Source organism: Lathyrus oleraceus, chromosome 3 (genome assembly GCF_024323335.1).
Source record: "Lathyrus oleraceus cultivar Zhongwan6 chromosome 3, CAAS_Psat_ZW6_1.0, whole genome shotgun sequence".
NCBI classification, from domain to species: Eukaryota; Viridiplantae; Streptophyta; class Magnoliopsida; order Fabales; family Fabaceae; genus Lathyrus; species Lathyrus oleraceus.
In genome coordinates this window covers 227392947-227465035 of record NC_066581.1, presented here as the reverse complement: position 1 = coordinate 227465035, position 72089 = coordinate 227392947, and the positions used below count along the sequence as shown (strand labels likewise).

Sequence of the window (72089 nt, the reverse complement as noted above, 5' to 3'; positions counted from 1 at the left end):
AGCGACGAAAATGGCGATTAATGGTTAGGAATGCAATCATACGAATTTAATCAAAACCATTCCATAAAATACAGATTAAGCAAATGAAATTTCATAGAATAGAATTGAAAGAGAACGAAATTAAATTGATAGAATAAAAACCTCAAAGCCTTGGAAATTCGGTTACAACAGATTGACTCTAGGAGATTAGTTCCTCTTCATGATCGTACAAAAGCAAAAAGTTGTCGTCAATAATGTGTGTTTGCTACAGTACCGCGGCTGCCCTTTTAAACTGAATAAGGGTTTCACTAATAATTCAAACTGGGCCGGAAAACCTAAATTCGGCCCAACAAATGGCCCAAAAGAAAATATTTCCTAAAGTATGAAACTTCAACGAATTATTTGAGACGTCTTCACTCCGAATCAGCTTTTGTCTTCAACATAAAAGTTGTAGCTCTTTCTCTTAGCTTTTCAACGACTAGTAGCACGCCTCGATCCGATACTCCTAGCTCCAGTTATGAATTTATTCGTGCAGACTGCTAATGCTGAAAATAAACTGCGAAAAATAAATAAGTGTAAAAATAAGATAAATTATAAAAACACATTAATAGGGAAAAATAACCAAACTAAAACATGGAAATGCATAAGTATAAATATAGAAGAATGTGGATCAAAATGCACTGATAAGGGACTGGAGTACCCTCGGATTGTGAGGGGAACCAGGATACATCGTTGTGTTCTTTATTTTTACGCACTTTATCATATTCATATCTTAACAATCAATCGTAAAAATAATCACATCCAAGTCTAAAACCTAAAATTTTTTAAAGTACCTAATTACCCCCCCCCCCCCTAGGTGCATTCCATGCTTACATTTGGCATCAGAGCAGGTTATTGGTAACTTGCTCCTTAGATCCAGAAGATGGCTTCCGCAAGCACAAATCTGATTTTTAAAGATGGTGGAAGTAGCAACAAACCACCATTATTTTCCATTAAATATTTTGACTTTTAGAAAATACACTTGAAGGCACATTTAGAAGCACGAGCAGAAGAAGCTTGGGATGCCGTTGAAAATGGTCTATTTGTTCCCGATGCTAGCGGAAATATACTTGAACGCATCGCACGCTCGAACATACAACAAAGTCGCCATTGAACTTTATTTACTCCCGAAGGAAATGGAAAACATCGATAAAACATGGGGGAAAGAGATATGTTGGGTAAGGATGTCAATTATGCAAGGGGAAGGTATTATTACCCATTACATCTATGGTACTCCATGGGAACCCTTTTGATTGTTCTTGCTCGAATTGGGGTGTTATCTAGGAAGAATAAAGGAAAAGAAAAGAATAGATAGAGTGCTCGGTGAGGATTGGGGCCCTCATGCCTACGTATCCTCATAGTGCAATGAGGAATTCATAACTCAGTAGTTCATAGAACTAGTGATGGGAGGTGAAAATATGTTGTGATAAAGGTATGGTTTGAACCAAAGGATAGTGTTGTTTGAACTCCAAAAGAGGTGAAATATGAACCCAAGAGCAACACTGGTATAGACTAAGATGTGGAAGAAACTAGGCATACCCACTGTATTGTCATACCGAAAAAGAAGGAATTAGGTGTTTGGGTACAAGCCAAATAACTCTTGATTCACAAGCTGACACAAGATGGAGCACAGAGGAATAGTGTATTTAGCCCAAAGATAAGGTGTGTCACATGAAGCGAGTGAAGGTAGATTATAGATGCATCATGGAAATGAGTGGAATGAATGACCAAAGTCAAGGAATCGGGGTTTTGGTGACAATGACCGAAAAGGTATAGCTTGAAAGCAAAGGTAAGGGTATATTGGAATCCATGGGATAAATGGTATTTGTAATCCAAGAGTAAAGGTGGCACGAATAATATGTGGAGGGACAGAGGCATACCCACTGTATTGTCATGACCAAAAAGAGTGGATTAAGTGTTTGGGTACAAGCCAAACATATATTGGCACAAAGGTGGACAAATGTCCTAAAAGGGTGTACATGGAACTCCAAAGAAAACTGTATTTCGGTTTCAAAGAAACAATATGTCATTAGGGTGAATGGTAATGATTGAAGGTAGGTAATGGATTAGGAAAGATGTGAATGGTTCCCTGAGGCGGAAGGAGGAATAAATAAGTATTATGCTCGCCAAGGATTTGCATCCTCGTGCCTACGTACTCTCACTGTGCAATGATAAAGTTAGAGCATCCGTAGTTCGTGGAGCTACGGAAACAAAGGAGAGATAAGAAAGTGTTTGTCTAAGAAACTAGGACGAACAAGACAAACAACTCCAAGAGTGTGATTTAAGTGATACAAAGGTAAAACTTGTACCAACAGAATGGTAACATGGGGACCCATAAGGCAAACTGGCTTTGAACCCAAGAGTAAAAAGGTACGAACTAAGATGTGGAGGGACAGAGGCATATCCACTGTATTGTCATGACCAAAAATAATGAATTAAGTGTTTCGGTACAAGTCAAACATCTCCTGGTTCACAAGATGGACAAAGGTCCTAAAAGGATGGGCATGGGACCCACAAAAGTATTATTTGGATACAAGGAAAAATATATCACTTTCTGGGGAACAAACAATTTGAGATCAAAGAGAAATATTGTCTTGGATCCATGAAGTAATAAATCTTGAACCGAAGAGAAAAAGAGGTATAGACTAGGATGTGGAGGGACGGGGGCATACCCACTATTGTCATAACCAGAAATAAAGAGAATTAAGTATTTGGGTACAAGCCAAACAACTTTCGATTCACAGAAAAGCATTGATTATGGAATCCAAGGAGAAAAGTATTCGATCTCAAAAAGATGGTATTGATTGAATAAAATAATGATTGGTTAATAAATAAGGTAGCTCGCGAAGAATCTGAATTCTCCTGCCTACGTATTCTCATTGTGCAATGAGAAAGTCAGAGCTTTCGTAGTTCATCCCATTAGGGCTGAGAACAAGATGATTGATGAGGCAAGAAAGGTGATTGATTGAATATGAAGATACTCGATAGTTACTTGATAAGAACCACACTAAAGTATATGAGCAAAGGTGGATATGATGAGCAACTAGGTCAAGCGTCTCGTATCCAAAGATATCTAGAATGAGTTAATGGAATTCTCCACTCTCATCCATTCTTTACTAGTTAAGGCTCGTGGCATCTAATTCTCATCCTAACATTCAAGTTGCTGGAGAAGAATCCTTGTTGGGCCCTGCGATGATGAAGACCTTATCAATCATTTGATTTGAATTGCACTAAAGTCTATTAATATATGTCAATATTATGAGCAACTGGGTCAAGCATCCTGTACCCAAAGATACTAATAATGAGTTAATGGAATTCTCCACTCTCATTCATTCTCTATTTCTTAAGGTTCGTGTCGTACAACGTGAACCATGACTGGTAAGTTGTTGGTGTAGTCCTTTGCTTGTTGCACTACTTGCTTTGTGAAGGGAGAAACTTGACAATCATATGATTTGAATTGTGCTAAAGTCTATGAATAGAGGTGAATACGATGAGAAACTGGGTCAAGCGTCTCGTACCCAAAATCCAGACCGAGTTAATGGAATTCTCCACTCTCAATCATTCTCTATTGCTTAAGGCTCATGCCACACAATTCTAACTTTGTCTAACAAGCTCTTGAAGAACCACCTTTTATGTATCTTGTATGATTCACTGCTTGATATGAGTGGGGATGCCTTGATCGAGAGTCTGGCTTAAGGCTTCGAGCTCCACAGCTTATAAAAAGAGTCTTATTAAGTGATCAAGGGTCTTTTGATCCCTTGAATTAGACTACGAGATTATACAAGATCAAATGATTTAATTGATCAAAATTTCTTTTGATCAACTTGAATCAAGGGTTTGAATTAGCCTAAAATCTATGGTTAATCCTAATTTAAGGGTTAGAATTGAATTCAAATTCTACTCCTAAGGCAACATGCAAATCAAGTTATTCTACACCCTATGGGTAAAATGATCATTATTCACAACATGAATCAACAAATCTAATGGTCAAAATTTAACCTAATGTCTAATCATGGTAAAATCAAATGTTAATCATATTAATCCACACAAAATCCACAATGAAATATCAAAGCCTAATGACTAAATCCTAATCACGACATGGTTAAACAACTCATGAATTAATTCTGGAAAATTAAGAAACTAAATCTAATCTAGCAATTGATTAAGCCTAATTTATAACTAACTATCTAATTAAACCTAATAAACTAACCAAACAATTAATCAACAAAAAAAAGTTAATTCCTAATATATAAAAAATCTATGAGTTAACCTAATCACAATAAAATTCATAACACAACATCAAGACCAATCAAAAAATTAGAATTAAAAATAAGTTATTTAAAGGTTAATCATGGATTTAATGGGATTAAATCATGAACATGAATGGGGGTGGGCATTGATGGATGGCTGTGGTAACGAATATCTTACTTAGCCCAAAGGCCCAAGTCTCCAGCTCAAATCCTCAAATTCGGGTTCCATGAAGAACGACAAGTCGAACAATGAATGTGGTTGTCTTCAGCAATGCCTTCAGTATCTCATCTCCTTCCAAAACTCCTAATCGGCACTAAGCTACCAGATACGGCCCACGAACTCTCAACTCGACTTCGCTTCAATCTCACGTAAATGCCAGGATAAATGAAGAATCGCTGGCGAAAAATCTTGACTCCACGACGAAGAAGACGCAGATGGATCCGTATCCTACCTCATCATTAAAATCGAATTTGGTTGAGGTTGTGCATGAAGAGAAATTGAAGGAAGGGAACACTCATCGATTTCACGTTCTGGGTTGTTGTTCTCGCTTTGCCCCGTTTGTCTTATTGTCGTACTTGTTGTTTTCGATTGAGAAGATGATGAGTAGGGCTCTCCTTTGACTCGTGAATTCTCTCTTACTCTTCTGCTATGCGCTTTTGTGTTGCTTCTGGTGTTCTATTTGAGGCTTCTCCTTGAGACATTTTTTTTGTTGTGAATTGTTGTTAGCCTCTTCTTCTTCTCTTTGTCTGTTGCAATTCCTGTGACTTTGTTGTGAAAAAATCTGATGTTAAGAAGTTCTTGAAGTCAGTTACAGGGTAGTTGCAGAATTAGAATTTGGTTGAGGCTCTCAGATGATTCGGGTGTGTAGAAGTGGTTCCAAAGCTGATGGAAACAGGGTTTTTTCGAAGAAAAGGTTCAAAGTTGTTGAGCTGGGAAACAGTTAGAGATTTTTGAAGTTTTGGATGCAGTTATAGAGTTTGTTGAGGGATTTTTGTTGTGAAATTCGATTAGAGGCGTTGTTAGAAGTTGTTAGGATCAAGTGGTTTCTTTGTAGGTTCGGGCAGAAGAGGGGTTAGAATGGGAGAAGTTGAAGGAATTGTGAAGCTTGGTTCTGGACAATTCGGTTTGTTGGTTCCATTGCCAAAAAAAAATTATAGTGAACTCAAGAGTTGTTAAGAAGTTAACGGTGGTATTCAATTAGGAGATGGTTGTGGAGAGTGAAGTTTTGAAGTGGTTCTTGAAGTTATGCAATGGCAGGTTCTTGGTGCGGGAAGGTTATTAAATTCTGCAACAAGATCTTCTAAGGGGACACATTTGTGCTTCTTTACATATTCTCTAAGTTTGTCAAGAAAGTATTCAATTATATTTTGCTCCTCTTCAAGTGTATCCTCATCATCAACTGAAAACTCACCTTTCCGCTTCTCAAATTCAAAATGCAACAGCACCCTCTTCCTTAGCCTTTTGAGCTTTGGCTTATGAATTATTATAATTTGGTTCATGTATTAATCTTGAAATCAGCTCATGAATTGCGAATTAAATGTATGGTTTTGATATTGGTTTATAATGTAAGAACTACTTGGAAGTGCAAGGCTTTGAATGGAAATTAGCTTGGCTTGTGGTTCGCTTGGAATAATGGAATGCTATGGATTTAGTTTAATGAAAATTGAATGGTATGTAACTGGAATTGAATGACTTATCTGTACACAAAAATGGAAAGTTTGAATGGTTTGTGATTGAATTAAAATAGTTTCTATGTGGGATGGGGAATTGAATTAAAATGTCTTGAGAATGGAAATTGAAATTGAAAGACGATTTGAAAAGTGACTTGTACTTATGGTTTCAATATGAATCATAGTGAACCAAGGGTGGATTATGGAGAAAATTGAAATAGTGGTTTAAGGTTTTGGAATGATGAGTTGACTTTGGTCAACTAGTTGACCAAAAAGTCAACATTTTACCAAAAATCAAGTTGTGCAAAATATCATTTTCTTTGTAATTTCTTCAAAATAATGTGTATCAACAATGTAATCAATGAATAAAATGTATTTTTAGTCAAATGTCCTAATGAAACACATGAAACTAAATGGAACAAAATGATCACTTTTTACCATGAAACAAATGGCTTAGATGCATTCTAAAACCAATTCGAATGAGATGAATGAAATGGAACCATTGGGACCAGTGGCATCCCTTGACCAAATGGACATTGAAATTGAATCAATGGGACTAGAAATGAATGAATCTTGACACACCATGGAAATAACGAATGAGATAAAGATAGAATAAAACTTGGGTCAAATGGACCATGAGACCACGAAGTCAATGAAACATGAATGCAAACATGTCTTGAATCAATCATACAACACCATAAATTAGAGTTTTGCTAGGTCAAAATCATAATGCCAAGCCATAAACAAGAACCTCAAGCCAAGTGAGAAGCCAACTCAAGTAGTGTAACAATACCATGAAGCAAAGCTAGGGTTTCCACTACCTTAACACAAACCACATGATTCACAAGCCTCCCAGATCAAGAACTAGGGTTTGGTGTGAAATGGACACCAAGATACCACCTCAAAGACCTAAAGCTCCTAGCAACTAGGGTTTTGGTGAATCCCAATCCAAAGTTAACCAACATGGCACTCGTGTACCAACTATCCATGATTAGGGTTTCAAACACAACACAAAGCTCCTCAAGCTACCCCTCGGATTATGGGCCTACCATTAGGGCTTAAGAGTCAAGTCAAAATATCCAAAGAATCAAACACAAGACCCCAAAGAAGCTTAGCCAAGAATTAGGGTTGAGATGCCCAGATGGATGTCATGATATCAACCTCAGGTGGCAATGTCCTAAAGAACCAAGCAATTAGGGTTTCATGCCATATGATGAGGAAAACCATAATCTTCAAGCAAAGCCCTTGTTTTTATCAACCATAAACATTGAACCTATGAAATTTGTTAGCAAGTATTAGTCATGAATGAATGATGCACATGAATGAGGCATGAATGGGTATTGTCATACCCCAATTTTGTCCGGGCATTTTAATTTTAATTGAATTAATTAATTAATCAAACTTTGTTTAAGTTAGTTAATTTTAATAATTTATTCTAATTATCTTGAATGTTTGATTTTAATCAAACAATTTTGGTAATTATTTTTTATTATATTAAATAAGTGATTTAATCGAATTTTAATTATTTAATTTTGTTAATAAAAAAACGTGATTGATTTCTTTCACCTTTGTAGCAATAATCATTCCCAAACCTAAACTATTCCATCAATTCATAATCACTTTCGATTTTATTCCAAACCTTTTCATCATCAATCCAAAGCCGCTTTAAATCACGAATGAATTACAATCTTCGATTCAACGTCGAAGTCATTTTTCAAACCTTTGTAAGTCGATCGCTTTTAAAGCATCGCCATCAACCTCACATAGCTTACTCTTGGGATTTCTTACAATGAGACCTATTCGGTTATTAAATAAACGATTAGATGATTTATTCACTAAAATAATTCAATTTATTCACAACCACAAATCCAAGCCTCGATCCAATGTCGAGTATTTTATTCAAAATTAATTAAAACATCTAATCACAATTAGATACCATTTCATTTGGAAATGAAAAGGGGGATGGTTTTGAGTTTTCAACTCCTCTTCTCGATTATTTGAATACAAGTTCTCTTACTCAGTTATTCAAATAGTTGTCACTCCTATCCACCTAAACACAATTAAATCAATTTATTCTCATGATAACGAAATGAAAAGGGGGATGGTTTTAAGCCTTTAACTCCTCTCCTCGATTGTTTGAATACGAGTTTTCTTACTCGGTCAGTTAGACAATCGTCGTTTCTTTACAAACCTTAAACCAAGATTAAATAAAATTATTTTCATGATAATAAGGGAGATGATTTTGAGCCTTCAACTTCTCTCCTCGATTGATTGAATACAAGTTCTCTTACTCGGTTAGTCAAACAATTGTCATTTTCCCACAAACATATAACTTAATCAAATCATTTTCACAATAATCTACGCGAAAAGGGAGATGTCTTGAGCCTTTGATTCCTCTCCTCAAATGCTTGGATACGAGTTGCCTTACTCGATTATCTGATCATTTTTCGTTTATCTAAAATACTTCAACCATACACAAACATGTTTTCTCAATCACTTAGATGAAAAAGAAAGTGGTCTAGAGTCTTCTATTCCCTTTCCCGATTATTAGGATACGAGTTGTCTTACTCGACTATCCGAGTATTCGTCATCCGTTCAAAAACACCTTAATTTTATCAAACTCTATTTACAATTAAGGATGAAAAAGGAGATGGTCTAGAGCCTTCGATTCCTCCCCTCTACTATTAGGATACGAGTTGTCTTACACGACTATCCGAGTAATCGTCATCCAACAAAAATATCTTAACACATCAAATATATCTTTTTCTCGCCCTCGTGCGATCATAACCAATCAAACAAAACGTCAAACGTATTAATCCAACTTGTCACCCTCGTGTGATCAAAAATCTTTTCAGAAAGAACACTATTTAATCATTTCTAATGCGCAGAACAAACTAGTGTTTAAGCCTCCGTCGAGAGTAGACAAGCCAATGTTTAGCCTTTAAAATGCGATCTAAACAGCTATTCGCTAAAAGACACCAACCAACTGTAGTTCCCCGAACTACGAACGCTCTGATTTCCTTATTGCACCATAAGGATACGTAGGCAGGATATTGTTGTATCTTCGCGAGCACACTAATAAAAAACCTCCCCTTTCCCTTTCTGAGGTTCCCATCAATTTCTATTTTCAATATATTTTATAACCCGAAGAAAACAAACAACCTAAGTTAACATTCAAATCGCAAAATTGAACTAAAAGGTTCCCGTTGAGTACAACGGACGTGAGGGGTGCTAATACCTTCCCCTTGCATAATCAACTCCCGAACCCGAATATGGTTGCGACGACCATTATTCAATTTCCTAAAGGTTTTATCGATATTTTCCTATTCCTTCATCAGAATAAATAAAGTTCGGTGGCGACTTTGTTCGAACCAATAATTTTTCCGCGACCATCGCGTGGAATCGTATTTTTTGAGATGCGACAGATGGCGACTCTGTTGGGGACTAGCTCCAAGCAAAAGAGAGTGAAGCCTAATTTAGTTCAGTTTCTGTATTGTGTGTTAATCTTGTTTGTTTGTTTGTTCTTTTTATTCTGTTATTATTCTGTCATAATTATTGTATTGTGATTTATTGACTATGTCTTATTTGGGGGCTCTCTAATTAGTGGTGCTTTGTGAGATAGGCTCTCCACCCGAGTCTGAGAAAAACCATAAGATTAATTTGGTGGTTGCGTAGTAGACGCCCATAAGGAGTCTTCCTTGTTGGGAAGATACGACGACCCCGCCTAGAGGAGATTCTCTTGAGATATTATTGCCCGACGAGTCTTCGTCACGACGATAGTATTCTCAAGTTGAATCAATGACTCTAGGGACCTTTTAACCCACTATATCTGGCGGTTATGTAGTATTTACCTACGAGGTTTCAGACTTGTTAGGTTAATACAAAAGCCCCAATCAGATGAGATCCCTTGGACATATTACTATCTTATCGTAATATTTCCAACCTCGATCTATGACTCTGAGAACCTTGTTAGAACCTTGGACTCGAAAGTTGTGTAGTAGAATCCCCATGGAGCCTTCCTTGTTGGGATAATACGAAGACCTCACCTAGACGAGATCTTCTAAAGGATACTATTGTCCGACGAGTCTTCGTCACGGCAGTTACGTCTTCAAGAAATATCTGTGACTCTAGGAACCTACCAACTGTAGAGCTTACCCATGGGGTTACATTAATCCGAGATACCTGTCATTTACCTGTTATTCTGATCCGTCTGAGAGCACTTTGAACCTGTGATCCTAAACATGTCACTACATTCATACATATATCATTGCATTTGCATTCATCATCATACATTTCATATCATTTTTCACCCAAAAATAAATACAAAAAAACTTATCCATCCTTCGTCCATAACCTGCAGTTGATTTCCCGATACTAATATCATACTTGAAGTAGCTCTTGAAAGATCATGGATCCGTTGGAGCAAAGTCATATTGCATTGAGAGGAGATGTGGACTCGATGAAAAATCAGCTAGACCAACTTGTGGAAGTTATGATAGTTTTAGCAAAGAAGGAAGACAACATTCAGCAGACTGCAGTTGTTGAGAATGTTATGCTAGCTACAGTAAATGGTCTTACCCAATCTCAGCTTGTGCAAACCCCAGTTGATAACTCTAATGTACAAGAACGTCATGTTGTTCAAGATTCCTCACGCCATGATGCTGTTAAGTATCACAGTTTTGCATTCTTCGTGCCAGATTCCCATGGAATAAGCCTAGTGGTTAATGCTGAACAACCACAAGATGATGAGATTGCTAAAAGATGCCGCGTGTTAGAGAAAAGTCTCAAGGCCATAGAAGGAAAAGATACTCTTGAACTGAATGCTTTAGACATGTGTTTGGTATCGGGCCTGGTTATACCCCTAAAATTCAAAGTACCAGAATTTGAGAAGTACAAAGAAGATAGCTATCCAAAGCACCATTTGGTGATGTTTTGCTGAAAAATGACCTCTCATGCCCATGATGATAAGCTAATGATACATTGTTTTCAGGATAGTTTGACTGGGGCATCATTGAGTTGGTACATGAAGTTAGAAAGGAGTCGTGTTCAATCATGGTTGGACCTAGCTAACACCTTCTTGAAGAAATATAAATATAATTTGGACATAGCTCTCGATCGCATGCAGCTGAGGGCCTTATCTAAAGAAAACAGTGAATCCTTCATAGAGTATGCCCAAAGATGGAGAGAGTTAGCGGCTCGCGTTGAACCACCACTCTTAGACAAAGAATTGATGGAATTGTTCAGGGATGCCTTACAAAGCCCTTACTTTGAAAGGATGATTAGCAGTGCAGCATCAGACTTCGCTCATTTGGTGTTAAGTGGAGAACGCATCGAGCATGGCCTTAAAAGTGGAAGAATCCAATGCGCCTTAAATAGCCAGAGCATTGAGAGCGAATCTGTTGCCAGTTCCCAAAAGGAAGAAGAGGATGAAATTAATGTCATTTGGGAAGCTCCACAAGCTTCACACCAGACATCATTCTCTCCACATGGCCAGTATCCTGCAAATCAAGGATCTCCGTAATATCAACAACGGATTCCACCACAGTAGCCATACAAGCGTCAGAATACTCCGCATCAGCATCGTCAACATGCTCAACAAAGGCCAAGGAAGCCAGAGAGACACATCGACTCGCTTCCAATGCCATACAATCAAGTACTTCCATACTTGATCAAGAAAGGGTTGATAGTGGCAAAGGAGCTAAAACCAGTAAGTCCTCCATATCCACCAGGCTTTGACGCCAATGCTCGATGTGACTTCCATGTTGAGGAACATGGGCATTCAACTGAAGACTGCAAGGTGCTCAAGATCAAGATACAAACTCTGCTTGACTCCAAGATGTTCTCATTTGCGCCTCGAGGCCTTCAAATCAACAATACTTCTTCGCCTAGCTATGCGGGTCCATCAGCCCAAACTGTGGAAGAGATATCTGAGAATAGATCTGAAGATGATTATCATGCTAGTCTCGATGAGCAGAACTACCACTACTCTGAAGGAAGCTAGCCCAATATTGAACCATACACGAGAGAGCTTCCTCTACACTGGCAATCATTTGGCTATTTCTAGCATTTCATTTGTATTTTTCTTTGCATCTTAAGTACTTATCTGCTTTCAAGTATTGTTAGTTTCCTTTAATGGTAATATTAATGAAACGATTATGCATGTTTTGAACGAATCCTTTCGTATTCACTCATCTTTTCCATTGATATAAAAAATATTACTCCCATTCACTTATCAAATTGTTTTTAGCAAAGATTGAAGGGAGGATGACGAAAACAAAATACCCATAATTGTTGATTGTATGCTTTCGAATAAAATCCTGCTGATGATGTACATGCATTATTTCAAATCCCCAAACACTGGAGAGATAAGGAGTTAATCCTTAGTCATCCATTTTGAGCCTAGAAGTATGAGTTCTTTCGGATTTACAAACCCTTATGTTTAACCCGAGGTAGGGTAGTGTTCAATTAATCTAACTACACATTCAGATTACAAGATGAAATATCCCGTCTGTGGATCAACTACATGCCATTCTTCGCACACTTCCTGAAGTGTCAAAGGAACCTAGAAAAATCCCAAGATTGATGTCGGCCGTTCTTCAATGACCGATGACTTGGCAGTCACATCCTCTAAAAAATCACCAAAGAAAAAGTCCGCTAAGTCGATACCCCCAAAGGCGACTTAGGAAAAAATTAGGGTAATCCTGGTGGACTAAAAGCTTCAAAAAGTGGTCCAGGAAAAAGTTAGGGATCATAACAAAAGTCAAAAGAGGCAACGAAAACCCTATACAAAACAAAACAAGATTCAGTGACCACCATATCAAGAATCGAAGGGGCACCGACATCCATGAAGAACAGAATAAGGTGACTGCCATTTCAAGAGACATTGAATCACCATCTTTATCCTTACACCTTTAGAAAGACGAATGTGTGTATTGAATTAACTGAGCGTAGGATTGGAGATCATCATGAAGAAGGGGTGGGTTAAAACAAAATTTGAGCCTTACATCCTTTGTATCAAAAACCATGAACCAAGCCACGTTACAACCCTTAAAAGACCTAATTGAAGTAGGGTTTATTCTGAAAGCATACTACAACAAGGTTGCGTAAACTGACTCCTAAATATTTTCTAACCACCTGTATTGGCATCATATTCTCACTGTATCTTTCACACACTAGCTAAATAAGCAATGTGTTTGAACTAATGGTTCATTCATCACACACGATCACATCACTTCAATAAATGATTTTTCAAACTTGCATGAATGTCGCATTAAAATTACCATTGATTAAATAAACAATTTTAAACTGTAAGTAAGTACTTGACATCAAGGAAACCTCAGAGAAGCAATCATAGAGGAGCTTGAACATTCGTTGGTGCTGACCCAAATCAAGACTACTTTCTAACCCTATGGATTAGGGGCATGGTATCCAATGACCATGAATTGGTCAGTCAAAAGACAAACTCCAGGTAGCAGTGGATCAAGGAGGCAAACCATTTCTAAATATTCAGTCCATTTGGGGCAAGCCTTTCAAAATCTCAATCAGGGGCAAACTACAGAAAGATTCATACACTGGGGAAAATTTGGTTCAGGCTATGGTATAATCATTCCCGTGATTTCCTTTCAAAGGTGAATTCCTTTGAAATCCCTACAGGCTGGGACATAGAAGTCACAAATATCCTTGGGGCAGAGCAAGAGCACAATCATCACGCATTGATTACGTCGATACACCCACAAAATCATTTGCAAGCCATCAAGGCATATCAGGCAAAGAATTTGAGGTCCTCTCAAGAACAAACACACAATCTATCAACAACAGATCAAACTTGGGGCACCAAAAGCATCCACATCTATCTTCTGATCATCGCATTGTTAAAATACAGAATGTCGGGAAGTCAAAACCTTTCACCAACCAAAGTCCAATCCCTATTGGCATCTCCAACCAAAAGTCCAATCCATATCCGCAACTACTAAAAACAAAAGTCCACTTTGCTGGCATCTTCATAAACTCAAATCCAATCAATCATTGGTACCCAGAAAATCTCACCTTCAAAAAAGGAGATCAATCCAAAAACAACCAATATCCTCTTGCATTACCACATGCACTGCATACAATAAACATGCATGATTTTCCTGCCAAATCAAGAAGTCGCATATCCAAAAACTTTCTCGCAAAAATGAGAAATTTTCATTAACATGCATCATATGCATACATAACATAATAAATCCTTCCCATCAACCCTTTGATGAGGACATAACCTGAATTTTTCTTTCCGTCAACCCTTTGACGATGACAACTACCTTTCCATCAACCCTCTGATGATGATCTTTTCCATCAGCCCTCTGATGACGATATTTTACAACAAATATTTTCCGTCAACCCTTTGACGATGATATTACATATAAAAATTATTTTCCACCAACCCTTTGACGATGACGAATTCTTTTCCATCAGCCCTCTGATGATGACAATATTTTTCGTCAACCCTTTGATGATGACAAATTACCTTTCCGTCAACCCTTTGACGATGTCACTCCATAGTGAAATTCCTTTCCGTCAACCCTTTGACGATGACATTTACCTTTCCATCAGCCCTCTGATGATGATCCTTCCCACCAACCCTTTGGTGATGCCATCCTTTACTTCTTTCCGTCAACCCTTTGACGATGATAATTTCTTTTCCATCAACCCTCTGATGATGGCAATCTTTTCCGTCAACCCTTTGACGATGACATTTACCTGTCCATCAACCCTTTGATGTCGACATAAACTATTTCCATCAACCCTTTGACGATGACAATTTCTTTTCCATCAGCCCTCTGATGATGACAATCTTTTCCGTCAACCCTTTGACGATGACATTTACTTGTCCATCAACCCTTTGATGTCGACATAAACTATTTTCCATCAACCCTTTGACGATGATATTCCCTGATAATCTCATTGAAAAATAAAATCTTACAAAATATCCAATTACCCATTTGCATTTTAACATGCATCGTATAAATCATTCATAAATGGTTTTCCTACCAAACAGAAAATTAAAAAAAAACACAGTCATATCAATCATCAACATACTCATGCATAACACTTCCACAAAATGGGAATTTCAACAAAATAAAAATCATTCGCATTCCTACATGCATAACTGATAATATGAAATAATATCACATTTTTGGACTCGATTTAATTAAATTATATTATTATTTGATTCGATTTATTTTATATTATTCGATATTACTTGGTATTTTCCTTCTATTTATTTCAGGTAACATAAACTGAAGCATGTGTGAAAAGGAAAAAAAAGGGGGTGCAAAAAGAGGATTCTCCAAAAAGAAGCATTCCACTAAAGCCCAGCCCACAACTACAAGGAGAAGCGCTGAAGCGCTGTGACGACCGCCACACAAGGCGTCACGAGCGTCACGCCCCTTTGCTCAGCGTTACGAGCGTCACACCCCATTCCTATTTCTTTGGCATTGACGCATAAGAGAAGCACGTTCGCCCTTTTTCTTCGCTTGACTCGTTGACACGAGGAAACCTACTAAAGGAATTTTTGGGAAACGGTTACATGATGGATTAATATAAATAGATCTTAAGTGGTGCCCTGAAGCTCTCCTTTTTTTTTCCAGATTTCCACGCCGTGCATTATTTTTACAGCATTATATTTTTATCAACATTCCATATTTTCTTCAGCAGTTTATTACCTTAGCATTTTTACTTCCTTTTTCTTTGTTAGCTTAATTTTTTAGGCATTCAATTAATTTTCTCACAATAGTTTCTACACCGGAAACTATTGTGTAACTTTTACTGGATCTAATCTTACGTTAGATCATAGTATTTTATTCCTTCGTTTTATTTTTCTGTCTGATCGAAGATTGTGAAGAACAAATCCAACCGGTTTGTGGTGGAGTGTTTAAGCATCGAAGTTAGAGAACAACCAAGATTTCTATTAATTTTACAGGTTCATTAATTTATTGTTTTAATTTATATATGCTCTGTACTGCTGTTTATCTATACTGTTTGTCTGATATGGCTGTATTTAAGCATAATTATTGTTTAGGCTTGTTTAGCATGTCTGGCTAAATAAACTTAGATATCGGTATGTAAAGTAAGCGGAATAAAGAAATCAAAACTGAGTCGGTTTAAATTTATTTTAAAATATAGTCACTCTTTTTATGGTCTCAATTTACAGAGTTAATACCAAAGTTTTTGTACGAGAGTAAAAGACATAAAGAAGTTAAAACCAATAGAACGACAGTTTGAGCTTTTAACTGGACAGTGTAAATTGGACATTAACTTTAAATCAGGGCGAAAGCAATTTTTAGAGTTAATTAAATTCTAATCATTTTCAAAAAGTATTTTTAAGGGTTAAATGTGAGGACGAGAGTTAAGCATTTAAGTTTAATCATATAATCTAAGTCAACAAAGCGAGAGTTTGAGACGAGGGTGTTTAAACGGTTAGTATTTTAATAAAAAAAGTTTCTATAGATTCTATTGTTTTCAAAAAGTGATTTTAGTTTTAACTAAATAGTGAGAGCGTACGTTAAGGTAAAATCATAGTCTATTCAACAGAGCGAGAGTTTGAGAAAAGGCTTTTAATCAATAGTGTCTAATGAAAGGACTTATTTTAAAACTAAGAAACCAACGAAGATTTGATTCCCTAATTACGACGAACTACATACCGATATCCGCGTTATTTGATATTTAATCTAGATCCAATTTTAGTTTTACTTTTCCCCCTAATCATCAAAGTATCATCCGCCTTAGCTTTACGAAGTAACCTTAGAAAAACGGTATATCGATTCATTAAGTCCCTGTGGGATTGATATCTTTTAAAACTACGCGATTAGACTGTGCACTTGCAGTTAATACCCCAATAGACTCATAAAGTCGCGATCAAGTTTTTGGCGCCGTTGACGGGGACTTTTATTTAGTCGATATCGTAACTCTTCTGTAACGCTGTAGAGACTAAGGCAATTTTTATTTTTCCTTTTGTCTTTCGTTGATTTGTATGCCACATACTCGCTCACAAGGCGAACCGTACTACTTACGAATCAACGACGTTGAACGATATCTCCGAGTCTTACGACGAATTCGGGAGTATCGTGCTGCAAACAATCTTCCTCCAATCGAAATTCCTGATCTCAAAAATCTTCTTCCTTCGCCGATACCCGAGATGGCAGAACCAGCTCGTGCTCTTCGAGATTACGCTGCTCCATCGCAAGATGGGCCGCATTCGAGTATTGTTCCACCCGCAATTGAAGCAAACAACTTCGAACTTAAACCTTCGCTGTTGCAGGCAGTGCAACAGAACCAATTTTCTGGAAATCCTACCGAGGATCCAAACCTTCATTTATCCGTATTTGTTCAATACGCTGATACTGTTAAAGCTAATGGTGTCACTTCAGAGGCAATTCGACTTCGTCTTTTTCCTTTCTCGTTAAGAGATAAATCTAGAAGATGGCTTCAGTCTCTTCCTTCCAACTCAGTCACCACATGGAATGAGTTGAAGAAAGTCTTTCTTGCCCGATATTTTCCTCCAAGCAAAACAGCTATGTTAAGAGCCCAGATAAATGGATTTAAACAGAAAGATAACGAGTCTCTTTTCGAAGCATGGGAAAGATACAAAGACATGATGAGACTTTGTCCACACATGGTTTAGAGGACTGGTTAGTAATTCATACCTTCTATAATGGTCTCTTATACAACACAAGATTAACAATAGACGCCGCCGCAGGTGGTGCGCTTATGGATAAACCTTACGCTGATGCTTATCAACTTATCGAAAGCATGGCCCAAAACCATTATCAGTGGGGAAGCGACAGAACAATGGTAGAAAAACCTCAAACAAAAGGAGGCATGTACGAGATAAGTAGCCTTGACCATGTTAATGCAAAAGTGGATGCTCTTGCCCAGAAAATTGAAAGTTTAAATGTATCACCTCCAGCCGTCGTGGTTGCTGTAACTCAAAATTGCGAAGTCTGTGGAATTCAAGGTCACACTCCTACAGATTGTCAACTCCTAACAGGAATCCAAGAAGAGCAGGTGAACTATGCTCAAGGAAATCCTTACTCGCATACCTATAACTCAAACTGGAAGAACCATCCTAATTTTTCATATAAGAGTAACAATGCTTTATACGCACCAGGACAAGCTCCCAGTCAAGCCCCAGCTATACCTCCTGGATATCAAAAGCCGACCCCATCTACACCTAACAATAACGTTCCTAGAAAATCCAATTTGGAAATCATGATGGAGAACTTCATAGCTTCTCAACAGCAAACCAATAAAGATTTCTTAAACCAGAATGTACATACTAACGAACAAATTAAACAACTAGCAAGTAAAGTAGATGCCCTGGCTACCCATAACAAAATGCTGGAAACACAAATCTCGCAAGTAGCTCAACAACAAGCGCCTACTGCTGCCCCAACTGGTACATTTCCTGGACATCCCCAACCTAACCCGAAAAGCCACACTCATGCAATTATATTAAGAAGTGGAACAGAGGTAGAAGGACCGTCTGACCCAAGGATTGAGAACCAAAACTCTAAAAAGTCAACTGAGGAAGAAAGTAAACCTAAGGAAAAGGAAGAGTGTAACAAGGAAACCGTAGAAAAGAAAGAACCTTATGTACCTCCACCTCCTTACAAACCACCCATCCCTTATCCTCAAAGGCAAATTAAAACCAAAGACGCGGGCCAATTTAAAAAATTTGTTGACCTACTGAAACAATTAAACGTCACCATTCCTTTCACAGAAGCTATTACACAGATGCCCTCATATGCTAAGTTCTTAAAAGAAATTCTTTCTAATAAAAGGAAACTTGAAGATAGCGAAACCGTTACACTCACTGCTGAGTGCAGCGCGATAATCCAAAATATGCCTCCTAAACTTAAAGATCCTGGTAGTTTCTCTATACCCTGTCACATAGGAAAATTTGTCATAGACAAAGCTCTATGCGATTTAGGAGCCGGTATCAGTGTTATGCCCTTGTCCATATGCAAGAGACTTGAAATGGGAGAATTAAGACCAACTAAAATGTCTGTGCAATTAGCAGATCGTTCCGTTAGATATCCCGTAGGAATTCTTGAAAACGTTCCCGTGCGCATAGGTCAATTCTACATCCCAACCGATTTTATAATTATGGACATAAGAGAAGATGAAGTTACCCCCATTATATTGGGAATACCATTCTTAGCAACCGCCGGTGCTATCATAGACGTAAAACGAGGACGACTCACTTTCGAAGTAGGAGAAGAGAAAATTGAGTTCATTCTTTCCAAATTTTTGAAAGCACCTGCAATAGATGACACATGTTACTTCATGGATATCATCGATGAATACATAAAAGAAACAGAATTAGAAAATGACGAATTGACTGACTGTCGTGTAGAAGACAGACTGAACCAATGTTTAGCAGTAACATCGGATCCTACGCAATGCCTTAAGAAACCAACCCTCGACCTGAAAACACTTCCCAAAAATCTGAGATATGAATTCCTAGACTCAGAACTTGAACGACCAGTGATAGTCAATGCAGACCTAGGAAAACTCGAAACCGAAAAACTCCTACATATCTTAAGAAAATATCCAACCGCACTAGGATACAACATCACCGATCTTAAAGGGATAAGTCCTTCTATTTGTATGCACCGCATCATGCTAGAAGAAGACTGTAAAACTTCTAGGGAACATCAGAGGAGACTAAACCCGATCCTGAGTGAGGTAGTGAAGAAGGAATTAACGAAGTTATTAGAGGCAGGTATCATATATCCTATATCTGATAGCAAATGGGTTAGCCCTGTACACGTAGTACCAAAGAAAGGGGGTATAACCGTAATCGAAAATGAAAAAGGAGAAACTATAACCAAACAAATTGAATCGGGATGGAGAATGTGCATTGATTATAGAAAGCTAAACAAAGCAACCCGAAAAGATCATTTTCCTTTACCATTCATAGACCAGATGTTAGAACGATTAGCCAAGCATTCTCATTTCTGCTATCTAGACGGTTACTCAGGCTTCTTTCAAATACCAATTCATCCTGATGACCAAGAAAAAACAACGTTCGCATGTCCTTTTGGTACCTTCGCTTATCGACGAATGCCGTTTGGCTTGTGCAATGCTCCTGCAACCTTCCAAAGGTGCATGATGGCAATATTCGCCGATTTTCTCGAAAACATCATGGAAGTCTTTATGGATGACTTTTCCGTATGTGGACAAAGTTTTGAAGAATGCCTTGAAAACCTAGAAAGAGTTCTAGAACGATGTGTAAAAGTAAACCTAGTACTTAATTGGGAAAAATGTCACTTTATGGTACAAGAAGGAATTGTTTTAGGACACATCATATCAAATAGAGGAATTGAAGTAGACAAAGCCAAAATAGAAGTAATCAAAAACCTTCAACCTCCGAAAATTGTGAGAGAAGTACGAAGCTTCTTAGGACATGCCGGTTTTTACCGACGATTCATTAAAGATTTCTCTAAAATAACTAAACCTTTAACCGGACTATTAATGAAAGATGCTGAATTCATCTTCGACAATAAATGTTTAGAAGCATTTCAAACACTTAAATAAGCATTGATCTCCGCGCCCATAATGCAGACCCCGGATTGGAATGAACCTTTCGAAATAATGTATGACGCAAGTGACTACACCGTAGGCGCTGTTTTAGGACAGCGAAAGGATAAAAAACTTCACGTCATATATTACGCGAGTAGAACTCTAGATGAAGCGCAAATGAATTAGGCCACGACCGAGAAAGAACTTTTAACAGTAGTATTTGCACTAGATAAATTTCGTTCCTACTTGGTCAGAGCTAAAATAATCGTTTACACTGACCATGTTGCCATTAAGTACCTCTTAACAAAAAAGGACGCTAAACCCAGACTCCTAAGGTGGATCTTGTTGCTACAAGAATTTGATTTGGAAATCAAAGATAAAAAAGGAATTGAAAACGTAGTAGCAGATCACCTCTCTAGACTTGAGAACCTGGAACCGGAAAGAACATTGATCAACGATGATTTCTCGTACGATAAACTTATAGCTAATTTGGAAGAAAATAGAGCTGATGAACAGGTAGAGACCACCTTAGCTATATGCGTTACACCATGGTACGCTGATTTCGTCAATTATTTAGCCGCCGGAGTGGTTCCACTTAATTTATCATACCAACAAAAGAAACGATTCTTCCATGACATAAAACATTATTATTGGGACGACCCTTTACTTTTCAAAAGAGGCCCCGATGGTATTTTCCGTCGGTGTATACCTGAAGAAGAGGAGGAAAGTATAATCCAACATTGTCATTCCGCTCCTTATGGTGGACACGCAAGTACATCCAAGACCTGCTCAAAAATCCTACAAGTCGGTCTTTATTGGCCAAACATATGGAAGGATGTGCATGCTGCTGTCAAGAAATGTGATAGGTGTCAACGCACAGGAAACATATCTAGACATGACGAAATGCCACAAAAAGGCATTTTGGAAGTAGAAATTTTCGATGTGTGGGGAATAGATTTCATGGGACCTTTCCCACCTTCTTTTGGTAACAAGTACATACTCGTAGCAGTTGACTACGTATCAAAATGGATTGAAGCTATAGCTTCTCCAACAAACGACACACGAGTAGTAACTAGACTCTTTAAGAATATAATCTTTCCAAGATTTGGTGTCCCAAGAATAGTCGTCAGTGATGGTGGATCGCATTTCATATCTAGGATACTCGAAAAATTATTGTTTAAGTATGGTGTAAAACATCGAGTAGCAACACCTTACCATCCTCAAACTAGTGGACAAGTGGAAGTGTCTAATAGAGAAATTAAACAGATATTGGAAAAAACAGTCGCTACGTCAAGAAAAGACTGGTCATCAAAATTACCTGAAGCTTTATGGGCATATCGGACCGCTTACAAAACTCCCATAGGAACAACCCCATTTAAGCTTATTTACGGAAAATCTTGCCACCTCCCGGTAGAATTAGAACATAAGGCCTATTGGGCTATTAAAAATTTAAATTTAAACTATAAGGCCGCCGGTGAAAAGCGAATTCTTGATATAAACAAATTAGAGGAACTTAGACAAGACGCCTACGAGAATGCCAAAATCTACAAGGAAAGAACGAAAAAATGGCATGATAAACGTATATCAAGAAAAACTTTCAAACAAGGCGATGTAGTCCTTTTGTTTAACTCTAGACTTAAGTTATTCCCAGGAAAGCTACGATCTAGATGGTCAGGCCCTTTCCAAATCACCAATGTCTTTCCCAGTGGAGCTGTAGAAATTAAAGGAAAATCTATTGAACCATTTATCGTAAACGGGTAGCGTCTAAAACATTATCATTATGCTGAGAACAATGAAGACTCGCAAGTCCTGCACTTAGACGTAATGTCTTCAGAATTTATAGATTAACATTTAATAGTTTTATGTCGAGCTAGCGACATTAAACAAAGCGCTTCGTGGGAGACAACCCACAAATTTTTATTTTTATTTCTCCTTTGATTATTCCCTTTTCTTTTTGATTTTATTTAGTTTTCATTCTCCGTATTCTTTATTTTAATTAAATTTTTCTTCTTTTCTTCTTTCGGCATTTGGCCAAATCCTGACTAAAACTCTTGTTTTTCTTTTCTTTAGTTAACTCTAACCTGATGGCACATATTGACCGCATGGGTATCAAATTCAGAGGGAGAGCTCAGAGACAAAAATTTGAAGAACTTTCTGAGAGAGAGATGCACCCAACCTTCTATGCTGATGAAGATGCAATGATCGTACTGGGGCTAAGATATAGTGTCATGTATCTGCTGAATCAAATAGGGTGGGAAACCACTCCTATTCGCAGACAATTTGTTACTTACCGAAGGCTAACTCTAGAATTCCTTAGCTCCCTGATCTATTTACCAAACCATGGAAAAGGAATAAACCGAGGTTTCATTCAATTCAGGATGTTCAATATGGAGTATCAGTTTAACATTCAAGAATTTACTAACCTTTTAGGGTTCCCTACTTCTTTTGACACATTCACCATGAGCCAAGAAGACCTTTTTGAATATAGAGAGCTTGAGCATTTTTGGGGAAGTTTAACGGGAAATGACGACCCTGAGGAACATGAGTTTCTCTCTGGAAACATACATAACCCGGCTTTTCGCTATTTCCACAAAATCCTAGCACACACTCTTTTTGGAAAGAGATCAAACATTACCACAGTATCACGTGATGAACTCTTCATAATATTCTGTGCTTCCCAGAACCGTCCAGTGAATGGTGCCACTTATAAGCTGGCGAGTTTTGACCTCCTTATTCAAGATGACCGTGCACCGATTCAAATAGGAGGGTTGATAACTATGATTGCTAATGCTATTGGATTGCGCCAACCCATGCTTGCTTTGAACCCTTTTTGTGGCATTGAGTCTATGAACATACATTTCCTTTTCAACACTTTGTTTATCAGAAATCTGGGACCTGAAGAGTTTGAATTAGTAATTAATAACCAAGATGTTTACCTATTCACAATGCCTAGTCCGATGACTAGTGTCCACGACCGAAACAATTGGCTTTACAACCTGGATGGAATACCTTCTCCTGTTAGATCTGTTGAAACCATCCAAGATTATGAGATTTGTGACGACCAGATTCCTTATGCCGAGTCTGATCCGCAGACACCAACTGGTTACCATGATGCAGCCTCTCCACCTCATCCTATCCCGTTCGCAGAATCAGCAATACCTGATCTTAGACATCATATGCCCGGAAATGATTATAATACCGCTATTCAAGCTTTGATGTCAGAACAAGCTGCCATGAGAGAAGAGTTAAATATGATGGGACATGAAATTCTGTAATACATGAGCACTATGACAAATCATTTTCTCGAGTTGAACCGTCGTGTCAATTCATTTGCCCCTCCAGTGAAAGATCCTACAATTGGCTAGACGAATTGAAGTTAGCTAGTTTTAGTCTTAGGATCTATAGTTTTGTTTGACATTATTTTTAATTTTAGGATTTATTTTCCGCATGCTTTATTTTATTTTCATATATTACATTATGTTTATTTTTATGGAGCTATTGGCATTATTGGTTTATTTTATTTTGATTTATGCAATATCTACCATTACCAGTAATGATATTCACTATATGCTACTACTTACATAGCCTATTAGAGAAAAATATATATATACACTATGGTGTGTAGTAGAATAGCATACATGGCAATTCAAAAATATTACAATAGCAATTAAAATAAACATAAACTAAAAATAAACAAAATAATAATAATAATAATAATAATAAAAACAATTTATGAAGCACCCACGTAAGCAGAGCGCCAGTGACCGTTGCAAGCACCTGTGTGACGAGCGTCACACAAGCCATCACGGTCGCCACGCAACCCATGACGTCCGTAACACCTTCTGTCACGAGCGTGACAGCGTGAATGTTCGTAAACCGTTGCTGACCGTTGAGGACACGACCGTTAATCCCTCCACCTTTTTATTTTCCCCATTAACCCACCTCTTTACACCATTCCACTCACATTCATCCACATTTATTTTTCTCTCACCCACTCCTCTTCCCAACTCCCAAACTTTTCCTATAAATACCTACAATACCTTTCTTCCTACACCACATCATTCCAACAAACCATTCTATACAAATACATTTTCATTCCCTTTCCTTCTTTCAACCTACCTATCAATATGGGAGAGAACCCACAATTTGGAAATATCATCTTCCGATCTGAAGATGATAACTATCAACGAGAGCAGTTCGATCGGTTCCAACAACGAGGTGTCGTATCTACCAGGTATCCTGATTTAAATTGTTTACAAGAATTAGGATTACTTCAAGGTGTGCAATGGCTACTTAGGCTTTCTGATTTAACTTTTCTTTGCTCACAAAATCAACCTACCTACCCATCACTCACCTTAGAATTTTTAAGTTCTTATTCATACACCACTCCAACCGGTGAAGACGAGTACTTAACCGGTACCGCAACTTTCCGCATGTTCAACACCGAGTACTTACTATCCCAGGATTAGTTGAGTGTCATGCTACACTTTCCTGTAGGAGGCCAAGTCCACCCAAGAATCCCTCCGAACTCACAGTGGCACATAAACGCCTTCGACCTCTTTAGAAAAATATCTGGTGTGGAAACCAATAATTGGGATGCACTACTTGCTTCACACATACATAACCCCATTATCCGGTATTTTATCCGCATTCTGCAAAACACCATTTTTGGTCGACCCAACAACAGCAAAGTCAATGCGAAGGAACTATTCTTCCTCCACTGCGTCTTTGAAATGGATACAAAGGTAAACGCCGCTTCTTTCTTATTTCACCATATCTGCACCCTATGTGCTAGAGGCCGCCAACCTTTTGTGATTGGAGGATTAATAACCACCATAGCACTTGGTCTGAATCTAGGGGACCGACTTCAAAATTTACAATCTCTGCCACCCCTATTTATGGATATAAGCTATTGTCGCTCCAGCCGCTTAATCAAAAATAGGGTAGGCGGAAGGTATTATCTTATGGTGAATAACCAAGAAGTCCCAAGCGTTGTTTTGCCCAACATTGCCCTCACAGATGTCACCAACCCCGACCGATTCATCTACGATCTGAATACTCCCGAAGCTACCGACCCTACACAAGCAAACCCGGCCCCGGACGAGTTTGAGGAAATGGAGCAAGGTGATCAAGGTCCTGAACAACAGTCAGTCCCGCTTAATCCTTCCGATAATGCAACTAGTCAATCCTCCCGACGTCGTCGAAGAAGAAGGCCAGCAACTAATGATGACATCATGGATGCTATTGATGCCATGCATGTGCAGAATAACGAAGTGATGCAACTGATGCGCCAGATGCAACATCAACAGGAAGCGAGGAATGCGTTAACCGACCAGCGGTTCACTGACTTGCTCAACAGGTTTCATGACTTGGAAGTACGTCAACGCTCACCGGGTCCGAGAACAAGAGGACGCAGGCAGAATTGAGCATATTTATTTATTTTTCCCTTCTTTTCGCTTTTCTTTAAAACATTGGGGACAATGTTTCATTTAAGTGTGGGGGGGGGAAAAACTTTGTTTCCGTTATGATTATTTCTCTTCCAACATTCCTCTTTCAAGTATGTTATTTCCCTTTCATTGTTATTTCCCTTTTATTAACTTATAAAAAAAATATATATATATATATATATACATATATATATATATATATATATATATATATATATATATATATATATATATATGTATATATATATATATATATATATATATATATATATATATATATATATATATATATATATATATATATATATATATAAATATAATATATTTATTTTAAGTCGAGTCCCTAGTGTGAAAATTTTGTATTATCTATTCCCCTCAATTTTCTTGAGCCATAACAAAAAAAATTTAACACTTGACACACTCAATAAGTATAAAGGTTGCTCATTTTATAAAACTTGAGTGAAATCAAGACAAAATTATTACCACCTCAACATGTTAGATCAGAATAAGTACCTATTATACCAATTCCTTGCACTTTTAGTCTTATAGTAACCCCGAGTAGTTTATACGAGAAGTCGGCACCATCTTAATAGCAAACTACGTGGAGAGCCGATGAATATAAGTGAATGATTCCCAAAACAACATAAAAAATATATATAAGGAAAAACACTAAGTAAGTTAGGTGATCCTTACCAGATCATTTAATCCAAAGGTTGCGGACCCTATAAAAGCACAATATGAAAGATCCATTATGAGTTGGTTCAGCAGGTATCTGGTGCTGAACTTGGTAGGACGGACTACGGTCCGATCCCCGCAATTTGCAATGGACTAAATAACGAAGTTATCCAACTTATGTACCAGAGCTTCTAGCTAAAAGGGGATCAGAATCACTAACCGGTTACTCCACTATGTGCGCGAAACGATAAAGGGCTTGATGTGATTTCGCTAGAATGAAAACGGGTGAAATAAGAGTAAAAGAACTAGGCTAGCTATAATAGCATGACTCGAACTGGTTTGCATAAGGTGGGGTTATCTGATGTTGTGACGGTAGTTGTTGATGTTAAGACTAAACTCAGGTTATTCCTAAACAAGATTTACTTGCAACCTGGTACGAATTGATGTGTGTTTTGAAATTTCATCTGGCTAATATTATAAATCGATTTATACATTGTATATTGCTTGAGGACAAGCAAAAGTCTAAGTATGGGGGAGTTTGATAACATGAAATAATATCACATTTTTGGACTCGATTTAATTAAATTATATTATTATTTGATTCGATTTATTTTATATTATTCGATATTACTTGGTATTTTCCTTCTATTTATTTCAGGTAACATAAACTGAAGCATGTGTGAAAAGGAAAAAAAAAAGGTGCAAAAAGAGGATTCTCCAAAAAGAAGCATTCCACTAAAGCTCAGTCCACAACTACAAGGAGAAGCGCTGAAGCGCTGTGACGACCACCATACAAGGCGTGACGAGCGTCACGCCCCTTTGCTTAGCGTTACGAGCGTAACACAGGGTGTGACGAGCGTCACACCCCATTCCTATTTCTTTGGCTTTGACGCGTAACAGAAGCACGTTCGCCATTTTTCTTCGCTTGACTCGTTGACACGAGGAAACCTACTGAAGGAATTTTTGGGAAACGGTTACATGATGGATTAATATAAATAGATCTTAAGTGGTGCCCTGAAGCTCTCCTTTTTTTTCCAGATTTCCACGCCGTGCATTATTTTTACAGCATTATATTTTTATCAGCATTCCATATTTTCTTCAGCAGTTTATTACCTTAGCATTTTTACTTCCTTTTTCTTTGTTAGCTTAATTTTTTAGGCATTCAATTAATTTTCTCACAATAGTTTCTACACCGGAAACTATTGTGTAACTTTTACTGGATCTAACCTTACGTTAGATCATAGTATTTTATTCCTTCGTTTTATTTTTCTGTCTGATCGAAGATTGTGAAGAACAAATCCAACCGGTTTGTGGTGGAGTGTTTAAGCATCGAAGTTAGAGAACAACCAAGATTTCTATTAATTTTACAGGTTCATTAATTTATTGTTTTAATTTATATATGCTCTGTACTGCTGTTTATCTATACTGTTTGTCTGATATGGCTGTATTTAAGCATAATTATTGTTTAGGCTTGTTTAGCATGTCTGGCTAAATAAACTTAGATATCGGTATGTAAAGTAAGCGGAATAAAGAAATCAAAACTGAGTCGGTTTAAATTTATTTTAAAATATAGTCACTCTTTTTATGGTCTCAATTTACAGAGTTAATACCAAAGTTTTTGTACGAGAGTAAAAGACATAAAGAAGTTAAAACCAATAGAACGACAGTTTGAGCTTTTAACTGGACAGTGTAAATTGGACATTAACTTTAAATCAGGGCGAAAGCAATTTTTAGAGTTATTTAAATTCTAATCATTTTCAAAAAGTATTTTTAAGGGTTAAATGTGAGGACGAGAGTTAAGCATTTAAGTTTAATCATATAATCTAAGTCAACAGAGCGAGAGTTTGAGACGAGGGTGTTTAAACCGTTAGTATTTTAATAAAAAGAGTTTCTATAGATTCTATTGTTTTCAAAAAGTGATTTTAGTTTTAACTAAATAGTGAGAGCGTACGTTAAGGTAAAATCATAGTCTATTCAACAGAGCGAGAGTTTGAGAAAAGGCTTTTAATCAATAGTGTCTAATGAAAGGACTTATTTTAAAACTAAGAAACCAACGAAGATTTGATTCCCTAATTACGACGAACTACATACCGATATCCGCGTTATTTGATATTTAATCTAGATCCAATTTTAGTTTTACTTTTCCCCCTAATCACCAAAGTATCATCCGCCTTAGCTTTACGAAGTAACCCTAGAAAAACGGTATATCGATTCATTAAGTCCCTGTGGGATCGATATCTTTTAAAACTACGCGATTAGACTGTGCACTTGCAGTTAATACCCCAATAGACTCATAAAGTCGCGATCAATAACCAAATACCCCCAACAATTCCATACTGCATACATTTCATGCATCCTCTCATGCATAGTATTTCTACCCAAACTGGAACATCATACAAAAATCACACCAAAATATCAGGATCCAAGGTCATTCATGTGTTTGGACATTTCTCATTTCCAGATAAAGTTACTACCCTGCATGTGCTCGTGGAATCATTTTCCAGTAAGCCATTTTTTCAACTTTATGATTAATAATGATATTCCCAGCATTTTCTTTGCTAGCATTGCTCCCCAAGCAGAGGTTACCCTAAAAAGTATCTTATGAGCTTTTCCCCTGCAGAGCATTTCTAGTAAATCTCCCTCAAAAGGAGTCTTTTCTTAAATATTTCCCCAACAGATGAACATTTGCGATGCCACTTCATTTATCTGAAGAAGCTCATTTCTCTGTTTGAGATACTGCTTCATTAATATGAAGAATCTCATTTTTTTTAGAGATACTGCTCTAAGTATCCTTGGAGAGTCTTAGATTTAATTAAGACATCATTTCTTTGGTCTGGAATATCTTAATTCTATCAGATAAGATGGTACTTCAACTCTCATTTTTGTAGTTTGAGATTGCTGCTTCATCAATCTGAAGAGTCTTATTCGATTTTTAGAGGTATTCCTCTAAGTATCCTTGGAGAATCTTAGATACGGTTGAGGTATCACTCCCTTGTTGAAATATCTCGATTATATCATATGGGATACTGCTTCATTGATACTCAGAAAACCCCTTGTGCTCAGCTCAAGATACTGTTCTGACAATTCCCAGAGAGTCTTGACTGTTTCATTTTAACTTTTGATAACTTTTCTTACTGTATTTCTCACTGCATTTTCTTTCTGCATTTCTTCCTTGCATTTCAGAGGACAAAATTTAGGTCTTTTCGTATTTAATTATCTTCCACTACGAATGTACGAAGACTGCTGCCATTCTTACTTTCTGGTTCAAGGTAATTAAATAGGGGCAGCTGTCATACCCCAATTTTGTCCGGGCATTTTAATTTTAATTGAATTAATTAATTAATCAAACTTTGTTTAAGTTAGTTAATTTTAATAATTAATTCTAATTATCTTGAATGTTTGATTTTAATCAAACAATTTTGGTAATTATTTTTTATTATATTAAATAAGTGATTTAATCGAATTTTAATTATTTAATTTTGTTAATAAAAAAACGTGATTGATTTCTTTCACCTTTGTAGCAATAATCATTCCCAAACCGAAACTATTCCATCAATTCATAATCACTTTCGATTTTATTCCAAACCTTTTCATCATCAATCCAAAGCCGCTTCAAATCACGAATGAATTACACTCTTCAATTCAATATCGAAGTCATTTTTCAAACCTTTGTAAGTCGATCGCTTTTAAAGCATCGTCATCAACCTCACATAGCTTACTCTTGGGCTTTCTTACAATGAGACCTATTTGGTTATTAAATAACCGATTAGATGATTTATTCACTAAAAATAATTCAATTTATTCATAATCACAAATCCAAGCCTCGATCCAATGTCGAGTATTTTATTCAAAATTAATTAAAACATCTAATCACGATTAGATACCATTTCATTTGGAAATGAAAAGGGGGATGGTTTTGAGTTTTCAAATCCTCTTCTCGATTATTTGAATACGAGTTCTCTTACTCGGTTAGTAAAATAGTTGTCACTCCTATCCACCTAAACATAATAAAATCAATTTATTCTCATGATAATGAAATTAAAAGGGGGATGCTTTTAAGCCTTTAACTCCTCTCCTCGATTGTTTGAATATGAGTTTTCTTACTCGGTCAGTTAGACAATCGTCGTTTCTTTACAAACCTTAAACCAAGATTAAATAAAATTATTTTCATAATAATAAGGGAGATGATTTTGAGCCTTCAACTTCTCTCCTCGATTGATTGAATACGAGTTCTCTTACTCGGTTAGTCAAACAATTGTCACTTTCCCACAAACATATAACTTAATCAAATCATTTTCACAATAATCTACACGAAAAGGGAGATGGTCTTGAGCCTTTGATTCCTCTCCTCAAATGCTTGGATACGAGTTGCCTTACTCGATTATCCGATCATTTGTCGTTTATCTAAAATACTTCAACCATACACAAACATGTTTTCTCAATCACTTAGATGAAAAAGAAAGTGGTATAGAGTCTTCTATTCCCTTTCCCAATTATTAGGATACGAGTTGTCTTACTCGACTATCCGAGTATTCATCATCCGTTCAAAAACACCTTAATTTTATCAAACTCTGTTTACAATTAAGGATGAAAAAGGAGAGGGTCTAGAGCCTTCGATTCCTCCCCTCGACTATTAGGATACGAGTTGGCTTACTCGACTATCCGAGTAATCGTCATCCAACAAAAATATCTTAACACATCAAATATATCTTTTTCTCGCCCTCGTGCGATCATAACCAATCAAACAAAACGTCAAACGTATTAATCCAACTTGTCACCCTCGTGTGATCAAAAATCTTTTCAGAAAGAACACTGTTTAATCATTTCTAATGCGCAGAACAAACTAGTGTTTAAGCCTCCGTCGAGAGTAGACAAACCAACGTTTAGCCTTTAGAATGCGATCTAAACAACTGTTCGCTAAAAGACACCAACCAACCACAGTTCCCCGAACTACGAATGCTCTAATTTCCTTATTGCACCATAAGGATACGTAGGCAGGAGATTGATGTATCTTCGCGAGCACACTAATAAAAAACCTCCCCTTTCCCTTTCTGAGGTTCCCATCAATTTCTATTTTCAATATATTTTATAACCCGAAGAAAACAAACAACCCAAGTTAACATTCAAATCACAAAATTGAACTAAAAGGTTCCCGTTGAGTACAACGAACGTGAGGGGTGCTAATACCTTCCCCTTGCATAATCAACTCTTGAACCCGAATATGGTTGCGACGACCATTATTCAATTTCCTAAAGGTTTTATCGATATTTTCCTATTCCTTCATCGGAATGAATAAAGTTCGGTGGCGACTCTGTTCGAACCAATAATTTTTCCGCGACCATCGCGAGGAATCGTATTTTTTGAGATGCGACAGATGGCGACTCTGCTGGGGACTAGCTCCAAGCAAAAGAGAGTGAAGCCTAATTTAGTTCAGTTTCTGTATTGTGTGTTAATCTTGTTTGTTTGTTTGTTCTTTTTATTCTGTTATTATTCTGTCATAATTATTGTATTGTGATTTATTAACTATGTCTTATTTGGGGGCTCTCTAATTAGTGGTGCTTTGTGAGATAGGCTCTCCACCCGAGTCTGAGAAAAACCATAAGATTAATTTGGTGGTTGCGTAGTGGACGCCCACAAGGAGTCTTCCTTGTTGGGAAGATACGAAGACCCCGCCTAGAGGAGATTCTCTTGAGATATTATTGCCCGACGAGTCTTCATCACGACGATAGTATTCTCAAGTTGAATCAATGACTCTAGGGACCTTTTAACCCACTATATCCGGCGGTTATGTAGTATTTACCTATGAAGTTTCAGACTTGTTGGGTTAATACGAAAGCCCCAATCAGATGAGATCCCTTGGATGTATTACTATCTTACAGTAATATTTCCAACCTCGATCTATGACTCTGAGAACCTTGTTAGAACCTTGGACTTAAAAGTTGTGTAGTAGAATCCCCATGGAGCCTTCCTTGTTGGGATAATACGAAGATCTCACCTAGACGATATCTTCTTAAGGATATTATTGTCCGACGAGTCTTCGTCACAACAGTGACGTCTTCAAGAAATATTTGTGACTCTAGGAACCTACCAACTGTAGATCTTACCCATGGGGTTACGTTAATCAGAGATACCTGTCATTTACCCATTATTCTGATCCGTCTGAGAACACTTTGAACCTATGATCCTAAACATGTCACTACATTCATACACATATCATTGCATTTGCATTCATCATCATACATTTCATATCATTTTTCACCATAAAATAAATACAAAAAAACTTATCCATCCTTCGTCCATAACCTGCAGTTGATTTCCCGATACTAATATCATACTTGAAGTAGCTCTTGAAAGATCATGGATCCGTTGGAGCAAAGTCATATTGCATTGAGAGGAGATGTGGACTCGATGAAAAATCAGCTAGACCAACTTGTGGAAGCTATGATAATTTTAGCAAAGAAGGAAGACAACATTCAACAGACTGCAGTTGTTGAGAATGTTATGCTAGCTATAGTAAATGGTCTTATCCAACCTCAGCTTGTGCAAACCCCAGTTGATAACTCTACTGTACAAGAACGTCATGTTGTTCAAGATTCCTTATGTCATGATGCTGTTGAGTATCACAACTTTGCATTCTCCGTGCCAGATTCCCATGGAACAAGCCTAGTGGTTAATGCTGAACAACCACAAGATGATGAGATTTCTAAAAGATGCCGCGTGTTAGAGAAAAGACTCAAGGCCATAGAAGGAAAAGATACTCTTAAACTAAATGCTTCATAATGCAGCCCGGAGAATCCATCGTCGCATTAGAAAAAGATTTGTACACTTGACAAATCATTTGATTTTTCTTGGTAAGACCTTTACTAACGATGATCTTAATCTTAAAGTACTCAGATCTTTAACCAGGGAATGGCAACCAAAATTAACGGCAATATAGAAAAAGAAAAGTCTTTCTACCATGACTTCCGCATCGTTGTTTGGAAAACTACAAGAACATGAACTTGAACTCGGGAGTCTTGAAAAGCATGAGAATCAAGAAAAGAAATCGAAAGGCACTACTTTGAAAGTTGTCTCAAAAGAAGAACAAGAATATGATGCTCCGTAAGAATATGAGAATTGCATGCTCCTTGTAAAAAGGCTTGGTAAATTTTTTGGTAATAATGAACAATCCTTGAATTATGCAAAAAGAAAGAAATTTTTCAAGAAAAAGGATACTTCTACGTCAACACCAAATGTCGCATGCTATGAATGTGGAAAGCAAGGACACATAAAGACGGATTCTCCAAAACTCACCAAGAAGAATGACTTCAAAAGTAGAAAGGACTCAAAATCTAAAAGAGCCTACATTGTGTGGGAAGATAATGAAGTAAGTTCGTCATCTGACTCGGAAAGTGACGAATGTGTCTTAATGGCTTCACATCATTATGATAATGAAGATGAAGAGGTTAGTAATGAATTTTCTATTTATGATAATGATGCACAAGGTGCCATATATGAACTTCTAAATGAATGTAAAATTCTTTATAAAATGGTGTTTAATCAAAAGAAACAAATCTTATCTCTTGAAGAAAAGATTGACACCATGAAAAAGGATTTGAAGTTGATAAACACAACTTTGTTAATGAACAAAAACATAATTTTGTATGCAAAGAATATGAATCTCTCTCCTTCCAAATTGTACAATTAAAAAGAGTCATTGAAATATGAAAAAGGAAAAATTGGATTAGATGTTGTCCTTAGTCAAGAAAGATATGCAAATGATAAAAGTGGACGCGGGTATTCTAAATTTAATAAATCAAGTTCTAGTAAAACCATCTTTGTTAAGGCTAGTGACAAATCCAATAAAGAAATAGTGAACAAATCTAACAATTTTCATCATTATCCTAAAAGCAAAAGATTTGTCAAGAAGAAAACTTATGTTCCTAGATATAAAAGTAACTTTTTCCTACTTGTTTCTATTGTGGTGTAAGTCTCCATACACCTAATGCTTGCTATGTGAGGAATTTTAGTATGGAAAATGGGCATTATGTGTGGGTCAAGAAAGGAACTATTATGAAGGACCCAAAGCAATCTGGGCACCTAACAAAACCTAATTTGTTTTGTAGGTATTCTTAAAGACCATTACAAATCTATGGTATCTCGATAGTGGTTGTTCTAAGCATATGACGAGAGATAACAACAAATTTTTAAATCTAGTGCTTAAGGCCAAGGGATGTCACTTATGGTGACAACAACAAAGGAAAGATTTTTGGCATAGGAAAAGTTGGAGAACCACCTTTCACATTCATTGAATATGTTCTTTATGTTGAAGGACTAAAGCATAATCTTCTTAGTATAAGCCAACTTTGCGACAAAGGCTTCAAGATCAAGTTCACCAAGGATGAATGCTTGATTGATGATGAAGCCACTAATGAGGTAAAACTCAAAGAAAATTGATGCATTCAAAATATTCAAGAAATAGGCAAAGCAAATTCAAAATGAGAAATCACTAAAAATAGCCTCCATAAGAAGCGATAATGGCAGAGGGTTCCAAAATGCTCCTTTTGAAGAGTTTTTTTTTGAAGAACATGAAATATTCCATAATTTTTCAGCACCAAGGATTCCTCAACAAAATGGAATGGTGGAAAGAAAGAATAGGTCTCTAGTAGAACTTGTAAGAACGGTGCTTAGTGACTCAAATCTTTCAAAATACTTTTGGGCAGATGCGATAAGCACGACATGTCATGTAAGTAATAGAGTTATTATTAGACTTATTTTGAAAAAGACCCCCTATGAACTCTTCAAGGGAAGAAAACCAAACATTGCTCATTTTCATACATTTGGATGTAAATTCTTTGTCTTAAACAACGACAAAGACAATCTCGGTAAGTTTGATGAAAAATTCTTTGAAGGTATTTTTCTTGGATATTCTTTCTCTAGTAAAGAATATAGAATTATATAATAAAAGAGCTTTAACTATTGAAGAATCTATGCATGTTTCCTTTAATGAAGCTAACCCCTCCAAGGAGGATATTGTTTTGTGTGATGATGATGATGATTTTGACGTTCCTAAGGAAGATACATCCAAAATCAACAATTATAATCAACCGGAACACCAAGAAGAACAAATTCAACAAGTTAATGATCTACCTAAGGAATGGAGAACCCATTGGGATCATCCGATCGATAAAGTTATTGGTGATATAAGTCAAGGTGTTGCAACAAGATTAAATCTCAAAGATGCATGCTTGAATATGGCGTTTGTCTCACAAATTGAACCATCCAAGATTGATGAGCCTTAGAAGATGATAAATGGATACTTATAATGCAAGAAGAGTTAAACCATGTCAAAAGAAATCAAGTTTGGGAACTTGTCCCTAGGCCAAGTGGTAAACACATCATAGGTACTAGATGGGTGTTTAAAAACAAGCTTGATGAGAATGGTATAATTGTTCGAAACAAAGCAAGGTAGGTAGCTCAAGGGTACAATCAAGAAGAAGGGGTCGACTTTGAAGAAACATTCACTCCGGTTGTAAGGTTAGAAGCTATCTGTTTATTACTTGCTTATGCATGTTCATTAAATTTCCAATTATGGATGTCAAGAGTGCCTTCTTAAATGGCTACATCAATGAATAAGTATATTTCAAACAACCCCCCAGTTTTGAATACTTCAAGAATCCTTCACATGTCTTCCAGTTGAAGAAAGCTCTTTATGGCTTAAAGCAAGCACCAAGAGCATGGTATGATCGACTTAGAAACTTTATATACGAAAGAGGATTTGAAAAGGGTAAAGTTGATAAGACCTTGTTTATTAAGAAAATAAAAGGTAACACTTTATTGGTTCAAGTCTATGTTGACAACATCATATTCAGTTCAACAAACAAAGATCTTTGTGAAAAAAATTCATTGATGATGCAAGGAGAATTTGAGGTGTCTATGATGGGTAAGATGAATTATTTTCTTGGACTTCAAATTAAGCAACTAAATAATGGAATCTTCATCAACCAATTCAAGTATTGCAAGGAGTTGTTGAAAAGATTCGACATGGTTAATTGCAAAGCAATGGCTACTCCAATGGGATTCGGAACTTATATTGATCAATATGAATTCGGCGTTTCAATTGATATCACAGAGTATCGAGGTATGATTGGCTCACTACTATATTTAACGGCAAGCCATCCTGACATAATGTTTAATGTTTGTCTTTGTGCATGGTTTCAAGTCAATCCAGAGGAATCACATCTTGCCTCCGTGAAGAGAATCATGAAGTATCTCAAAGGAACAACGAACGTCAGCTTATGGTATCCCAAAGGTAGTATATGTTACTTTCTTGATTATTCTGACTCAGACTATGCAGGTTGTAAAACAGATCGAAAAAGCACAAGTGGGACATGTCACATCCTAGGAAACGCTCTTGTATCATGGTTCTACAAGAAGCAAGCATGTGTGTCTCCTAGTACGAATGAAGTAGAATACATTCGTGTAGGAAATTTTTACGCTCAAATACTTTGGCTAAAATAACAACTTAGCAACTACAACGTGAACCATGGATGCATTCCGCTAAAGTGTGACAATACAAGTGCCATAAATATAAACAAAAATCTAATCATGCACTCAAGAACGAAACATATCGACATTCGACATCATTTTCTTTGTGATCATGTGCTTATAAGCGATGTTGAAGTTACATTTATGGATACTCATAATCAACTTGCGGATATATTCACAAAGTCGCTTGCAAAAGAACCATTTTACAAAATTCAAAGGAAACTTAGCATATGAGGTAGATGTATGATTCTTCAAATATATTCATCAATCATCGGTTAAAAACTGCCAAGGTACATACAAACTTTCATATATATTTTATTCACAATTTCATCTTGTGAATTATTCATGAGTTTGATAAAAAAAATCAATTTCCAATACTTTTATCAAAACTTATGTGACATGTATGCATGATACAAAGATGCTAAAGGATGTATGTTAACATGTTCAATTGGTAGTTTTATGTTTTTCCATGCATACTGTTCTATACATAGATACTATTTTTTTGTATGATGTAACCGGTTACATTAAATGTGGTAACTGGTTACATGCTCGAGTTTTAGTCTTTCTGGTGCAGTTTTGAATACTGTAATCGGTTACCCTGTTTTACATAACCGGTTACAACTGCTATATTTTAAAAAATTCTTTAATTTTATGAACATAAGTGCTTGTGAATATAATTTATTTTGGTAAAAAGAACTTTTTACTTTCCAACCACTTGTCTTGAAACTTTTCACCTCATTTAACTCACTATTTCACCTACTCTATTCAATTCCCACTCAACTCCACTCATTCCAAAAATTTCTAACATCAATTTCCATTAATCCTCACTCATAAAATCCTCTTCAAAACACATCCTTCCCACATTCCAACTCTCACAAACTCATCTCCTAGGAAATCCAAAAATCCCCTTTCAAACCCTAACCTTCACTTTCTCATAATTTCTTCCATGGCACCTTCAACAAAGGAAAGAGGAAACACCAATGTTGGAGAAGCTCTCAAAGCGACCCTCTGATGTTGAAGCAAATGTACAAAACCGACTCTCTAGTCAAGGAGATTAAACCTTCAACATCCGGAATAGTCCACTCATGCCGGCTAAATACGATAATTATCATATTTTCCAACTACTAGCTTTAAGTTTCATAAACCTTTAGTGTAACACCCTTCTAAAAATACCCCAATATTTAATTAAAACCACAAAATATAATCAGAGTAGATATGCAATTAAGGGTGTCACACTTGACACTTCACACCATTCACCAAAATATCCTGTCATGCTCATTTATTTAATCAAAATAAAACATTTGCATAATTCGCAGCGGATAAAATCTAACAACAATGCAAAACATGTAACACATTACATGTAAACTTGTTCAACAATCAACAATGAAAAACAAGTAAAACATCCCGTCCCGATGTTACATCTACCAGAGCATGACCCACTAAGGAACTACACTAGACTCCAAGGACTAGCTTCTACTCAATCACTGCTCGTTACCTGAAACAAAGTTGTAAGGGTGAGTTCCTCAATCGATATAATAAGCATTATAAAATATCATGTAATGCTAAGTAAATTAACACATTTCATCACCCTAATCATATCACACATTCAACAACGGTAACATCAACTAGTAACCATCATCATACTCAACTCAACACAAAACACACGTATAATATTGGAATACATCCATTCATATTATACGTCATACATATATTATGCAATGAGACTCCATGCATGCGGTACCGATTATTCGTGAACATATAGTTCAACCTCACCGATCAAATCCAGATACGGCTACCAAGCTCACTAGTCCCACTCATTTGAGACCTAGTGACTCACTCACTAATTCCTCACCATGGGAATTAGCTACCACCCCAAGGGCTATGATATGCACGCTAATCACCTAGCATGCAAACATCAACAACAATCCACAATATTCACTCACTAATTCCTCACCATGGGAATTAGCTACCACCATAAAGGCCATAATATACATGCCAAATCACCTAGCATGCAAACATCAACAACAATTCAAAATAGACATATGCTCACACTCTAAGCCATAAACAGTCCATTCACAATTGCATACATAACAGATACATTCACATTATTATGCATACCATCATACATCATCAGCATGTTTATCACAGAATCATATCATATCATGCTAATTAATAATCACAGTATTAGCACACTCTACTAATACCTACACTGTTCAAAACAACGGGAAACGATCCCTACTATATCATACATCAGCTAAAATTACATTACTCAGCTGAACAACCAAAAACTGCACAACCACAGCACAGAAAAATCACAATTCTGCCCATACGCGTATTGCCTAGTCCCATACGCGTATGGCCCATTTCTCAGCCAATCCCATACGCGTATTGCCTGCCTCATACGCGTATGCTACGCGTACCACATCCTCATACGCGTACCAACAGAGACAAAACTACGTTAAAATCATCATCTTCTTCATCCATACGCGTATTGCCTAGTGCCATACGCGTACCAGACCATCTCATACGCGTATTGCCTAGTGCCATACGCGTATGACCAGAAACCAGAATTCCAGATCTGCTATGGTTTTCTCTGCTACGAGATTCTCAGATCCAACCTTCCACATTCCAATTTTTACACAACATTCATTCATATTGTCTAACACAGATCATACACATTCAATCTCACAAATTCTAACATTATTCCATCTAATCCTTACGAATTTTCTTCAATTATAACTCATATCACATTCATCCATAGATTCACCAATTTCAGCATGCATCATTCTAATCAGAGTCGATTCAATGGTTATCACTACCCATTACATGTTAACCCATAATACCCATTAAACGACGATAAACCCCCCTTACCTGAGTTAATCCGGCGAATCTTTAAGCTTCAAGCTTTTCTCTTCTCCAACCTTCTTCCTCTTGCTCTGCCTCTTTGCCCTTTTCCTCTTTTCAGTCGCTTCTCTGCTTTTCACGTAAAACCCTCTTTTTACCAAAATGGAACTTTTTTTTCCTTATTTCCAACTTATATATTTTCCAATAATTATTATTCCAATAATAATAATAATAATAATAATAATCCAAAAATTCCAATTATTTAATTAAATTAATAAATATAATATTAACTTAAATTAAATAATTATCTTATTTTTATCGGGGTGTTACAACTCTCCCCCACTAAAAGAGTTTTCGTCCTCGAAAACATACCTCAAGCGAATAACTCCGGATAAGACTCCTTCATCTGACTCTCAAGTTCCCAAGTCACATTGCCACCTGCTGGTCCTCCCCAAGCTACCTTTACCAAAGCAATCTCTTTACCCCGCAACTGCTTCAACTCTCGATCCTCGATCCTCATAGGTGATGTTTCAACAGTCAGGTTATCTCTCACCTGTACATCATCTACTTGGACCACATGCGACGGATCAGGAATGTACCTCCTCAACTGAGACACATGAAAAACCTCATGCAAATTCGCAAGTGACGGCGGTAAAGCGATACGATAGGCTACCTCCCCTATCCTCTCCAAAATCTGATAAGGACCAATAAATCGAGGTGTCAACTTCTTCGACTTCAAAGCTCGACCAACCCCAGTTATCGGAGTAACACGAAGAAACACATGATCTCCCTCTTGAAACTCAAGTGACTTCCTCCTCTTGTCGTGATAACTCTTCTGACGACTCTGAGCAATCCTCATCTTCTCCTGAATCATCTTAATCTTTTCCGTAGTTTGTTGAACAATCTCCGGTCCAACCACAGCACTCTCACCGGACTCATACCAACATAGAGGTGTCCGACATCTCCTACCATACAAAGCTTCAAACGGTGCCATACCAATGCTCGAATGAAAACTATTGTTGTAGGTAAACTCAATCAAAGGTAAATAACAATCCCAAGCACCTCCTTTTTCCAAAACACAAGCCCTCAAAAGATCCTCTAGTGACTGAATCGTCCTCTCAGTCTGACCATCAGTTTGCGGATGATATGCAGAACTCAATCTCAGCTTAGTTCCCAAAGCCCTCTGCAAACCTTCCCAGAACTTCGATGTAAATCTAGGATCTCTATCCGAAACAATACTCGACGGAATACCATGCAAACTTACAATCTTCTCAATATACAACTCAGCTAATCTCTCTAACGGATAATCCATTCTGATCGGAATGAAATGAGCCGATTTTGTCAATCTGTCAACAATCACCCAAATAGCTTCAAAATTCTTAATTGTCCTCGGTAAACCAGAAACAAAATCCATACTGATACTATCCCACTTCCACTCTGGAATAACCAACGGTTGCATTAGCCCAGACGGCTTCTGATGCTCAATCTTTGACTTCTGACAAGTCAAACAAGAATAAACAAAACTCGCAATTTCTCTTTTCATTCCCGGCCACCAAAATAACTTTTTCAAATCATGATACATCTTCGTAGCCCCAGGATGAATACTCAGGCCACTACGATGTCCTTCCTCAAGAATACTCTTCTTAAGTTCGGTAACATCCAGAATACACACCCGATTACCAAATTTCAAAACACCATTCTCATCAACTCTGAATTCACCACCTTGACCTTGATTCACTAGAGTCAACTTATCAACCAAAAGCACATCGGATTTCTGACCCTCTCTAATCTCATCCAGAATGCCACTCGTTAACTTCAACACTCCCAATTTAACACTATTGTGAGTACTCTCACACACCAAACTCAAGTCTCTAAACTGCTCAATTAAATCCAATTCCTTAACCATTAACATAGACATATGCAATGATTTCCGACTCAATGCATCAGCCACTATGTTTGCTTTACCCGGATGGTAATTCAAACCAAAGTCATAATCCTTCAGAAACTCTAACCATCTCCTCTGTCTCATATTCAGCTCTTTCTGATCAAACAAATACTTTAAACTTTTATGGTCACTGAAAACCTCAAATCTCGACCCGTAAAGGTAATGCCTCCATAACTTCAGAACAAATACCACAGCTGCCAACTCTAAATCGTGTGTCGGATAGTTCCTCTCATGAACCTTCAGTTGTCTCGAAGCATAAGCTACAACCTGCTTATTCTGCATCAAAACACCACCCAAACCCAACAATGAAGCATCACAGTAAACCTCAAATGGTTCCGACGGACTTGGTAATATCAGAATAGGAGCAGTAGTTAACCTCCTCTTTAACTCTTGGAAACCTTCTTCACACTTTGAGTCCCAAACAAACGCTTGCCCCTTTCTAGTCAACATCGTCAATGGTAACGCCAACTTAGAAAATCCCTCAATGAATTTCCTATAATAACCTGCAAGTCCAAGAAAACTCCTTATCTCAGAAACTGACTTCGGAGCTTCCCACTTAGATACCGCTTCTATCTTAGAAGGATCAACAGCAACACCACCTCTGGAAATCACATGACCAAGAAAACTAACCTCTTCTAACCAAAATTCACACTTGGACAATTTAGCAAATAACTTCTTTTCTCGTAGAACTCCTAAAACCACTCTCAAATGTTCAGCATGCTCTTCTTCAGATTTCGAATACACCAAAATATCGTCAATAAACACCACAACAAACTTGTCTAGGTACGGATGGAAAATCCTATTCATATACTCCATAAATACCCCAGGCGCATTAGTCACCCCAAAAGGCATTACAGAATACTCATAATGTCCATACCTTGTTCTGAAAGCAGTCTTCTGAATATCCTCAGTTTTCACACGTATCTGATGATACCCAGATCTCAAATCTATTTTGCTGAACACACTCGCACCAACCAACTGATCCATCAAATCATCAATCCTCGGCAAAGGATACCGATTCTTGATCGTCACTTTATTCAGTTGCCTGTAGTCCACACACAACCTCATAGTACCTTCTTTCTTCTTAACCAATAACACTGGTGCACCCCACGGTGACACACTCGGACGAATAAATTTCTTATCCAACAGGTCTTCCAGCTGACTCTTCAATTCAGCTAACTCAACAGCAGACATACGATACGGAGCCATCGATATCGGCCTAGTACCAGGTACCAAATCAATCGAGAACTCAACTTCACGCTCTGGCGGTAATTCATTCACTTCTTCAGGAAACACATCAGGAAAATCACACACCACGGCTAGATCACAAATCGCCAGTTTATCTTTAGCCTCCAAGGTCGCTAACAGCATAAACAACTCTGCTCCATCTACTACTGCCTCATTCACCTGCCTTGCTGATAGAAACAAACTCTTTTCTTCCTCAATCTCAGGAAAGATCACAGTCTTATCAAAACAGTTGATATAGACTCGGTTAAACACCAACCAGTTCATACCCAGGATAACATCAATCTGCACTAGTGGAAGACACACAAGGTCCATCCCAAAGTCTCTACCAAAAATACTCAAAGGACAATTTAAACAAACTGAAGTAGTAGTCACTGAACCCTTCGCAGGAGTATCAATCACCATACTCCCATGCATCTCAGATATCTCTAAATTAAGTTTCACAGCACAATCCAAGGATATAAAGGAATGAGTCGCACCTGTGTCAATAATAGCTACAAGAGGAAAGCCATTAATATAACACGTACCTCGGATCAAACGATCATCTGCAGAAGTCTCAGAACCCGATAAAGCAAAGACCTTGCCCCCCGACTGGTTCTCTCTCTTCGGCTTAGGACACTGTGGACTGATATGACCCACCTCTCCACAGTTGAAACAAGTCACAGTCTTCAACCGGCACTCTGCAGCCAAGTGACCACCTTTGCCACACTTGAAACACTTCTTCTCAGTACTGGTACACTCATGGATACGATGTCCCGCCTGACCACATCTGTTACACTTAGCAGGGGCACTGGAGTCTCCCCCACTAGGCATCTTCATCCCACTTTGTCTCTGGAAACCTTTGCCAGCTGCATACGGTTTCCCACGATCATTCTGATTCTTGCCTTTCCTATCAACCCTTTGCTGATAGCTCTCCGCTCTGGCCTTGGTATCCTGTTCAAAAATCCTGCAACAGTCAACCAAGTCAGAAAACACTCTAATCCGCTGATACCCAATAGCCTGCTTGATCTCGGGACGTAACCCGTTCTCAAACTTCACACATTTTGAAAATTCCCCAGTAGCCTCATTATAGGGAGTGTAATACTTCGACAACTCTGTGAACTTAGCAGCATACTCAGTAACAGACCGGTTGCCCTACTTCAATTCTAAGAACTCTATCTCTTTCTTTCCTCTGACATCCTCTGGAAAGTACTTCCTCAGGAATCTCTCTCTGAACACCGCCCACGTGATTTCAGTACTTCCAGCAGCTTCCAACTCAGTGCGGGTAGCAACCCACCAATCATCTGCTTCCTCTGACAGCATATGCGTACCGAACCTGACCTTCTGGTTATCGGCACACTCAGTCACTCGGAAGATCCTCTCAATCTCTTTCAACCACTTCTGAGCACCATCTGGATCGTATGCTCCCTTGAACATTGGAGGATTATTCTTCTGGAACTCACTCAGTTGACGAGCAGCTCCCAGTCCCACAACATTCGGATTCCCTCCAAGTACTCCAGCTAGCATACCCAGAGCCTCAGCAATCGCAGCATCGTCTCTACCTCTTCCAGTCATCTCTATTCTGAAAACCCAACAAGCTAAAACAATAAGTACTGATAGGGTTGCACAACACCTATCACGTACAGGGAAACAGAATAATTACGACTCGACTCGACCGACTATGCTCTGATACCACTAATGTAACACCCTTCTAAAAATACCCCAATATTTAATTAAAACCACAAAATATAATCAGAGTAGATATGCAATTAAGGGTGTCACACTTGACACTTCACACCATTCACCAAAATATCCTGTCATGCTCATTTATTTAATCAAAATAAAACATTTGCATAATTCGCAGCGGATAAAATCTAACAACAATGCAAAACATGTAACACATTACATGTAAACTTGTTCAACAATCAACAATGAAAAACAAGTAAAACATCCCGTCCCGATGTTACATCTACCAGAGCATGACCCACTAAGGAACTACACTAGACTCCAAGGACTAGCTTCTACTCAATCACTGCTCGTTACCTGAAACAAAGTTGTAAGGGTGAGTTCCTCAATCGATATAATAAGCATTATAAAATATCATGTAATGCTAAGTAAATTAACACATTTCATCACCCTAATCATATCACACATTCAACAACAGTAACATCAACTAGTAATCATCATCATACTCAACTCAACACAAAACACACGTATAATATTGGAATACATCCATTCATATTATACGCCATACATATATTATGCAATGAGACTCCATGCATGCGGTACCGATTATTCGTGAACATATAGTTCAACCTCACCGATCAAATCCAGATACGGCTACCAAGCTCACTAGTCCCACTCATTTGAGACCTAGTGACTCACTCACTAATTCCTCACCATGGGAATTAGCTACCACCCCAAGGGCTATGATATGCACGCTAATCACCTAGCATGCAAACATCAACAACAATCCACAATACTCACTCACTAATTCCTCACCATGGGAATTAGCTACCACCATAAAGGCCATAATATACATGCCAAATCACCTAGCATGCAAACATCAACAACAATTCAAAATAGACATATGCTCACACTCTAAGCCATAAACAGTCCATTCACAATTGCATACATAACAGATACATTCACATTATTATGCATACCATCATACATCATCAGCATGTTTATCACAGAATCATATCATATCATGCTAATTAATAATCACAGTATTAGCATACTCTACTAATACCTACACTGTTCAAAACAACGGGAAACGATCCCTACTATATCATACATCAGCTAAAATTACATTACTCAGCTGAACAACCAAAAACTGCACAACCACAGCACAGAAAAATCACAATTCTGCCCATACGCGTATTGCCTAGTCCCATACGCGTATGGCCCATTTCTCAGCCAATCCCATACGCGTATTGCCTGCCTCATACGCGTATGCTACGCGTACCACATCCTCATACGCGTACAAACAGAGACAAAACTACGTTAAAATCATCATCTTCTTCATCCATACGCGTATTGCCTAGTGCCATACGCGTACCAAACCATCTCATACGCGTATTGCCTAGTGCCATACGCGTATGACCAGAAACCAGAATTCCAGATCTGCTATGGTTTTCTCTGCTACGAGATTCTCAGATCCAACCTTCCACATTCCAATTTTTACACAACATTCATTCATATTGTCTAACACAGATGATACACATTCAATCTCACAAATTCTAACATTATTCCATCTAATCCTTACGAATTTTCTTCAATTATAACTCATATCACATTCATCCATAGATTCACCAATTTCAGCATGCATCATTCTAATCAGAGTCGATTCAATGGTTATCACTACCCATTACATGTTAACCCATAATACCCATTAAACGACGATAAACCCCCCTTACCTGAGTTAATCCGGCGAATCTTTAAGCTTCAAGTTTTTCTCTTCTCCAACCTTCTTCCTCTTGCTCTGCCTCTTTGCCCTTTTCCTCTTTTCAGTCGCTTCTCTGCTTTTCACGTAAAACCCTCTTTTTACCAAAATGGAACTTTTTTTTCCTTATTTCCAACTTATATATTTTCCAATAATTATTATTCCAATAATAATAATAATAATAATAATCCAAAAATTCCAATTATTTAATTAAATTAATAAATATAATATTAACTTAAATTAAATAATTATCTTATTTTTATCGGGGTGTTACATTTAGCCTATCAAGGAGTAGTATCTCTGATATCTGACTCTGGACCAATATACCCGGACCTAGTTAGAGAATTTTATGTTAATATGTCAATTGGTATTGGGTGCATTATGTCATCAAAAGTGAAGGACAAAAATATTGTGTTAGATTTAGAGGATTTGGGCATGTGTTTGGATGTTCCACATGAAGGGCAAACAATTCAGCATGGTTGTGTTCCTGAATGGCCAGGTTACAACAAGGTGGATTATTTTTTCAGAATTTCGCGTTTGACCCAGCAGGATATTATGAGCAAGAAAAATCCATCTTCATATCGCTTAATCTTGTTTGGTAAGAATCTATCGGTTAGTGATTGAATGCTTCATTTCATCATTTCCTACAGCTTAATGCTGAAGCATTCTAATCACTCTCAAATTAGTGATGTGGAAATGAAACTAATTTATGCCATAAAACAAAGAATCAAAATAAACTGGGCTTACACCATTATGCTTCACATGTTATATCAACAAAGTTTGAGTGGTGGCCTACCTTACGCTAGGTTAATTACCAAAATCTTGATTTTTTGTGAAATGGATTTGAAAAGAGAGCCAAAGAAGAGAATGAATCCAAACGAATGTGAAATCAATGTCGGGACCTCCTTGAGGAACACCAGAATCATTCTCGACAATGATGGCATTTATAAGTATAAGGATTATCCTACTGTTAACATCATTCCACCTATGCCCAAAGGCGGATACACCAATGAAGTTCTCTACAACAAATTTAGCTCTATTGAGATGTTCATGATAAATGGATTTAGATAACTCCGCCTTAAAGTTGCGTCACTCAAAAACCTCTACCAAAACCAAAAGCAAGGCCAAAGTGAGGAGGAGAGTGAAGATGAAGAAGAAGAGGGTGACATGGAAGAAAGTGATTAGGATCTTGCTTATTATGTACATAACTATGAATCTCTAGTTTTTATGTTTTTCTTTTTGGCAAAAGGTTGTATTATTTTTTAAGTAAGACTTATGTTCTTCTTATAGCACCATTGTTCTTAATTTAGACTTTTTATGTTTGGTTCTATTTGGATAAAGTTGTTGCATTTTCGTAATGTCCCTATGTATGTTGTATATGTCTATTGCATGATTATACATTATTGTATCTTTTCCCATCATTTTTTTAATGAAAAGGGGGGAGAATAAACTATGTTATCTTGTATTTGTTTCTCTAACAAAATTGCAGTAAGCATCAATTGTCAAAAACTCTCATTCAAGAATCTATGGGGAGTCTCGTGTTAGAAGAAGCAAATAGCATATAATTTTTAAAGGATTGTCATCATCAAAAAGGGGGAGAATGTGAAGACAAGTTTCTTAAGTGATTATTTTTATGAAGACAAACTATAAGAATATGCTTATGTCAAAAAGAATGGATCAAGACTCATATCATGAGCCAGTGCACTAAAGTCAAGATTTCAAGTGTTAAAGATCAAGCCTTGAATAATATCTTGGATTGATCATGACATTATAAGGTACAAGTCTACATAATATCTATGTTGAATATAAGCGCTAAAAAATTCATACTTAATCATGACATATTGCATTACAAAATTTTATTGCATTAAAATTGATTAAAATATTTTTCAAAGAATTTTTTCATAGCAGTGGTAATCGATTACCATTTTTCCTGTAACTGGTTACCACACTGAAGCGCTACCTTGTGTGGGCTTTTTCAAAGGGTGTAATCGGTTACATGTGCGCTACGTTCCAATTTTTTAAGGCACCAATTCAGGTGTAACCGGTTACACCATATATGGTAATCGGTTACCACTGAACCAGACGTAGTGTTTCACTTATTTTCTGCTCCAAATGAATTTCTAAAGGCACATATGAACCATGACATTTGTCCATGCATATGTACTTTTTTAGAGAGGTGTTAAGGAACTATATAAACCATTCATTTCAGATTTTTAAAGTCACCTCTTTCATCTACAATTCAAATATTATTTTTCTCTCATTTTTAGAAACCAAATGTTCTTAACATAATTTTTGTTGAAACTTGTGCATTAAACTTTCATTGAAATTTCACATAGTTTCAACCACATACATCATTGAGCACTTTTGTTACATATTGAGAATTGTTTTCTTGAAGGAGAAGATCAATCTAAGTGATTGATACATTGTATACAACTTCAAAACTCTTGTAAAATTCAGAATAGTGTTGAAATCCTTGTTATCCAGAATTGTTGGAAGCAAGAGAGTGATTAAGGAAAGATTGTTCTCTTAAGTTACTTTATGTATATCATAAGGGGATTGTCCATATTTATGTGTTTAGGATTTTATGTATAGAGGCTAGGATTGCTTGTACAAAGTCCAAACAAGATAGTAAAATCTCTTACTACGTAAGAGGACTGGAGTACCCTCAGATTGTAAGGGGGACTAGGATACATCATTATGTTCTTTAGTTTTCCACATTTTACCGTATTCATCTCTTAACATTCAACCGGAAAAACAATCACATCCAAGTCTAAAACCGGAAATTTTTTAAAGTAGCTAATTCACACCCCCACCCCCTTCCTTTTAGGTGCATTCCATACTTACAGATTCTCTTATGGCGGAGTGTTGGGGTGTTTTAGAAGGTCTCAAGCTTACTAATTCCTTAGAGTTGAGGAGAGTGGAGCTCAACGTAGATTCTTTGATCGTGGTGAAAGCTATGGAGGAGGGAAATATTAATAAAATTGGGTGTTTGACTTTGATAAAAGAGATTTGAAGGCTCATAGATGACCATGATTTTGTTCTTGTGGCGCATGCCTACAGAGAATTGAATTTGTGTGCCGATGTGTTAGCAAAAATAGGGTGTGAGAATAAGCATTTCCAAGTTTATGGTGAAGCTCCTGATTTCTTGGAGTCTCTTTTGGATATAGATAGAGCATGTTTTAGTTCCTTCTTAGAGGTTGTTTCGTAGTCGTTCTCTTTTTTTGTTGGGCTTAAGCCTCTCTTCTAAAAAAATGACTACATTTATCTGTGTATATAAATATATTTAATATTAGTATGTTTTTGTTTCATAACAGAAAATTAATAATATTAATTAAGACTAATAACTATTATTAGCAATGTAATTTTTTTACACATAGATCTAATTAAATTATGTAAAAATGATATTTTTATAAAGTAGTTCATATAATATTTTTATAAATATTTTTATTGGATATACACGTATAAAAAATATTTAGTACATATTAATTAATTACTGTTTGGGGTTTAAAAGGAAATCTAATCTCCTATTTAGGTATAGTAATTTATAATTTGATTGATAAGTATGATTTTCTTTTGGATTGAATATACGATAAAAAAATCTTCTTTATTCCTCTTTATAATGTGAAGATTCATTGTCTATAGCTTTTGGATGCACTATTTGCTGGCGTGACTTGTCTATGTATCATTTAATTTAATTATTTATTACTTTTTAAAATCCACGTGAATATAATTTTTTTTTGAATTTTTTATTACGAAAAATCGCTCACATTGGGGTAAAATATATTCTTTCTATTTTCATGATAAATAACATGCCAAAGTAATAGAAAATCACTGCATTCATTCAAGCAAATATTTTTATAGAATATCAAGCATTCTCCAATGTCTCTTAATTGGCCTAATTGATTCCCTACAAATAATGACACATGGTACAAAGAATAATCACATGATGAAAATTCAGATACTGGATTCCATGCTATATGTGTTATCTTGTTGTCACTTTCATCAGTAAAACGATCAAGCCAGTAGCTTGAATGAAACCCGGTTGTTAACTTATGACTAACCAACCTACTCTTTGCAGCACTCCCAGATGTGAATCATCAAAAAGTTTGGCTTTCAATTTAACATGGTAGGCTTTTAATGCTCCAGAAGCTTCCTGGCTTGCTAGTGGAAAGTTTCTCATTGTCAAAAGCCACATTTCTTAAAAAAAGAGAAAAGACATGGTGAGGATATAACAAGTTAACGTCAATGTTGTCAAATAGCGTTATTTAGTAAACTTTTATTTTCCGCGGTCCATGATTCACAAAACTAGTTAACAATAACACTAGTTAGCAAACTTCATCCAAAATTAACAATTAATGTCACATATTCATTCCTTATTACCCTATCAATTTCCATTAGTTGAAACATAGGAGCAAGAAGAAGCTTCTTTAGGAACACCCTTTCATGGTCAATTAATAGCCAGCTAAAAATATACAGAACAATCTAAGCCCTAAAAATAAATTTTGTTACTGTCAACTTTAACCACTTAAGTCAAAGCAGATGAAAATCACTATTAAATGTTATCCATCTGCCAATTAAGTGCTCCAGTACTCTGAGATCACAACATCCAGAGCTTCATAGCATAATGCAATTTACATGTACTATACTATACCTACAAAAAAATAAAAATAAAAATTATGCTTATCTGATACTTCTCCAATATCCACAACATCCAAACTAGTTCTGATAGATACTTGGATCAGCAAGCCACTCCAATACTAAATAGAATCAGAACAGCAACAATAAAAGTACATATACACGCACACATTGATACTACATAATTCTGACAAAACACTTCTCACAACCATTCTATCAAACACATGGCATACATCCCCCATTCTCCTAACTTTGCCATACATACCCACCAATTCATTCACCGCAATGATATCTCATTTCAATATTAGACAATTTCAACATTTTCATAAGATAATGCATTCATTTGCAGGGTTCTTTCATAAGCGATTCAAACGTAGCAAAACTAATAGGAAGAGAAAGAAGTTCAAAGAGTTCCAACTTGGAAGAAGGTTGCTTCACGAAAATAATCATCCTCCAACCAAAAACAACACACGAATAACCAACAGTCGTTAATCTCAGCAGCACTCCAAGCAGAGTTTACCATGGAGGTTATTAGAGTTATGTAGGGGTGAATTCTGTAACAATCCAATTTTAGTATTTATTTCTTATATTATTATGATTATATTTTATTTTATTTATTTAGAGTGTTAATTAATTAATTGGTTGATAGGTAGTATAATAATTGATTATATTAATTAATTTGGTGTGTTAATTAATTATTTAGTTTATATGAGATATAATGAATAATTGAATTAATTAATTTGGTGTGCATATTGAGTTGGTTTAATTTATTTGAATTAAATAGCGATATTATAATATTAGGTATTATTGGGTCTAATAATTAAATTAGAGGTATCATTCTTTAAGCCCAAAAATAATACTAGAATATAAGAGGTGAGGAGAGTGAGAAGTGGGATTCATTTGATCATTTGACGGCAACAGAGATAGAAAAGAGGAAAAATAAGGAGAAGAGGGGAAGAACAAGAGAGAAGCTAAGGTTTCCAAAAAAATTTAAGAGGTAAGGGGGAGAATCCTTATTATTATGGGTTAGTATAATTGGGTCAATGGATAGAAATATATTTACGTTGAAGTCCCTAAATTTCATGGTTTTTGGAATTGTTAGGTTTTGATGAGTATTCTTGATTTGTGGTGATTTAATTGTGTTAAAACTGTAAATTAACTTTATATACTTAGAGTATTGTATGAGTTATAATTTTCTGAGCATTTGGCTTTTTACGGAATCGAAATCGGAGGTCCGAAAGTCCTCCAAAGATGAAAAACGCAGAAAATTCTGCATTCTGTTTTGTGTTAACCGGTTACCCTCCGAGCGTTAACCGGTTACTTGCTAAAAACCTGCCCAGAAGTTGATTCTGTTTTGGGTTAACGCAGGAATTGCATTCTGTTTTGCATTAACCGGTTAACACTTTTGAAAACCTGTTAGAAATTGTGTTTTGTTTTGCGTTAACCGATTAACCAAAAGCGTTAACCGGTTAACATTGTTGAAAATTGCCAGGAAGTGCATTTTGTTTCGCGTTAACCGGTTACCCAAATGCGTTAACCGATTAACACTCTTGAAAAATGACAAATTGAGGATTTTAAATGCTGTAATCATTTTGAAATGAAATCTAATCGTGTGTATTTGATAATTAGTGAATAGTGGATTGTTATGAATGTGTATATGTACCATTGGTGGATAATTCATAGAGTTGAATTATGGTTATATGTTGAATGATTAAGATAGTAGAGATGATCTTAATTTCATATTATGTGAATGGTGTAATTGTTATGAATGTGTATATGTACCATTAGTGGATAATTCATGGAGTTGAATTATGGTGATATGTGAAATGTTAAGATGGTAGAGATGATCTTAATTGCATATGTGTTGGTATTTGTACATTCATTCATGGCATAGTCGGCTTCATGGTGGAAGCGGTGAAACTGTGGGTTCACATGGTATTAGACGTTGATCCTTGAATGGAAATAGGCGTAGCAGACGTTGATCCTTAATTGGAAATAGACGTAGTGGCTTGGATTCTAGATATTGAATCGGAAAGCGGTGAAACTGTGGGTTCACATAGACGTTGATCCTTAATTGGAAATAGGCGTAGCAGACGTTGATCCTTAATTGGAAATAGACGTAGTGGCTTGGATTCTAGATATTGAATCGGAAAGCGGTGAAACGGTGGGTTCACATAGACGTTGATCCTTAATTGGAAATAGGCGTAGCAGACGTTGATCCTTAATTGGAAATAGACGTAGTGGCTTTGATCTTGTCCGGATCGGAAGCGTGGCTTGGATTCTAGATGTTGAATCAGAAAGCGGTGAAACGTTGGGTTCACATTGCGGTACCACATGCATAGAGTCACATGTCTTGCATTGAGTCACATTAGAGTTATGTGATAGTTGAATGTATGCATTGATGTGATTGTGATGTGTGTATGAGATATGGTAATTGAATTCGGTGATGTTTGGATACATAACTTGGAAAAATATGTGATTATGTGATAATTGTAGTTATGTGTATATTTGGGAATATCGTATTGGATTTTAATATTGTAATCCTTGAGTTTTGATGGATGTTTGAAACATGTGAAATAAATGTTGGTTAATATTATTGACATGGTTATACAAGGTGTGATGAATTCCTTTAATTGTTGATTTAATCATTGTGCCTTATTATACTTCTTCATAATGATTTGAATTCTCACCCTTCTGTTTGAATGTTGCTTTACATGGCATCGTACAGATACTCAAGAGTAGTATTGTTGAAGTAAGTGGAAGGTAGCTTACTCGAGATTAGCCGGAGAGTTTCCGTGTTTTAGTTCGGAGACTAGGTAGTGAGTCAATGCTCTGGTCATGTAACACGGGGTAGATTAGTAGTATTGAACTCATATCTTATTTGGATACGTATTATGTTATTACTTATGGACATGTTTAATTGCAATTGCTGGTTGAGAGGCCATAGTGCCAACGATTCTGGATATGGTTTTATTTTATCTTGAGGAGATTATTGAGAGATGATCATGGTATTGCACATGGATCATTTTATGAAATACATGAGTATTCATTATTTTCCGCTGCGAACGCATATTCTTGAATATTCATGATAATTGAAATGTGTTATTTTGAATGACCAGGTGTATTGTATATTGATGATGAATAATGTTGGTTTTTGAAAGCTTTTAATTTTTGAAAACGTCGATGTGACGCCCTTTTGTTTATATGCATGCTTATTTACTCAGATTATATGTTAAGTATTTTGGGGTAGAAAAAAGGGGTGTTACATTAGTGGTATCAGAGCCTGGTGCGTCCGTCCGGCCAGGTTGTTTAATTATGTTTGTTCCCTAGTATGCGACATGTGTGTGAGAACACTGTCGATGCTTGCTTTATTTTCCATTGGCAGGTTGGGAATGAAATAAGTGGGGGAGAAGCGTCTGCTTATCTTGGATGTTCCAATTGTATCGAGTTTGGACATTATGTTGTTGGATGCAAGAGTGCAGTGTTGGCTAGTTAACCTGTTTTGAGAATGTTGTGTCTTTCCTGAACCCGAAGAGAGGTCGGATTCGAGGATGGTGTTGGTTAGAAGTTAATCAGGTGTATATCAACTGTTTCGAGAAGACGGTTATTTTTCCTGAGGTTGGTGCTAAGGAATATTGGTTTGTGTCTGCTAAGCAAGTTGATGAGTCGGTGCAAGGTGGTGCCGAGTTGTTTATGTTGTTGGCAACTTTGGATATTCGTGAGAAGAGGACGATTGAAGAATTGCCAATAGTTTGTGAGTTTGCGGAGGTATTTCCGGAAGATATAAGTGATTTACCACCGGAACGTGAGGTTGAGTTTTCGATTGATTTAGTTCCTGGAACTAGTCCTGTGTCGATGGCTCCCTATAGAATGTTTGCTTCTGAGTTGAAAGAGTTGAAGAGTCACCTTGAAGACTTCCTTGAGAAAAGGTTTATTCGTCCTAGTGTGTCGCCGTGGGGTGCACCTGTTCTGTTGGTCAAGAAGAAAGAAGGTTCTATGAGATTATGTGTTGATTATAGACAACTGAACAAATTGACGATTAAGAACAAGTATCCACTTCCGAGGATTGACGATCTGATGAATCAGCTGGTTGGAGCTTGTGTGTTTAGCAAAATTGATTTGAGGTCTAGGTATTATCATATTCGTGTAAAGGCTAAGGATATTCAAAAGACTGTTTTTCAGACAAGGTACGCTCACTACGAGTACTCCGTGATGCCTTTTGGTGTGACTAATGCACCTGGTGTATTTATGGAGTATATGAATATAATTTTTCATGATTATCTGGATAAGTTTGTTGTTGTGTTCATCGATGATATATTGATTTATTCCAAGAGTAAAGAGGATCATGCCGAGCATTTGAAGGTTGCGTTATCGGTGTTGAAAGAGAGGAAGTTGTTTGTTAAACTCTCTAAATGTGAGTTTTGGTTGAGTGAAGTAAGTTTTCTTGGACATGTGATTTCGAGTGGTGGTATTTCTGTGGATCCTACGAAGATTGAAGTTGTATCTCAATGGGAAGCTCCTAAGTCTGTTGCTGAGATTCGAAGTTTCCTTGGTTTGGCTGGTTAATATAGGAAGTTCATTGAAGGATTTTCTAAGTTGTCGTTACCATTGACGCAGTTGACTAGGAAAGGTCAAGCATTCATTTGGACTCCGCAGTGTGAAGCGAATTTTCAAGAGCTTAAGAGAAGATTGACTATGGCTCCTATTTTGATTTTACCGGATCCGTTAGAAACTTTTGTGGTGTACTGTGATGCTTCTTTGTTGGGTTTAGGAGGTGTTATGATGCAAAAAAGGCAAGTGGTAGCTTATGCTTCAAGGCAACTTAAAGTTCTTGAGAGGAATCATCCGACGCATGATTTAGAGTTGGCCGCCGTTGTGTTTGTGTTGAAGCTTTGGAGACATTATTGGTTTGGATCGAGGTTTTATGTGTTTAGTGATCACAAGAGTTTGAAGTACTTGTTCGATCAGAAAGAATTGAATATGAGGCAAAGGAGATGGTTGGAATTCTTGAAAGATTATGATTTTGGTTTGAATTATCATCCTAGAAAGGCGAATGTTGTAGCCAATGCATTGAGTAGGAAGTCATTGCACATGTCTATGTTGATGATTCGAGAGTTTGAATTGTTGGAGCAATTTAGAGATTTGAGTTTGGTTTGTGAAGCGACGTCTTCGTGTGTTAAGCTTGGGACATTGAAGCTTACGTGTGGCATTCTTGACGAGATTAGAGAAGGGCAGAAGTCAGATTTGAAGTTAGTCGATGTTATGACATTGATTAACCAAGGTAAAGGTGGTGACTTTCGGATTGATGAGAATGGTATCCTGAAGTGTTGTGATCGAGTTTGTGTTCCGAATGTTGCGGATTTGAGAAAGAGGATTCTTGAGGAAGGGCATAGAAGTGGTTTGAGTATTCATCCTGGTGCTACTAAAATGTATCAAGACTTGAAGAAGATGTTTTGGTGGCAAGGTATGAAGAAGGATGTAGCGGAATTTGTGTATTCATGTTTGACTTGTCAAAAGTCAAAGATTGAACATCAAAAGCCGTCTGGTTTGATGCAACCGTTATCTATTCCCGAGTGGAAGTGGGATAGTGTCTCTATGGATTTTGTTTCGGGTTTGCCGAGGACATCGAGTAATTGTGAGGCGATTTGGGTCGTTGTGGACAGGTTGACGAAATGTGCTCATTTTATTCCGATGAGGATGGATTATTCGATGGAGAGACTTGCTAAGTTGTACATCGAGAGGATTATGTGTTTGCATGGTGTTAGATTCCCAAAAGTGCTTATTTGAGCTATCAAATATGGGCATCTTTCACTCCATTTCCTTGCTGAAGTGTTCGAAAACACCTTTGTTTTTGATGAATTGCAAAACAATGATAAGCGATCTTGGTACCTTTGATTTGTGTGTTATTATGCAGGAACTAGGCATTAAATAATAGAAAATGAAGCCACAAGAAAGTTGGCAAAGGGACCAAAAAAGGATGCATTCATCAGCTAGCTCGCTAGGCGAGGGTTGTGGCGAAGCGCTCGCTAGGCGAGCGCCCAGCGAGACCCCAGCGAAGAGCTCCAGTATTTTACAGTGGCAAACATCAGCCAACTCGCTAGGCGAGCAGCCAACGAAGGGTGTAGCGAACACGTCCAGACTTGGCCAAAAGCGCAGCCAGCACTCACTCGCTAGGCGAGCCATTAGCGAGCTCCCAGCGAGCAATCACAGTAGCAAAACCTCCTAAGCTCGCTGGAGCGAAGGGTGAAGCGTGGGCTTCGCCTAGCGAAGGTTTTGTTCGCCTAGCGAACATGCCAATCTGGCAGAGGTTATTTCTTTGGGCGCAGGTGCCACAGGTGCCTCATTTTGGGGCTCGCTAGGCGAGCCATTCTGCTCGCCTAGCGAGCATGACAGCTCAGTAGCAGCTCTATAAGTAGCCAGGGCTACTTTTTGGAGCCACACTTTTACACCTCCATACTTTTGTACTTTTTAGATATTTTTCCAGCATTGCTCTAGAGATCTTTTGTGACCTAGAAATCATTTCTCTTCATCTCTTAACAATCTTTCACAAAAAGAAGGTGGATTCCCATCCAATCTCGATTATTCGACTCGGATGTTGATCAACCTTCTTCCGAAACTTGTTGACCAAGCTACCATGAAAATGAGTAGCTAAGTTCTTCATTTTGTCAAGGTTAGATGTAGATGATCATTAGCTTTGTGTGTAAATGGGATGGTCTTCATTTGTAAACTCTTTAATGATGAATATATGGTGAAAACTTTGTTTTATTGAAAACTCTTTGTGTTGGTTTATGATCGAGAGATGTTTACCAACTCTTTACCTAGGTTTTCATCCAATCTTGTTTGTTAGCTAGAGATAGTAATGAATGATTTTGTTCACCATAAGGTTGAACCAAAAAGTTGTCATTTTGATAGATTGTGTTAGAGATAAACAATGGATCAAAATGGGAAAACTCACAATGTGTGTTAGAGATAAACACATTGAGAGGACTTTGTGAAATAGTTTACCATCTAAAGGAGTTTATAAGTTTTGTTGATCGAACATATACATGCAAAGTGATTGTCGAACCCTAACTTTGGCAATATTTCTCAAATATTAAAACCAAAACTTTTACCGCATTTTCTTACACTTTTATGCAAGATACCGTGACTAAAACCAAAAACCCCCTTGTTACTACGAGTTAAGAATTGAAACAACTGTCGAAAGGCGGCGATATCTCACAATCCCTGTGGAGACGATAACAAAAACCCGACACTTAAAATTACAATCAACAAAATGGCGCCGTTGCCGGGGATTGTGAATTGATATTGCGAGCATCGCAATAGTTACTTAATTTTTAGCTTTCGAATTTTTGACTTGTGCTTGTAATTTGTTTGGTTTAGTGTGCAGCTTTCGTTTTATGCGAGGGCAGATTCCGGTGGACGAACTTCTTTTTGATCCAGAGATCGAAAGAACCGCAAGGAGGCTGAATAGCAAAACGAGACGAAGGAGGCAACAGGCTAGACAATGACAAGAACAAGGAGAAAGTTCTTCTACCACACATCCACCACCGTTCATACCAATCATGGAACCACCACCACCGCCCATTTCCACTCCATGTGTAAACAGTCCAAGGAATACTGCTCAGTTTGCCAACCACACGGGAAGGCAAGCCGAGATGAAAACGGGAACTCTTAATTTACTATATGGAAGTCCATTCACCGGAATGGACCATGAAGATCCCTTTGCTTTTCTCACAAAATTTTACGAGATAGCATTGGCGGCCGGAGTGGATCAAGCTCAAGAGCTACCGTTGTTCAGAAGATTATTTCCCCACGCTTTGCTCGGCAAAGCAAAAGATTGGTACTTAGATCAAACACCAGCCGTCATGACAGACTGGAACGTGTTGGAAGAGAAGTTCATCGAAAGATTTTTCTCCCATAACCGGTTCATGGAATCCAAGACGGCCATCTCAGTGTTTTCACAAGGAACCAATGAATCATTAAATGAGGCGTGGGAAAGATTCAAATCCATGCTTCGGAAATGTAAAGGGCATGGTTTTGATGAATTGACTCAAATCCATATTTTCAAAAATGGACTTCAACCAAATTGCAAGACGTTGTTGGATGCTACCTCGGGTGGTTCTTTATTGTCTAAAAGCGCCGAAGAAGCTACAAATATGATAAATCGAATGGCTCTAAATGATCTTCAAAGTCAAAATAGAGGCAACTCTTTGAAGAAGCCGGGAGTGCTTGAACTTTGGAGGAACGATGCCATTCTTGCCCAAAACAAACTGATTTCACAACAAGTGGAACTCTTAACGCAGCAAATAAAAGAGTTGAGAGAACCTTCAAAAGCTAAACAAATAGCTTGTTGTGAGATTTGCAAAGGTGAGCATGACACCGGATTTTGTCCACCTCCCGGGTTCGAAGAAGTAAACTACATGGCAAACCAACGGGACTACCAACCGAGACAACAACAACAACAACCTTATCAACCACATCCTCAAAATCAACAACAACACTTCCAAGGGAATCAAGGGTTCCAACCTAGGAGTAATTATTACCATAGCCAAGGTTATGGGGGTGGTTCTTCTAGCCGTCAAAACCCTCCCCAAAATCCTTATCAACCTCAACAACCTCCGGTCGTAACGTCAAAATTAGAAGAGACATTGACACAATTTATGCAAATGTCAATGGCTAATCAAAAGAGCAACGATGCGGCAATTAAAAATCTCGAGACTCAAGTTGGACAACTCGCTAAGCAACTAGTGGAACAACAACCCGGTCCTTCTTTTTCGGTGAACACGCAAACAAATCCTAAGGAACATTGTAAAGCGATCACGACAAGAAGTGGGAGGGAGTTGACTAGTGAGAATAAAAAAAGAGATGAGAGTGAACAAAGAGAGGAAAAAGAAGAAAATGAGGAGGAAATATTGGAGGATAATATTGATGGTGAAGTGGGGGAGTGGAGTGAGAAGAAAAAAGTTAAAAAGAACGAAAAGAATGGTGAAGTTGAAAAGAAAGAAAGTGTGGAAATTGAGAAAAATAAAAGTGATGAAGTAATGGTGGAGGAAGTGAAAAAGAAAAGAGCAAGAAGTTCTAGAGTTGCTAAAGGAAAGGAGGTAGTGAGCGCTACTCCAATCCAAAACCTTCCTTATCCACATGCTCCATCTAAAAGGGAGAATGAACGGCATTACGCCCGGTTCATGGATATTTTTAAACAATTGCAAACCAACATTCCGTTTGCCGAAGCATTGGAGCAAATGCCCAAGTATGCCAAATTCATGAAGGACATACTTACAAAAAGCGGAGGTATACGGAACCGGAGACCATTGTCCTAGATGCGAGCTGTAGTGCAATTATTCAAAGGACGCTTCCGAAAAAAGAGGTTGATCCGGGACGAGTTACTTTGTCGGTCAAAATTGGTGATATCTATGTCGGAAAGGGACTAATTGATTTGGGGTCAAGCATTAATCTTATACCATTGTCTATTATAAAGAGGCTTGGCAACATTGAAATTAAGTCCATCCGGATGACGTTGCAATTGGCCGATAAGTCGACTACCCATCCTCATGGCGTAGCCCAGGATGTTTTGGTTAAAGTCGACAAATTCTTTTTCCCGATCGATTTTATTGTTATTGATATGGAAGAGGATGATGATGCTCCGCTCATTCTAGGCCGACCGTTCATGAAAACCGCGCGCATGATGATAGACGTTGATGACGGTTTGATGAAGGTGAGAGTCCAAAATGAAGAAGTTACATTCGATCTATTCGAAGCAATGAAGCATTCAAAAGATAAAAGTGATAGCTTTCGCATCGATGTGATCGAAGAGGCAATTTTGGAGGTTTCTAAGCATATTCATGAGATATATCCTATGGAGTTAGCTCTTGACGACTCATTTGAAGTTTTCACAGCTGAAGAAGAGCAAGTTCTTGATGAATGCTTAAGGGAACTTGATGGTTTAAACGAACTACAACCGTGGGAAGTTGAGGAGGAAGACTTGAAGAAGGAGGTTAATGACGAAAAAGCGCCTATTGAATTGAAAATGTTACCTTCTACTTTGAAGTATGTATTCCTAGATGAGACCGAAGCAAAGCCGGTCATCATAAGCAACCTTTTGTCAAATGATGAAGAAGCCCGTTTGATCAATGTGCTGAAAAAAATCAAGAAGCCATGGGTTGGACTCTTTCCGATCTAAAAGGAATTAGTCCTTCATATTGCATGCACAAGATCTTAATGGAAGAGGATTTTAAGTCGGTAGCTCAACCACAACGCCGCTTAAATCCTACTATGAAGGAGGTTGTTAGAAAGGAAGTTGTCAAGCTGTTGGATGCGGGAATGATTTACCCGATTTTGGATAGTCCATGGGTTAGTCCTGTGCATGTGGTTCCGAAGAAAGGTGGTATTACCGTTATCCGAAATAACAAGGATGAGTTGATCCCGACTAAAGTTGCAACGGGGTGGAAAATGTGTATTGATTATAGGCGGTTGAATACCGCAACTCGAAAAGATCATTTTCCACTCCCGTTCATGGATCAAATGCTCGAAAGACTCTCGGGGCAACAATACTATTGTTTCTTGGATGGCTATTCCGGGTATAACCAAATTGCGGTTGACCCGGCCGATCATGAAAAGACGGCTTTCACATGTCCGTTTGGAGTTTTCGCATACCGAAAAATGCCCTTTGGGTTGTGCAATGCACCGGCGACTTTCCAAAGATGTGTGCAAGCCATTTTTGCCGACCTTATTGAGAAAACAATGGAAGTCTTCATGGATGACTTCTCGGTATTTGGTGGTTCCTTTAGTTTATGCTTGGCAAACTTGAAAACGGTGCTTGAAAGATGTGTGAAGACCAATCTTGTGCTTAATTGGGAGAAGTGCCATTTCATGGTGACCGAGGGGATAGTGCTTGGCCATAAAGTCTCTTCAAGAGGGCTTGAAGTTGATCGTGCTAAGGTTGAGGTGATTGAAAAGTTACCTCCTCCGGTGAATGTGAAGGGAATCCGAAGATTTTTGGGGCACGCCGGGTTCTATCGGCGCTTTATCAAAGACTTCTCAAAGGTAGCTAAGCCTTTAAGTAATTTGCTAGCTAAGGACCAGGTATTTCTCTTAACCGATGAATGTTTGCAAGCTTTTGAAACTTTGAAAGAAAAATTGGTTACCGCTCCAATTATAGTCGCTCCAAATTGGAATTTAAATTTTGAGCTAATGTGTGATGCGAGCGACTATGCAATCGGAGCGTTATTAGGCCAAAGAAAAGAGAAAAAATTTCATGCGATACATTACGCAAGTAAAGTTCTTAATGAGGCTCAAATTAACTATGCCACCACTGAAAAAGAATTACTTGCGATAGTGTATGCGCTTGAAAAGTTTAGGTCTTATCTTATAGGGTCTAAAGTCGTAGTGTATACCGACCACTCGGCGATTAAATATTTGCTCACCAAACCGGATTCGAAGCAAAGGCCCATCCGTTGGATCCTCTTGTTGCAAGAATTTGATGTTGAAATCAAAGACAAGAAAGGATCGGAAAATTTGGTGGCGAATCATTTATCTCGCTTAGTTAATGTGGAGGTTACAGCTTCTGAGAAGGAAATCCGGGAAGAGTTTCCTGATGAAAAACTTTTCAAAATTCAAGTTAGGCCGTGGTTTGCAGACTTTTCGAACCACAAGGCTAGTGGTTTTGTGCCTCCCGACCTAACTTCGAACCAAAAAAGGAAGTTTCTTTCGGATGCCAAGTATTACGTATGGGATGACCCGTACTTGTTTAAGTTGGGTAGTGATAACCTTTTAAGGAGATGCGTTACTGGCGATGAAGCGTAGAGCATCCTTTGGCATTGTCACAACTCGCCTTACGGCGGACACTATAATGGGGTGAGAACGGCCACTAAAATCCTTCAGTCAGGATTTTATTGGCCCACTATTTTCAAAGACGCACATACCCATGCGCAAAGTTGTGATAGTTGCCAGAGAAGCGATGGGATTGGTAAGAGAGACGAGATGCCTCTCCAAAACATCCAAGAGGTTGAAGTATTTGATTGTTGGGGCATCGATTTTGTAGGACCATTTCCACCCTCTTATGGTAACGAGTATATGCTTATCGCAGTTGATTACGTTTCTAAGTGGGTTGAGGCGATTGCCTCACCTCGGGCGGATGCGAAAACGGTAATAAATTTTTTGAAGAAAAACATATTTTCCCGTTTCGGAACCCCCCGAGTGTTGATAAGTGACGGAGGGTCACACTTTTGTAATGCACCGTTGGAAAGCATTTTAAAACATTACGGTGTATCACACAGAGTGGCAACTCCGTATCACCCACAGGCTAATGGGCAAGCCGAGGTCTCTAATCGTGAGATTAAGAGAATTCTCGAAAAAACTGTGTCAAATTCGAAAAAAGAGTGGTCACAAAAATTGGATGAAGCGTTATGGGCATACCGTACCGCCTTTAAAGCTCCAATTGGGCTCACTCCTTTTCAATTGGTGTTTGGTAAAACTTGCCATTTGTCGGTCGAATTGGAGCACAAAGCCTTGTGGGCTCTAAAATTTTTAAATTTTGAAAAGGATTTGGCAGGTGAGAAAAGAAAGGTGCAACTGCTTGAGTTGGAAGAGATGCGCAATGTCGCATATCACTCAAGTTGGTTGTACAAAGAAAAGGTAAAAAAATATCATGACAAAAAGCTTCGAAAGAAAGAATTTGTGCCCGGACAGTTGGTCCTATTGTTCAATTCCAGGTTGAAGTTATTCCCCGGAAAGTTGAAATCAAAATGGTCCGGCCCATTTCGGGTCAAAGAAGTGAAGGAGTACGGAGCTATTGTCATTGAGGACATGGAAAAGAAGGAGAGTTGGACCGTTAATGGCCAACGTTTGAAGGTTTATCTCGGCGGTCATGTGGATCGCGAGAGCTGTGCTATTTCTTTGGATGCTCCTCTGTGAGCATCGCACCGTCGAGCCTATCCGACGTTAAACAAGCGCTTGTTGGGAGGCACCCCAACATTGTAAGTATTTATAGTTTTCTGTGTTATCGTAATGGGATTCCAATTGTTAAAACCTTGCTGAATGTACCATGAATGCTGTTTTTGAAAAGGAAAATGCTGTCATGCTCGCTAGCTGCTCGCTAGGCGAAGCAGTAGCGAGCGGATTCGCTAGTTGCTCGCTAGGCGAAGCAGCAGCGAGCGCTGCGTGGCAGCACTAATCTAATTCTCAGCAGGCCACTCTTTTGGGCCCATAACCATTTGTAATGTGTTGCACTCACGAACTCTGAACTCACACTCACAAACACTCTCTCACATTTCATCTAACAACTCTAAACCCTAACATTGCATCCCTAACCTCCTGTGCATTTCAAATTCAACAGATCTCAAATCAGGTATGCCCCTTCTTCATTACTTTCTGTTTCCAATTGCTTGAAATTTCTGAACATGAGACATTTAGGGTGAAGTTGGTGGTGTGGGAATCTTTAGGTTTTGCATGTGGGTTTAGAATTACTTGTATCCTAGAACGATTCTTTTCTTGATAGATCATTTTGTTCTGAAATAGATACCATGAGAACTTGGGTTTTGCCAAAATTTCACTGTAAACATTGCAGAATCCAAAAACCCGTAAGATTCGCTAGCAACTCGCTAGGCGAATCAGTGGCGAGCTTTCGCTGCCACTTCGCTAGGCGAACCTGTAGCGAAGCTTCGCTAGGTTCTCGCTAGGCGAAGCAGCAGCGACCATGACAGTAGTTGGAATTCTGGTTTTGCTTTCTAATCTGTTTTGTGTTTGTGTTGTTTCCTCTCTATGTCTGTGCAGATGGAATCCAGATCCGGAGCTTCGAAAAAGAGAAAGGGAGGGAACACTTCTCGTCCCGTACCAATACAATTCGACGCCGACAAATTTGTTGGGCCAAAGCAAGCTGCAAGATATATTGCTTTGGAAAAGCGAAAGATTTTGCCGGAAAAGAGATTTTTAATCAACCCTGAAGGCACGAACCGAACATTCGCTGGGTTGATTAACAGCAAAAAGTGGGATCGGTTAATATCCCCCCTGGAGCATTACGATATCGCAACAGTGCGTGAGTTCTACGCGAACGCACTGCCGAACGATGACGAGCCATTCACATGGACGTCTAGAGTGTTCGGTCGTCCTGTTGCGTTCGATCGGGATGCAATTAACCGTGTCCTGGGTGAACCGCTCCATCTGGGAGCCAAGGAGAGAGACACCTACCACCAAGATTTAAGGCTTCATCGGGATACTGATGTGATTTCTGCTGCCCTGCTTCTGAAAGGGAAATCAGTTGAGTTGAACCCATCTGGGGTTCCCATGAGATACCATAGGGAGGACATGACTCCCTTGGCTCAACTGATTCTTTTGTTGGTTCTTACAAACATCGCACCCAAGTCTTATACTTCTACCGTGCCGATCCCAGTGGCACACTTGGTACACAGCATCCTCACGAACGTCCAGATTGATGTGGCGAGGATTATTGCTTTTGAGCTGAAGTCCGTGATTGAAAGCGGGCTAAAGTCGGGGGCACGAGTGAATTGTCCCCTAGCTTTCCCTTGCCTAATCATGGCTTTGTGCCGGCAAGCGAGGGTGAGACTACCCTCTAGGGGTCAAGTAAGGATCCCGCCACCCATTGATGACCGTTACGTGGCCAAGTATTGCAAACCGAAGAATGTAAGAAGTAGTTCAGCTGCTGAGGTTACCGGGGCTTCTGATGGTCCTTTCTTCAACATTCGTCGCGAATTGGGAATCTTAGATCTTTCTCAATTGATGTCATAAGCTTGTTACCTCTTAATTATATTATGCCTCACCATGGTTGATAAGAGTTGTTTTAGATGTCAATTATCCATCACAAAAGTTCTCCAACAGAGGTAATATCAATCCTTTCTACAATTTTCTTATTGCCAAGTGATTGTGTATGTTAAAACAAATGTTCTTACTCTAGTTGATACAAAATTTGATTGCATATACTCCTGTCCATATCGTGTGCACACTAAAATTTGACTTCTGAATCTCTGTTGAGCATAATCATCATGACAGTGCATAATGCATATTCATACTGCATTAAAAATTCATTAAAAACTGGTTCAGCATCAGTATGCATCGACACAAACGAAGCCTGCATCGATCCATATATTCAAAAATTCAATTTTTTCAAAAACTGCTTCAGGATGTATCGATGCATCCATCGCATGTATCGATACACAGGGCAATTGTAAACACTTGGCATCGACGCATCCATCGCATGTATCGATACACATGACATTTTTGAATACTAGGCATCGACGCATGACTATCTGCATCGATACATACTGATGCTATCTGCATTAAGTGCATTTCTTTCTCTCTCATGCATCGACACATCAGCCAATCATATCACTTCCTATCTCATTACTTCATCTCATCTGCCCTCAAAAACCCCAAAACCAGTGGCTAACCCTAATCCTTCTCATCTTCACTCTCTCTCACAAACGTGGTAAAACCCTAAATCTCAAATCACCATGCCTCCACGCACTATTCCAGCCAGAGCCAAAGGAAAAGGAAAGGGAAAGGAAGCAGCCGGTACTTCTCAGCAACCACCAGATGTTCCTTCAAATGCCTTAGACATTCTTCATCCTGCCGTTGTTGCTGAATTCGAGGAATCCTTCAAGGCCAGGTTGGTAATGAAACCTCATATCTTTGATAAAACAGATGTTGTTCATCTGCACTTAAATGAAGTAGTTGAACTCTTACATGCACAAAGACTTGGGTCCTTTCTATCTACAAAAGATGACTATCATGAGGATTTCATCCGGGCCTTTTATGCTGGTTTACAAACTGGTAGAGGCTATATGTTCCGGTGTTCTATCGGAGTCAGAACATATACCTTTGAAGCCTCTGATTGGGAAACGGTATTTCAAATGCCGTCTCCGTCAATGGTTTTCAAGTGCTGGCATGACCTGCATTTTGATCCTGAATTTGACCTGAAGGACTTTACAACTTCTATTCTAAAGATTGATAGACCGTTGAGTGAAGACGAACACGTCACGTCAGGTATGATCAAGCAAACTCCGCGTATTCTTCACTGGATTATCACACACATTCTGCGTCCAACAAACAGTGGACACTCTCGGTTGGACAGGCCTAGCATACATCTTCTCTACATTCTGCAAAACAAGGTTCTCCTAAATTGGGCGAACTACTTTGTTAAACGTCTATTTTTTGTGCGAGACAGCTCCAAGAATGTGGCTCTAGGTTATGCATCTCAAATAATGAAAATTCTTAAGTATTGGAAAGTTGCAATACCTATTGTTCCTCTCCTATCTCCATCGGCAGCTCAAGAGTTTGACTCTGCCACTCTATCGCATATGGGATATAGGTGGGACAAAGACCGCAAATGCTTCTATTTCTTCGAAAGAAAATCCAAAACCAGAATTTACAACTTTGACGTGCCTTCGGAACGCATCCATGTTGCTGAAGAACAACCTGATGAAGAAATGCAGGATGCACCTGAAACAGATGTGCCTCAAGCTGAGGCCAATACTGGTTGGGGTGAGTGGGTGCCACGAAGGTGGTCTCCCACAAACTACGTACCTGAACCTACAGCCCCTCCATTCTCCGGTGGTACTTCAGCCTCAACACCGAATGCGGACATCACTCATATGCTTCAACAGATGGAAATTGTCAACAAAGAACGCCATGAAGAAGCACGGTACTGGCATGTTCAACAATCTGAATGGCACAACGAGCATCGGGACTGGCATGATGAGCATACACGGATGTATCACAATCAACACGCTTGGCACCAAGACTTGGTTAAATGGCATCAGGTTTTCTACAACGAAATGTCCGGCTTTATGGATGACTGCCGTGAAAATCCTGGGATTATGGACAGCTTTAGAAGCATTGAAGTTCAGAACCGATTTCGGCACTACTCCTTCATGGGCCAAAATCCAGACACAATGCCTCCTCCTCCGCCTCCGCCAAGCTACCGAGATCCTGACAGACATGATGAAGAGTCCTGTGGTGGCAACAATCCAAATTAACCCACCATCCTTGCATCTCACTGCATTTCATTTCATATTGCTCAAGTTTCATTTTGTTGCACAATATATGGTTTAGCTTATGTAACTCTTAAACTCGTCCGTACCATTAAAATGCTTTTCAATTTCTGTTTATCTCTTTTGTTATTGCCTTTATTCGTCATTCTTTGTGAATGATTCTTCACCTTGACGCTTCATTCTTTGTGATTGATAGCCGGTTATCCATTTTTGCCATGTCTTGCTTCACTATGCTACCTTGATAAATTTGTCTCTTCCTCTTTTTGATGTTGACAAAGGGGGAGAAAATGCAGATATGCACAAACTCAGGGGGAGTATCACACATCTTGCCAAGAATTTGCCATCATCAAAAAGGGGGAGTTTGTGAGAGAATTCTTTACCTTGAATTAATTTTTAATGATAGCAAATTGTGTGATCATCATCCAAATGTTGGTTGTGCATTGCATTACATGATACATGTGTGTTTATTATGTTTTTCATCCCACTATATTGTTGCATAACTGTACATATAAACCTACATTGATATTTCCCTTTAAATATCAATTAAAATGCATTTTATGTCAGTAAGCATCGATACATAAAGCCTCTGCATCGATACATACAGCATGAAATAAATCACAAAACCTGTCTGTTCAGTATGCATCGATGCATACGAACCATGCATCAATACATGGAAGACAAAATACTCTATGCATCGATACACACGATCCCTGCATCGATACATGACAAATTGAAACAGCCTGTGTATCAATACATACGCACCAGGCATCGATACATACTAGTGTAATAAGCACTTGCATCGATACACACGACTTTTGCATCGATACATGAATAATAAATTTCACCAAAATTTACATTACTTACAGTATGCATCGATGCACACTATCATGTATCAATACATAAAGCTGTTTTGTGGTATAACAGCAACTGTTTTGCAGCATATAAAAGACAGGTTACAACAGCAGTGCAAAAACACACGAATTCATTGAGGGAAAACAATTGAACACAGATCAAAAAGCAGTGTTGGAGCAATTGTTTTGAGAGCACATAGAAACCTGAAAGAGACTTCATCTTCTTCATCTTCTCAATCACTTTTCTTCAAGAACATTTACACATAACAATTCTTGTTCTTTGGATTAAAGAAGCATCGAGATAACGTTCAGTGGTACGATCAAGGATCTAGCTGTGGTTTGCAGTGGAACGATCGAGGATCTAGCTGAGTCGAAGATTGAAGGGGGTTTCTAGGAAAAACCTACTGGTTTGTCCTTCAAGAACTGGAGTGTTCTTGAGGGTTTGGGAGTCACATTTGCAGAACATATTCAGCCGCAGCGTTGCGTTTGGAGATCGGGGGATTTCACAAGCAGGTCGTGGAACCGGTGAATTGTTTGCAACTTTGTGCAGGAAAATCTTGATCGTGCTCAGATCAAGTGAAGGTTTATACAAGAAGAGGTTCTTAGAGTTTAGAATTCTGTCTTTGTATCAAAACCTTGTATCAACGGATTCGGCAATAATTGATAATCAAAGTTCTCAATTTCATTTGAAATTGAGAGGGAGACGTACCCACACGCGAGGACGACGTGGGGAACTTCCTTACCAAATCTCTGCGTATCGTATTCTTACCTTACTCCTCTTTACGTTTTTCAAACTGTTTTCGCAATATCAGTTAGTGTGTGGTGATTGCTTCTTTTTCAAGACAGCAGTGGCAAGAAAACTTTAATCAAACTCCATTGTTGTTCATTAACGATCACACACACACCAACTGTTTGATAAAACGGTTAGCTAGATTTTATTCATTGGAAATAGACTTTAAGGATAAGTGCATTCAATTAGTTAAAATTCTGGTGTGAATTGTTTCTGTCATTCTCATTAAAATCCAGCAATTACACTTGTGTGTCCGGCTTTCTAGTAGCGGTTCAGAATAGACGGAAGTCGATTCGGGACTGATTTTTCCGCCATTTTTGAAAACTCTGATAAAACGTTAAATCCGTTAATTTTAAAAGAGGTGATCTATTCACCCCCCTTCTCGATCACTAGCCACACCGTCTAACAAGTGGTATCAGAGCGCCGGTTCGCTGGTGCTCTGTGGCTGCCTGTAACAGTATGGATTCTGAACCAAAGGGGGCGTATAATAGAGCGCCTATTTTCAACGGTGAAAATTATGGCTACTGGAAAGACTGCATGCGAGTTCATATAAATTCTGTGGATAGGTTAGTATGGGCTGCCATTGAAAACGGTCCGTTTCAAATCACTATGACAAATGCGGCTGGCGCCATAGTACCTAAACCAGAAGATGATTGGAATGAGAAAGATGAGAAAAAGTGGTCGTGTGATTGGAGAGCTCGAAACATGTTAATTTCAGCACTTGGTGTTGATGAGTATTATCGAGTATCCCATTGCACGACAGCTAAAGAAATGTGGGACGCTTTAGAAGTTGCCCATGAGGGTACTACTGAAGTAAAACAGTCCCGCATTAACACACTCAATCAAGAATTTGAGCTCTTTCGCATGAAACAAGGAGAATCCATCTCCGACATGCAAAAGAGATTCACTCATCTAACTAACCGATTGAATGCTCTTGGAAAACCTATTTCCAATGAAATTGCTACTAATAAAATTCTCAGGTGTCTTAGCAGGGAGTGGCAACCTAAAGTTACAGCAATCAAGGAAGCCAACGATCTTACAAGACTTACGATTACAACTCTATTTGGAAAGCTGGAAGAACATCAACAAGCTTTGGAAAGTCTTGAAAAATATGAGAATAAAAGTAAAAAGGAAAAGGAGAAGAAAAGAGACAAAGAGGGAGAGAAGAAGCCAATAGCTCTTGTGGCCTCTAGCTCTAAGTCCTCACGAAAAGAGCAAAGCGACAATGATTCAAGTAGTGACAAAGACTCGGATGATGAAGAAATGGGACTGTTTGTAAGGAGATACAATAGGTTCATTCGAAAGAATGGAGTCAAGCATTCCGACAAAAATCTCATGAAGTTTCGAAAACAATCTACAAATTCGAAACAAGAAGAGAACAAGAAGAGTAGAGGAAGAGGATCCTGTTTTAATTGTGGTAAATCCGGACACTATAAAACGGACTGCCCTATGAAGTATAAGGATCAAAGAAAAGATTCGCCAAAAGGGTACAGCAAACAAAGAAGAGCGTATATTGCATGGGAAAGTGATAGTGATTCATCAAGCACACAAAGCTCAAGTGATGATGATGAAGCTGCAAATCTGTGCCTTATGGCTCACACAAAAAATCTGTCCTACCACAAGAAGAAAAACAATGACAAAAAGGTAAAACAAGCCTACTACAATAATTTCTCCTCTATGTCTTTTTCGGAACTAAAAATAGCTTTTGAAAAACTGCATAACGAAGCTGTAGATGCTTTTAAAAGACTATCTTCCGATAAACATATTTTCTCTTTTTTGGAAGGTAAAGTAAACAAAGCTGAAATTGATTTAGAAGCATTGAAAACTAGTATTGCAGAAAATTCAAAAACTATTGATATTGACGGATGTAGTAGAGTTAGGTATTGTGACGCTTGTTATATTTGGCAAAAAGAGGTAAACACTCTTAAGGTCAAATTAGAGAAAGCGCTACAACCTAAAGTTACTTATGCCGTTGACCCCAAGTTGTTTAAGAAGTCATTGAATCCTCCATATGCAAAATACTCTTTTATTCTAAAGGATTCAATGAACAAGAAACAACAAACACATCATCATGGTTTATGTCATTATTGTTGCCATGCTGGCCATACCATTGAAAAATGCAAATTTAGGAGATTTCTTGTCCCTAAAGGCATTTATCAATGGAAGCCAAAAGGCAACCATGTTAGCACTTACCCACTT

General features: G+C 37.9%; 1 protein-coding gene, 1 long non-coding RNA gene and 1 other non-coding gene across 3 annotated transcripts; 2 read left to right on the top strand and 1 right to left on the bottom strand.

Moving 5' to 3' along the window:
• The first annotated feature begins 4407 nt into the window (after positions 1-4407).
• On the top strand, positions 4408-5902 carry LOC127126466 (uncharacterized). The gene is made up of 2 exons (XR_007804990.1): positions 4408-4892; positions 5078-5902. It is a non-coding gene; the product is annotated as an uncharacterized LOC127126466 (long non-coding RNA).
• An 11591-nt stretch (positions 5903-17493) lies between these two features.
• LOC127134091 (small nucleolar RNA R71) lies at positions 17494-17599 on the bottom strand. The gene has a single exon (XR_007807862.1). It is a non-coding gene; the product is annotated as a small nucleolar RNA R71 (small nucleolar RNA).
• Positions 17600-36544: 18945 nt separating this feature from the next.
• LOC127130550 (uncharacterized mitochondrial protein AtMg00810-like) lies at positions 36545-37126 on the top strand. The gene has a single exon (XM_051059539.1). The coding sequence runs from the start codon at positions 36545-36547 to the stop codon at positions 37124-37126; it is 582 nt and encodes a 193-aa protein (XP_050915496.1).
• The last annotated feature ends 34963 nt before the right edge of the window (positions 37127-72089 follow it).

Bases quoted from the DNA above. Each gene is read 5' to 3' on its own strand.
- LOC127130550 (XM_051059539.1), top strand. From the start codon at position 36,545: ATGGGTAAGATGAATTATTTTCTTGGACTTCAAATTAAGCAACTAAAT.